The 72,089-nt window shown below is 43.2% G+C and overlaps 1 protein-coding gene and 1 pseudogene across 1 annotated transcript; both read left to right on the plus strand.

The window, feature by feature from the left end:
- The first annotated feature begins 29,981 nt into the window (after positions 1-29,981).
- Positions 29,982-50,519, plus strand: ARRDC4 (arrestin domain containing 4). Its single transcript, XM_061595206.1, has 8 exons — positions 29,982-30,450; positions 40,360-40,429; positions 42,797-42,944; positions 44,961-45,063; positions 45,755-46,011; positions 47,249-47,411; positions 48,225-48,379; positions 48,475-50,519. Exons 1-8 carry the CDS (start codon positions 30,123-30,125, stop codon positions 48,508-48,510), a joined length of 1,260 nt encoding a protein of 419 aa, XP_061451190.1. The 5' UTR covers positions 29,982-30,122; the 3' UTR covers positions 48,511-50,519.
- On the plus strand, positions 47,891-48,009 carry LOC133370139 (5S ribosomal RNA; annotated as a pseudogene).
- Positions 50,520-72,089: the final 21,570 nt, after the last annotated feature.

Below are 72,089 nucleotides of genomic sequence, written 5' to 3' on the forward strand. Positions count from 1 at the left end.
CCTTGACCACTTCTCCCGCTGCTGTGCCTTGGTTCCTGTTGGTCAGATCTCATATCTGACGTCTGTCCCTTGCTGTGACTCTGGCCCACAGCAAACTGTCACAAAGCTAGGCCTAGGGTGGACATCTATTGGGCAGCACAGTCCTATCTTCGAAGGGTTGCCAGAGGACAAGCACGGGGGATATAGGAACATAAGCTGCCTTGTACCAAGTCAAACCACTGGTCCATCTAACGCAGTAGTCTACACTGACTGGCAGTGGCTTTCCAAGGTTTCAGGCAGGAGACATCACCCAGCTCTACTTGGCGATGTCGGGGATTGAACCAGGGACCTTCTGCATGCCAAACAGGTGCTCTAGAACTAAGCAACGACCCTTCCCCTTTCTCGGAGCCCACTCTTTGAAAGGCTGTCTGGTCAGGGCTAGCCCAAAATACTTTGCTGCCCTTGTCACAGGCCAAAATGATGTCCCCGTCCCATGTACAGCATCTGACTGGACTGGCAAGTGGATTTTATTCCATAAACAAATGGGAATGGGACAGCTTCCCCCACCGTACCAGCAGAAGTGCAGATTTTGAAAGATGTCCATGTTTTGGTTCCCGTGTACTTCTGGAAAGAGCGTGACTTTTGTCGGCTCACCTTCCAAAGTGGACTTAATCAAATTGCTCTCCCCACCCCCACCCCAATCCCTAACTAAGGACATGCCTGTTCCTCAGCCTCAATGTGGAGAGTGCAACCATTGGGGACCACGCTTGCTTTTTGCTGTCTGTATAGACCAAAGCTGCATTCTGTTTTCCGAGGTGTGCAAGGCGTGGGGGAAAAGTGTGGTACTGGAATATACAGATAGATGGACAGCCTCATAATATTATACGACACATTAGAGACAATGCAACAGCCATGGCATTTTCACTGCTCTGCTACTCTTCCATCAAACAGTTAATTTTCTGATTGAAGCCAAGAAGAAACAGCTATTATCCAGGTGCCAATTATTGCTCTTAGCACTGGGTGCATTAGAAGCTGATCCTAACAGCCTCCCTATTAAATGATACTGCACTGATAGACACAGGCCATCTAAACACTAACCCTTTTGAAATGACAGTGCTTTTCTGCCTGCCCTTTGCTTTTCCTTCCCCCCCCCCCTTTTCTGCCTCCTTTCCGTGTCTTTGTTTCGTTTTGGTCTCCAGCCTGAAATTCAATGCTGATCCACCATGTTTTATTCAGCATATTTTTAAGAATGTCAGAAGAACCCTAGTGGATCAGGCCAAAAGGCTCATCTTAGGAACAGCAATACAGAATTGGGTTGGTATATCTGTGTCTGAAAGATATCAGTACCAAAGTTAATAAAATAAAGGAAAATGTCTAACTGTAATCTCAAACAATTAATGTACCAAACATATACCTAAAATAGCAATAAATAAAATGTCTAACAACTCTTATGGTATTGACATGTATATGTATATGGAATATATCAGAATAACAACAGGGTTCAAATCCCCACACAGCCATGAAGCTCACTGGATGACCTTGGGCCAGTCATAGCCTCAGAGGAAGGGTCGCCATAGGTCAGGATTGACTTGAAGGCAGTTCATTTCATTTTCCTCCAAGGAGCTCAAAGTGGTATACATGGTTTTACCCTCTCCATTTTATCCTCACCACAACCCTGTGAGGTAGGTTAGGCCGTCCATTTCCATTTCCATATACTAGCTTCTGATGCAGGATGTCACTATTTGGCAGAACTGCCAGTGTGGTATAGTGGTTAAGGTGTTGGACTATGACCTGGGAAACCAGGGTTCAAATCCCCACGCAGCCATGAAGCTCACTGGGTGACCTTGGGCCAGTCACTGCCTCTCAGTCTCAGACGAAGGCAATGGTAAACCCCCTCTGAATACCGCTTACCATGAAAACCCTATTCGTAGAGTCGCCATAAGTCGGAACGGACTTGAAGGCAGTCAATTTCATTTTCATAGCCAAAAATGCTGTGACAAACCAAATATTACATAACAAAAGCTTACATAATAGACCAAACACGTTTCTACCCTAAATGGGGTCTTCTTCAGTGATCAATACAGATACAATATATGATTCAATGTTTTACCTGCATAAACAGTTTGCTGTTGTATCACAGCATTATGTAATGACTTATCATCTCCTGAGAATATATTTATATCCTTTGATGGATCTTGAATTATCGTGTGGTTTACCCAGTAAGGCTTTTTCCAATAGTAATTCCTTCACAGGTCACCCAGCAAACTGTTTGTTTGCAGAGAGCCCTGCACTGTGCTTTGAAGCCCCGACAATCTGCTGAGAGTCAGTGCTTCAAAGCACCTTACAAAGGGCTCTGCAGGTGATGCCGATCAGTTGACTTTACCTGTGCCACCATATTTAACGTCTGGAGCAGGGCAAGACGGGCTTGGCCAAAATGGCGGGGGGCAGGGAATGCTGAGCTGGTGGACCAAATTACATCTGTGAACTGGAAGTTCCCCAACATGATAAATAATATGAGTAGGGCTGGCTCAAGACCACTGTATTAATTTCAATGCCTAACACTGCAATCATTTTTTGGGTGGGGGTCTGTTTTGTCCCCACCCCCTTGGCAACTCTTCAGGGGATATTCAAAGTCAGACCTTTCCGCAGGATATCGTTTCCACCATTGATTCATTCTGAGTGTGCCCTGGATTGCTTCATAACAATCACCCCATCTCATCCTCCTTTTCCTGCTTCATTAGGAATTCTGGGGAGGACAAACTGGTTGTTTCACAGGAGGGCTGGTATCAGAGAAAGCGAGTTGTTGATCTTTGGATGCCTGCAGGCCAACAGTCTGTGCTACAAGTTACCCGACTTGTGCATTAAAAAAATTAAACAAGAAGATAATAGTGATCTGAGCATCTGTAATTAGCTAATTAGGCCCTTGTGGGCAACACAGCAGATAGGAAAATGGAAACAAACAAATATCTCCTTGTACAATTGCACTTTAAAAGACCAGCCTCGCCAGAAAGCGCACACTGGTAAATTTGGGATGGTTTTGTTCTAAAGGACCTAACTGAGGCTGGGTTTGTGGTTTCACAAATGGGGAACTTTTTTTTCATCTAGAAAGAAAGTGGGGTTGTTGTTTGTCTTCGAAACCCAAGCACCCTGTTAGAAGTTGGTAATTAGTATGGGCTGTTAATCTAGTTTGGCTGTGATTAAGCTGCGATTGAACATGAGTGTGGTTCTTGTCAGTGAGCAATGCCTGTGAGCTGAAGGGATGTTTAACGAGACGCCAGTTGTCTGGGGCGCCCACTGGGCATTGTTGCTGCTGATCAGCATTCACAGCACAGGGCAAGCTGATGCGCAGATCTGAAATGTTACCACTTTGCATCTTGGATTGAGTTCAGCTCTTTGGCTGCTGACAGCACGGGTGGGAGCCTTATTGTGTCTGTGGCCACTAGATGCTAACAGGATGGGTAAGCAATGTTGCTGGACAATGATGGTGGTGGTAATTACCAAATTTATTACCCGCCCTTCACCAGTTGGTCCCAGAGTGAGTCAAAACAATATAAAATACATTATAAAAAACAGTTTGATGCAAACAGTTTGACGGGTTCCAAAAATACACAGTGTCAAAAATCAGGGTGGTGCGTCTTCAGCATTCAGCTAAAGCTGTACAGTGAAGATGCCAGGCGCACCTCTGTAGGGAGAGAATTCCATAACATAGAAGCTGCCACAGAGAATACCTTCTGCTGGGCCATCCCTCCCCTCTCCCCAAAAAACTTCTGAGGGTAGGGATGGGTAAGACATCTGATTCAGTTCGCATTTCAAGCCCAATATATCAAATTTTCACTTTCCAAAACAATATGAGAACTGAAACACGGCTATCCCTCAAAATTCGCACTTATTCACATTTTGTAATGCAATTCGCCAACCAATTACAAAAATTCATGTTAGAGGAAAGTGTACATAAAAATAAATGTATGAGTGAAAATACCATACAGTAATGCATTATAGGATGAGAAATTACTTGCAAATGACATCATGGCAGCAGGAGTAACAGCTACGGGCGAGGGAGCTCCACAACAAACAGCTTTTATGCGGTAATTTCTCCCTTGTTGGAGGTTACAATGCATTGGAAAATACGGGGTAGCCTCCCCCCCCTCTTATGTCACCACCCTCAGACCCGACCTGGATGCCAGCTATCAGAAATACGATGTAAGACTTTCACCTACGCTGGGCCGCCGCCGCCGCCGTTTCCTGGTTGCCGGATCGGAGCTGGGGATGAGCTGCGGCCCTTCGGCGAGCCTGGGGCTGCGGCCTCTGTTCGGGAGACGGCGTTGTTCGCCGTGGCAGTTTTCCGTTGGCTGCTGGGGTTGGGGCGCGCCCCTGCGGCCTCCGTTGTCCTGCCGTGCTGGCCTTGCTCGTTTCGCCTTGTGTTGGCCGTGTTTTGCCTCTCATCGCCTTTGCTTTTGGCTTCTCGGGGAGAACTTTCCTGTTGGTCGCGTCTTCGTGGGGCCTGTTTGTGCCGCCTCTCGCTGTTTGCTACGCTGGATGCTGGATGCTGGGGGTGGGAGGAGATGCCGCTTTCGGTTTCGCAAATGACGCACCTTGTGGACTATACGGGCCAGAAGCTTTATTGAACTTTACTGTAGTAACCTTTACTTGTTGTTTTAGTTTTTATTGCTGTTTTGATGTTGTGATACTTATATATTATGACTTTGTCCATCACTCAGAGTGGCTCGGTTTCCAGCCAGATGGGCGATAAATAAATCGCAGAAATAAATAAATAAATAAAATGTGTACATCAGTCAAAACTGTCTACAGAAATATGTTTATTTGGAGAAAAAATACACTAAAATGCTGGAGAAATTTATATGAGGATTTTTTTTTAAAAAAATCGCAAATTGCTACAGAAATATGCAAAACTGAATTTAAGATTGGACAAATGAGAAGCTGAGAGAAACAAAATTGACAGATCTCTCCATACCTATCTGAGGGCATTGGAACTGGCAAGAGGGCCTCTTCCGCCGATCTCAAAACCCAAGAAGGTCTGTAGGAAAGGAGGTGATCTTTCAGATATTTGGGGCCTACATCATTTAGGGCTTTAAATACAAGCATGAGAACCTTGAATTGGGACTGCAGCTTCCATAATTCCTGACTATTGGCCATGCTAAGTAAGGCTGATGGGATTTGGAGCCCACAGCATCCAGAGGGCCTCGGGTCCCCCCCTCCCAATTTAGGGCATGGGAAAGGGATCCCTTGCATCAGAGGACCAGTTCCCACATGCCAGGACATGGCTTGACAGTTCAGTATCTAATGATGCACTGCTGAAGGCATGGACCCACTCTACCGAAATGTTTGAGGCAAGTTACCAGGCCACCTTCAAGGTTTCGTGCTAACATATAAGGTCCTATACAGCTCAGGATTGAGGTGGAAGGATCTATCAGTTTCAGTTCAATCAGTTTCTCATTTTTAAATCCAGTTCTCCACAATTCTGCAGCAATTTGCAAATTTTTGTTTAAAAAATCCTCATGAAAATCCTCCAGCATTTTAGTGTCAATTTCTCCCAATAAACAAATTTTTGTTTGCAGTTTTGACTCATGTACACATTTTTACAAGCAAATTCTCCTAATATAATGCATTATATATTTTTCACTAATATGTTCATTGTTATGCACACTTTCCCCATACATATTCATTTTTGTAAAACATTTTGGTTGGAGAACTGCATCTCAAAATTCGGGTAAGTGCAGATTTAATTGGATGGCTGTGTGTTGGTTTGTATATCATTTCGGAAAGTGTGAATTTGATCAATTCGGCTTGAAATGCTGATACCTGTGTTCTGGTTTGCATATTATTTTGGAAAGTGTGAATTTGATCAATTGGGCTTGAAATGCAAACCAAATCAAAGTTCTCCCCCATCCCTACTCAGGACCAGGTGGGTCCAATATGGAAGCTGCAATATGTATTCTGGGAGGGGGTGTGTGCAACTTGATGAGATCCTAGAGGTGTTGGTGTTGGTTAATGATAATAATAAAACTTGTTAATCTCTTGTTGCACAAAAAAAGGTCTCTAAGCAGCTTAGAGTAATTTAAGAGAATAAGCATAGACAGTTCTTTCTTTCTTTCTTTCTTTCTTTCTTTCTTTCTTTCTTTCTTTCTTTCTTTCTTTCTTTCTTTCTTTCTTTCTTTCTTTCTTTCTTTCTTTCTTTCTTTCTGGTAAAAGATGGAGCTCCAGCACTCATATCTTGATAAAACTGTTGTGGGTGCCAGCACAAAATGGTTGCCATGGACAGGTACCAGTACTTTGTACCAGTGAGTACCATCACAAAAAAGCACAGAGCTTAGGTAAAAAATACGACATCAGAAAAACACATGGAATCCAAAAAAACACAAAAAGCAGCCCCCTATAACAGCAGCCAAAAAACTTTGTCCTTTAGCCCATTTCAGATATAAACTCAATTAATAATATGAGAAATGCATTGCTTCAGTTTTCCCTAGCAAATATTGCTTCAGGCAGATTTGCTTTCAATTACTGTTCATCTCCAATTCAGGTAAAATCAGGTGCCGAACTCTTTGCCCTAATGCAGCCTTGCAGGAAGGAGTTGCTTTTTGTGATGGATCTGAGTAGCCACTGGATGGCATCACGCTGCACTCTTGTACCTGTAAGAAGGTTTTCAATGAGCAGGAATGCCGTCTTCACTCAGCAGATTAATTCAGTCTCACTGAGATTTGGGTCAATGTGAACTCACCCTTCCTTTAAATGTACAGACCTTTCTTAACTCCCTTTTGCAGCTTACCATGCACACAATTTTGGCAGAATGAATTTTATTTTAAAAAATGGATTTACTGAAGCAGACCTATTACTAGTATGAATGGATTTCCACTCATTCCCTCCCCACACTCAGACCTTTTTTTTAAAAAAAAGACTAAATTGTCATCATCCTATTCTGATAAGATTCCCTCCCTCCCTCTCCCTCCCCCTCCCCTCCCCCTCCCCCCTCTCTCTCCTGGTGCTTCCTGTTTATTGACCATTCACCCTGAATTGTTTGCAAGAAGATTAGACAACATTGGCTATTTAATGAGCAATCATTCTGATTTGTTTGCAAGAGGTTAGATGATATTATGTCAAAGTAAGCATTATCCCAGGAAAGTGGCAAATCTGCATCATCCCACTGTTTCTCTGTCTGGTGAGGTCATCACCAAGTGCGAACTGACAGGTGCCATGCCTGCCCATAGATCTATTTATTACATTTACATTACTGTTTATTACATTCTTGGAGACGTTCTGACCAGCAAACCTGCCCTGTCGTTTTTGTCAACGTGATACAATTGCTACAGTGCACATGTTTGAAACAGAGGGCACAATCCCGCCACTGTTCATTGTGACTAAGTTACAAACCACACATGATGTTAAATGTGTCTTTGCATTTAAGAAAAAACATAATCTGAAGAAGAGGAAGAAGAGGAGGAAGAAGAAGACTTAATCTGATAGCTCACTGAGTGATTTCAACCTCTAACAATGAAGAAAAAGAGCCATGGTGGTTTTTCATAAATAGTCCTTTGTTTGCAGTTCTGACACCTGTAGGAAAGCACAACTGGTGGTGGTGGTGGTGGTTTATTTATTAAATTTATATCCCACCCTTCCTCCCAGAAGGAGCCCAGGGCAGCAAACAAAACACTAAAAACACTTTAAAACATCTTAAAAATAGAGTTTAAAATATATTAAAACACAACATCTTTAAAAATGTATTAAAACAAAACATCTTTAAAAGCATATTAAAACAAAACATCTTTAAAACCATCTTCATATAAAAAAACCTTTAAAGACATCTAAAAAAGTAATTCCAATACAGACGCAGACTGGGATGAGGTCTCTACTTAAAAGGCTTGTTGAAAAAGGAAGGTCTTCAGTAGGTGCTGAGAAGATAACACAGACGGTGCCTGTCTAATGTTTATGTTGTTGTTTCTCTTTGCCACTTGTTGCCTCGCTTGATGCCCACTTGGGGGCCCTTCACCAGAGTTATCGTTCAAAATGGGTTGCTAGGGGTCAGCCTAGGTTGGTAGGGCAGCCTCAAGGAATGCCATGGAAACCAAATATTGAGAGGCTCACAGGGACCAACAGAGATGCTATCTTTGAGTGCCTGAGAAAGGCTTCACAGACCAAACAGAACATTCCAAACACCATTGGTTGTTTGTTGGGTGAGGGGGATCGTATCGCTTAAAATGCATATCTATTTGCTTTCCCCCAGTCTTTCACTCTCCTCACCCAGGAATGGATGCAATCATCTAATGTGGGTTAGCCACTCTTCTCCTTTCTTCCTGATGTTGAGGAAGAGCAGGGGTAAGAAGAGGTAATCATTGCATCACTCTCATCTCAGCTTGCACCTAAAAGTATTCTTTGGGCAACAACTGAGCATCTTTACGTATATCCAGATTTGTAGACTCCCTTGTTCATAAAACTATCCAAGCAGTTAACAAAATGTGCAAATATATAGCAAGTGCACATTAAGACCATCATAAGAGCAATGCCAAACAACAGGCGAAATGTCTTCATACAACAACATCAGCCTCATTGCACTTCAGTTGACAACAGCCTGATTCAATGCAGAAGTCTTCCGTAGAGGTCTGAAACAGAAAATTGAAGACGCCTGTCTAATTGTCAGTGGCACAGAATTCCATGAAGCTGGTGAAATCACACTGAAGGCCCTGTTGCCACCTCATAATGTGTACGCTGGAGAATGGCGCTTACATTTCACCAAATCCACAACTGGGCCAGAGTTGATGCATTCCGCAAGGACTTTAATCTGCCTCCCCCCCAAGCCATTTCCTCCTCCTCCTCTTGCATGCAGTTAAGAATATGCCAATTTGCAATTGGCAGCTCTGATTAATCAAAGCTCTTCTAATAGGAGCAATCCAAACCACGCATGTGCCCAAACCAGAGCACAATCATGCCACATTATCAGGTGGGATCCTGGTTCTCTTGGAAGTGTGGCATGAGTTGTTGTTGTTGTTTTCATTCCCCCACCCACCCATCTAACCTAACATTTGCCGACCCATTTAGTGGCCTCAAATGAGAAGCAGGTTGTAGCAACATATCCAAGCAGGCAATGCTCACACTCTGGTACCACGCCGAGAGCTGCCCAACTGTTGCAGGGTAGAGTACATGGCAGTACACAGAGCCCGCATCAAGCTCTCCCAGCACACGTTGTACCAGTCAAGCATATGCTGCTTCCTGCTGAAGCTTGTCTTGGCAGACCAAAGAGAGCAAGAGCAACGGGGAGCGTGATATGCACAGATGAGGCCTGCCTTGTGGTGACAGCGGTGCAGCTAGGGATGGGGGAGGAATCTGATTCAGTTCGTATTTACAGGCGAACCTGCTTAAACCCATCACTTAGAAATTCAGAATATTATGCAGCATAAATAATAATTTGCACTTTCACAAACAATATGCAGAGCAAACCGTAGCCTTCCTTCAAAATTTGCACTTCTCCAATTTTTTGCAGTGCAGTTCTCCAGCTGAGTAATTACAAAAATGCATATATATTAAGATAAGTGTGTATAAAAATGCCCATGTTGCTGAGTACAGCCAGGGCTGGTTCTGAAGGGCGGCCAGGTGGGGCACTGGCCCGAGGGCCCTGGAGCTAAAGGAGCCCCTGAAGGGCCCTCTGCTCCCCTTCCGCAATCTGCGATCCGCGGCACCATCTGCCTGCCCGCTATTCCCTTGCCCCACCTACCTGTCTCCTGCCTTTTACCATTGCCCTTAATGAAGATGGTGGCTGCGGCTTCCCTAAGGTACTGAAGCCACTGCTGCCATCTTAGTTGATGGCAGAGATGCGCTCATGTAGCACGCACACATGCCATCAACAAAGATGGCGGCGGAGGCTTCATCCCCTTAGGGAAACCGCGGCCACCATCTTCATTATGAGCAATGGTAAAAGACAGGAGACAGGTAGGTGGGGGTGTGGGGGGCAGTGTGCGGGTCGCACGCGTTCACACACGCACACATGCCAGGGCCCAGGGCAAGCTGATGCCCAAGGGCCCCAGCATGCCTGGAGCCGGCCCTGAGTACAGCAAACAAAAAATGCCTTATGGGGGGGTTGCTTTGTAAAAACTATGTGTGTTAGGCAAACGTGCTTACAAATATGCATGTATGTTGCTGGGGCGGAGAATCTCTTGCCTGTGGGCCAAAGTTGCCTGGCACTGGTCCCAGTGAAGCCAATGGAGCTTACTTCTGAGTAGACATTTATGGGACTGCAGCCTTAGTCATGTGGATTACTTTCAATGGGTCTACACTGAGTAGGACTAGCATTGGATACAACCCAAATACCCAAAGGGGAAATGTGCTTTGCAAAACTGTGTATATTAGGCAAAACTGCATACAAAAATGTGTATATTAGGAGAAATCCACACTAAAATGCTGGTGGATTTTCATGAGGACTTTTTTTAAGAAGACATACTGATGTGGGAATGTGTGGAACTGAACTTGATTGGAAAAATGATTGAAAATGAATGAAAAAAGATTTGAAAAATGAGAAACTGAAACTGACACATTTGCTCATCCTGTAAGTGGTGGTGGGCCTTCTGTGAGCATGTTCAGCTAAATCCACTCAGCATCTTCTGTTCTTGGGACTCGTCACATGACAAAACCAGCAAGGTTTGTTCAAGAAATAGTTTAAAAGCTTAGTGGGGGGGAAGGGGGGAAGACACTGGCAGGAGCTGTCATTTCTTTGGGTGTTTTGATTTTATGATGCAAATTGGTTGAAGCTCCTCAGAGTACGGCTGTGACTTCAAGTGAGCACTAGATGGCACTTATTTGCAAGGAAGTTTGGCCAGCTTATTCAGTCATCCCCTTCCTGGGATTGTTCAGAAGGCATGTTTGGATCTTCTTGCTCTGAGCACATGCGATTTCCCTGTGTCTCTCATAAACACACACATACCACCTGTGGTTATGCTACAAACAGTCACAAAAGAACCATACTTTGTCATTCTATACAGAGTTCCAATACATTCCAAGAGAACATCTGAATTTTTACTTTACGACTGCCTATTCAAAAAGCTTAAAAAATAATAATACTAGAGAAAACTCTTCCCAAAGGTAGTCCTTTCCCCTTCCATTTTCTATATCCCTCTCCCCCTGCCTCTCAAAACAGAGCTGTGTAAATTGGATAATTTAAAATGCCATATGGTGCCCTCAATCCGCGCACAGATTTTCCTCGGCGATGCGTGTGGGAACTGTGTGTACTGATCAAAGCCAAGTGACTGTGCTGAGTACCTCGACAGTTTAAGAAAGGAAAGACATTAGAGACAGGGAATCTGGAGTCTTTTTTTATCCTGTTTTTTTTTCTTAAAAAAAGTACATGTGGGTGTTTTTTTAAAATAAAAAAAAACCCTCTCTTAAGAAATGTGTGAATCACTGTCACCTTCTTTTTCACAGAAAATGAATGTGACAAAGTAGAAAAGGAGATTGGGGTGTATGTCAAAGTCTGCCCATGGTCCTCTGCAATTCGAGGTGAATTAAAGTGTTTACACCCACACCCATTTATGGTATGATGTGCAGCATAAGGGCATCACATTAAAATATCACATATCCAGAGGTGTTTAGTACCCATCAGTAGGGTGAAAAGCAGGGAGACCAACCCTAGGGGGAGCCAGACCCAATGACAGGTGGAGCAACTAATTCTAGTTTTGTCTGCATCCTCATCCTTGCTGAGTTCTGTAAGGGCAACACTGAGACTAAGAATGAGGAAGCTGGCAAGTAGTGCCAACCCCTGGGCTGGTTGTAATTAAGAGCAAGGCCGATGGGAGCTAACTTAAGGACAAACTGAGGTTGGGTAGGCAGTGCCTCCTTCATTCTACTGGAGCAGTCTCTGCTACATATACCCTCCAACTGTCCCAATGTAGACAGGACTGCTACATTTTTCAGAGCCCTGAACTGTCAGTGTTCCTCAGCTATAAAATGGGACCAGTAACCTCTAAATATGTATATTACTTAGGGTTGCCAGGTCTCCGGATTTTGCCAGATTTAGGATTTTGGGGTGCTTTCCAGATGCCTGGGTGAGTCACATTAATCTCTGAACTCTCAGCTTTCATTTTTAAAAAATTAAGTTTCTAGGTGGTCTGGTTCCCGAGATATACACGAAAATGTCATCCGCCACCCCCTGCAACTTCAGTTAAATGAGCTTGTAACTGGCTGCTCTAATCCCGCCCTCTCAGGTTTGTCGCCAATAAGTGAAGTCAGGTCTGTGTTTGACAAGGCAGTACTACAGCCCTTTGCAAATCAGAAAATTGTTTTTTCCTGCTTTTCTGAAAATTTCATAAATTGAGTAAGTGTATAGCTTTCAGTCTTTTTTCTCTTGTGTGCAGGAGTTAAACTAGTTTAAATTTTTCTGGGCTATTGAAGAGGGCACTGTTTTGAAAACCTTCCCAATATGAAGCTTTAATCCAATACTTGGTTTTCTGCGACTAAAGCTGCAATGCTAATCCTACATACCCAGAGTAAACCCCACTGAATTCAATAGGACTTACTTTTGAATAGACATGGTTAGGATTGCGCTATAAATTGATGGGACTTTTGAGTGAACATAGCAAAGAATTGTGTTTGTGTTGTAAATCGTGTGCATTCATTAGTGAATTGAAAAGAAAATATATATTTTTTAAAACGGGAAGGGTTGTAGCTCAGTGGGAGGGAATAGGCTTTGCACGCAAAGGTCCAAAATTCAATTTCTAATTTAGTTGGATATAATCCTTAGAGGTTGGCCCAGGGGCCTAAACTCTAGGTCTTTTGTGCTGGGGACCCAAATCTCCTTCCCCTTTCTTTTCTGAAACTTTTTTTTCAGCTACTGTTGCACTTTTATGCGTTCACATCCAGAGCCCCCCTCAGGCTCTGTCCCCTCCTTAAACATAGAAGGTCTTAAAGGGGGGTGTCTGTAACCTGACGTCTAGCAGTGCCACCTCTCCAAGAGCTTCACAGGAGGATGATCTCCCCACTAACCCACACCCTTGCGGTTCCTCAGAATGCCAGGCTACTCTTGTTTCATGGTAGACCTTGCAAGCACTTTGTTCTCAGAACTCAGGAGGCCAGTTCATCACAGGACCCTCCTATGGGCTTCTCCTACCTTCTGGTGCTCAAGTGTCTCTCCCTTCCTTCTCCTAGGCTGGACCCTGTACACAATTAGCACAAGTAGTGCTGCTGCTTCCTTCCTCACCCCAGTAACCTTCCCTTTGGCTCACTAGAGATAGAAATATCCACCCTCCTACTTCATCTGCTCTTTCCCTCTCTTCTACTCCTCAAATCCACACCTCCCTTTCAGCATTTCTGTTTTATTTATTTATGCTGAGAGAGAAGGTGTTCCATCCAGCCTGACCTTGGTTGCCAGGGTAACTTCCTATATACGCACAACGCATGGGCAGATGACAGGTGTCTCCTCCCAGCTACTTTGCTTACAGTGCAACTAGACTTAGCAATGCTCGAGTTTGGAACCATCTGCTTGCATGCAATGGCAGTGGCCACTTTTGACTTGTGGCACATTTGAATAAACATTGTGTTGGCCCACCTGGCATGACCCCAGACCAGAACTACTTGGAGGCAGAGTCATCTAGCACCTGCAGCTCTGAGGACAAGATGGAACCACTCCCTGGTCTGTCCTGTGTGGGTCTATGGACCACCAAAGCCTGACACCTCCACCACCATACTCTGATGGCTGGTCCACAGACTCCTTGGGGGATCAAGAGAGCCCTGAGGAGAGATCTCCACAGCTGGAAACCCCATTATCCCAAATGGCCCAGTAAATGACAAGGATTCAGTACTCAGCTAGGTTGGGTCTTGCATAAATGACTACCTAGCCTAGCTATAAAAGTCAGCCAGTTGCTCTTGCTGAGACAACCTGGTTGTTTGGCCTCAGCCGCAGGAATACACTACCCATGGTCCTGAACCCACACCTTGATTTCCTTCTGACTTTTCCCTTGCCTCACTGCCCATCCTGCCTGCCCGCCCAGGTAGCCAGGAACTTCTGACCTCCCCTTCCTTGGGCCATCAGCCCACCTCAGTGGTAGACATTCCTACAGATCAATCCTCCACCATCATCCACCAGGCTGCCAGACTCCACCCCTAGTCCCAGTCTCATATGCACAGGAGTCTTAGTTTCCACCTTTCCAATGTTGGAGAGCAGCTAATTGAGAGTTGGCCAGGATTCTGTTTTCTCATTCTCTTTTATAATGTCCACCTCTCCCTTTATTCCCTTAGCTTTCCAACTGAATGCCTGACACTTTTATGCCCAGGGCAGCCTTTGGAGAACCAGAGGTCTGAGGACCAAAAGACACAAGATGCTAAAAAGACATCACTGGAAGTTCTCTCTCTCCTCCTCACCTTTATTCAAATAGTTGGCACAAAGGGGGGGGAGGGCAACCAGGATTGGAATCACAGCATGTGGGGAGGATTATTTTGGGGGAAGGGGAGGGTCCTATATCCCTGCCATGGTCTTGATGAAAATCACATCACCACCATCACTCCACGCTGCTATTTACTGTGGAAGGGAAACGACGTGATTAGATCCCTCCAGATGCTCTTTTGACAGAAGCGAAACAAACAAACAAACCCAGAGGGATCCATTCTAGCCAACAGGAGCGTTCCTTCCAAGCCAAAAAGCAGCTCAATGGGAGCCATTTTTGTCCGGATCCCAAGGCAGGTTAACCCCCTCCCCATGCAGCATGGTCCCAATCCTGATTGCACCCCCCCCCACAGCAGCTACTTAAAATTCAAAAGGCCCCCTCCTTCCATTGGTTTGTCTGGTGTCGCAACTAGTTTGGCCCTTATTTGTACCCTGTGGAGTGCAAGGGATATCACGCAACCTAAGCCTTGATGAGGCCCGAAGGATTGCTAAGCTGCTTCTGCGCATCTCCTCCAGAGGTGCAGCTGGCAGCTGTCTCCCTCCAAGGCATTCACACAGCTGAGGATGGAGCCCTGGGAACATCCCAGGAAGTTAAGAAGAAGATCCCTGCTGGATCAGGCCAAAGTGGGCCCATCTAGTCCAGCATCCTGTTCTCACAGTGGTCAACCAGATGTCCCAATGGGAAACCTGCAAGCAGGACCTCTCCCCACTGGTGGTTCCCAGCAACTGGTATTCAAAGGCAAACTTCCTCTGACAGTGTAGGTAGAACATTGCTATGGTGATGATGATGATATATTAGCAACCATTGACAGCCTTAACCTCCATCAATTTGCCTAATTTGCCTTTCCAATTGGGACATCCCAAAGTATTGGAGTGTGGAAGCTGCCGACTATCGCTGGCAAACCAAGCGTTGCTTGGTGTGGAGATAAAGGGATGAGGGAAAGGCCTGTGTTCCTTGTTGCTGTGCACCAGACTGCTGTTAACAGCACAGGAGCAAGGCCAGGAAGAAAAGGTGGCAAGCCTCCCTTCAACTCGTCCGGTATGCGGTCACGAGCCATGTTGAGCTTCAGAGAATCACCAGTCCTAGTTGTGGAAAGGGATGATTTGCTCCCCTTTTGAGTTCAATCGTTTTAGAGTATCCTACTGATCTAGTTCATTTAGGAGTGAAGAGGGACCCATCAGCACAGAGCACACGGAAAAGACGGATGGTGTGTAATGTGCCATCAGACGCTAAGAATGCCGCCGTGCCAAAATTGCTTTCAGTAAGATTGTGTGTCAGCGGGGCCGCACATGCATGGGAAATGTGGGGTCATACCCTATTAAAAATAAAAGCAGAGACGTTATTATTTTATTTAATGGAACAGTAACGCTCACCTCGTCTTCCTAACGGACTGGGGAGTTGATTAAAATGTGGGAGAGGAAAGAGAGTGGAGCAATTGGGCCATTTAAAGAGAAGAAGAGCAAAAAGCCTCCAATTTTCATTAATCCCTTTGGTGGCAAATCGTAGGATTTCATTCTTTTGCAAGGGCAAGGACAGGAACTCAGGAAGCTGCCTTATACTGAGTCAGACCATTGGTCCACCTAACTCAGTACTGTCTACACTGACTGGCAGCGGTTCTCCAGGGTTTCAGGCAGGAGTCTCTCCCAGCCCCACCTGGAGATGCTGGGGATTGAACCTGGGACCTTCCGCTTGCAATGCAGATGCTCTGCCGCTGAGCTACGGCCCTTCTCCTAATAAATGTAAGAAGCCGGTTTACACCAAATCAGACCACTGGTCCATTTAGATCAGTTTTGTCTGCACTGACTGGCAGCAGCTATCAAGAGTTTCAGGTGGGGGACATTCCCAGCCCTGCCTGGAGATTCAGGGTACTGAACAAGAGACTGTCTGCATTCAAGGCAGATGCTCTACCACTGAGCTACAGCCCTTGCGCAGTCTCCAGTGTCGCACGCACACGCACACACTCCCCAAGGAGTAGCTACTATCTGATTGTGACCACATTCACACCATACATTTATTCCACTATTGTTCCACTTTAAATCATGGCTTCCCTACAGAATCCTGGGAAGCGTAGTTTGTGAAGGGTACTAAGAACTGTTAGGGGACCCCTATTCCCCTCACAGTGGCACTATTCCCAGAGTGGCTTAACAGTCGGTCCCTCCTTCCAAGAGATAATCCCTTGGCTACAGGCCTCTTAAAAAGCATAGCTGGCTCTCAAGACTGTTGCTGAAGCAACATCCTTTGCTGCTGTTTTTGAGCACCTTACAGCCAGGCTCTGTGCCATGGGAAGTTGACCAAAGTCTTGAACTCCTAGAATGAACCTTTCTTACTGTGAAGTCTCAGGGTTCCAGCCTGGAATGAGGCATTAGCCAAAGGGACCACTTGAGATTTCCTATTTCTCCAGACTATTTATTATCCTACCAGTTTTAGGAGATGGAGAAATGGGCAAACAGACAGATTTATGGAACAACAGTAATTATTTATTATGTGTTGGAATGACAACATACAGGCCAATATAGATCCATATATGTAATAGGATCTAGGCTATGTTTAGCATGTCCTTGTGCATTACTTTATATTATTACATATTTTTGTCAAATGAAAAACTATCCCCCCCAAAAAAAATGGAGGGGGACATCAGGGAAGGAGGCCGCACCACGGGCATTTTGTCTGAGCCCCTACTCCAGAACCTGAAGTCACCCTAATATCCTGCCTAATATTTTATATAGAGGATGCAATTCAGTCATATAGCACTTGCTTTGCATACACAAGCTCCTGAATCTCCACTTCTCCATAATGGGCTAGGAAAGACTCTCTTCTGAAACCCCAGGCAGCTGTTGCCAGTTAAGTGCATACAATAATAACAAGAGGGACTTTATTTTTCTTTAATTAAGGCATATCTGTACCACTTAATCGTTAGCATTTCTACGAGGCATACATAAAAATAAACCATCCACAGAAATGAATGCTAAACTTCCACTTGATTGCACCAGAACTGGTTTTTACATATTTTGAAAGAGCACATGAAATGCAAAAATTAACAGGTAAGTGTCAAAGGAAAACTCTCCACCCAGAATTTAGGAGAAACTGTCGATTGGACAGATGTTCATTGAAATAAAAAGAACGTACCGATGGCCATCAGGAGAGAGAGCCCACTGCCAGTTACCTGAATGCAAAAAGGGGAAGACTCTCTGCCTGAGGCATAGTGACACACAGTTATATAGGCATAGCAGTCAAGCATAAAGATTGCTATATATGGAAGCAATGTTATACACTTAGGTGGAGCCTTCACACATCGAGTGGATACAAGTCACAAGGCATGAACATGTTTTCCGTATATCCTGATGACTCTGGTTCTGAGTACACGCTTCTCAGAAAATCTTTCCCTTAACCACTTCTGCTTTTCAAGAACACACTGGTCCTCGGTGCAGTTTACCCACTTCCCCTTTATACTAATCCCTCAAAGCAAGCTGCTTTAAGCATTACTATTTCCTTTATATGAGATAAGCATTGATTAAGTGGGATTCAGGCTTTACCGTTCACTCAGAGAGCCAGTGTGGTGTAGTGGTTAATGTGTTGGACTACGACCTGGGAGTCCAGGGTTCGAATCCCCACACAGCCGTGAAGCTCACTGGGTGACCTTGGGCCAGTCACTGCCTCTCAGCCTCAGAGGAAGGCAGTGGTAAAACCACTTCTGAATACCGTTTACCATGAAAACCCCATAGGGTGGCCATAAGTTGGAATCGACTTGAAGGCAGTACATTTTAGGCTTTTCCCATTTATTCCTGAGAAATGTCAGGGCCATTCTTCCTTATAAGGAAATGTCAGGAAAATGAAGTAAAGTGCTGTCTGAATTCCGTTTGAATGCCCACAACACTTTATACTGCTTGCCATCCATTTCTCGTTACAATGTTATATATTTTGTTGGAAGCTGCTGTGGGGAGGTAGCGATGAGGGAGAAATTTGATTCAGAGCTCATTTAAAGCCAAATTTATCAAATTTGCAATTTTCAGAACAAAATGCGAACTGAAACAGAGCCATCCTTTGACATTTGCACTCAGCAGCATTTTGTGATCCAGTCCTTCAATCACGCAGTACCTACTAAAGTGCATATGTGCATGAATGTGAATATATTAGTAAAAATAACATGCATTCTGTTAGGAGAAATTGCTTGCAAAAATGTGTACATTAGTAAGTAAAGTAAAAGTAAAGTAAAATTTAATTTTTGTGTCGCCTATCTGGCCGAAGCCACTCTAGGCGACGTACATATTGAAATTCGATAAAATACAATAAAATACAGAGTAAAATACAATGCAGTCAAAACTATGTACAAAAATGTGTTTATTAGGAGAAATTTGCACTAAAGTGCTGAAGAATTTTCATACAGATTTTTTTCCAAAAAAAAATCACAAACTGCTGCAGAAACATGGAGAAATTAATTTAAGACTGGAAAAATGAGACGCTGAGAGAACCAATGCTGACAGACCCTTCCATCCCTAGGGTGACAAGAAATAGCTCAGGTGGAAATGTAATAAAATGCATATGATAAATAAATAAAATTGTGTCAAATCTGGGCAACATCAGCTGTTGTCCTCTCCAAAGCCGCAAGTCAACATCTTTCTCCTACCACGGTCTGGGCAGCCATAACTTAGCACTTGATGAATGCAAGGCAGAGAGACTGAAGTGTGTGCTCAGATTCTAACAGCTGTGCGAGCCAGTTAGTAAGTTTAAAATTCACACAGCTATATCTTCGGGGAGAGGGGGGGGAAATGAAGCCATTTTATTCTTGTTTTTAAATCTGCCATAACGCAGCTGGTGGCATCAAATTGTCATTAGAACATGGTATTTAAGATGATTTAATGGTTTGATTGCCAAGCAAGAGCCACCACAGTTTTTGCAAACTACTGAGCATGAAAATGGAGATAAGCAGCATTCAAAAACAGAGAAAGAGAGAAGAGGATCATTCTATAGAATTAATGCACAGGGAAACTCATAATGTGTGGCGATTTCTAGGAATCTCTTTCCTTTCTCCATCCCACCCCTACTAACACTTTCTGTTAGAGGTGTTCAAATGGAGGGTAGCAATTGACCAAATACATTCCAAATTGCAATTATTTAACCAGAAGTTTCCGCTCCGCAGAGAAGACAACAGCCATTCTTTCTAATCTTTTCATTATTACACTTTGAAATAATATGGTGGTGATGGTGATTTAGTTGTCATGTTTGTGAAAGTATGTGGCGCTTTAAAGGCCCCACCTGCACTATACATTGAAAGCCCTGAAAAATCCACTCCTCTACTCCCAAATGCTTCTCCACGAAGGATTGCTCCTCCATATAGGCCCCATCTGCATTATATACATTTAACATAGTGTCATACCATGTTAAACCGTCATGGTTTCCCCCAAAGAATCCTGAGAACTGTAGTTTGTGAAGGGTGCTGAGAGTGGTTAGGAGTCGCCTCTTCCCGTCACAGAGCTGCAGTTTTCAGAGGTCCCTGCATGCAGGTCCTGGTTGCGGGCTTCCCACAGCCATCTGGTTGGCCAGTGTGACAACAGGATGTTGGATTTGATGGGCCTTTGGCCTGATCCAGCAGGGATTTTCTTATGTTCTTATGGCTCCATTTGCATCATACTAAAGCACTACATTTAAACAGTCATAGTTTCCCCAAAAGAATCCTGGGAACTGGAGCTTGTGAAGGGTGCTGAGTAGGGTTGCCAGGCTCAGGGCCTGAGACCGATCCTGTATCTTTAGGAAAAGAGAAAGTCAGCCAAGTGCAGGTGTTCTTGCAACACTATAATGGGAAAAACCACAGTGTTTTCCCATTACAGTGTTGCAAGAACACCTGCACTTGGCTGACTTTCTCTTCTCCTAAAGATATAGGATTGGTCTCATGAGCCTGGCAATCCTAGTGCTGAGAGTTGTTAGGAGACCCCAGTTCCCCTCACAGAGGTACAGCAATAGTAGCGATGGAACTGTGCACCAGAAGGCAGCAGGCTGGATTAGGGGTCTTTGCTCTGGGCATCTGGGACACACAGTTCTATTCTCCATCACTTCAGTGCCACTCCCAGCACCTGCTGCCTGGGGTGTCCACGTCACTCTGACTAACAGTAGGGCTGGCCTACACTCTCAAGATGGCATCTTGAGGAGTTTGTTTCAGCTAAGGAGAAAGACTAGGGGCCCAGTTCTGGCCACATTCACACCATTCACACCATTTATTCCGCTATTATTCCAATTTAAACTGTAATTGCTTCTCCCAAAGTGGCTGAACAGTCAGTGAGGAGAATAGGAGTCTCCTAGCAACTCTCCACACCCTTCACAGCCTGCACTCTCTAGGAGGCTTATTGCATTAGGATTAAAATTGTAGCACTTCTGTCCTGATTTCTAAAATTCCTTTCACACTGCAGTACCTGTTGCATTAGAGAACCATGGCTTTATTGGCCGATATACCAGCATTTCGCGCGACTGTCTTTCACCCTGCTGTAATGAACACTGCCTTGTTTTCACCCCTTACCCATTACACATATGTGCACTGTAGTTCACCCAGAATTCGCTGCTTGAGTTAGTGTCTGGACACAGGGCTGCGTGTGAGAAAAGGAGGAAGGGAATGCTGCTACTCACACCTACGCTGGAATATCGGTACAATTTTTGTCAGGCAAAAAAAATTGGATGAGACCCTAAAGATTGGGAACGCATTGCATGCCAGGATATCTGCCACATGACCAGCTGCAGCTAATGCAAAGCTCCTTTGATCTCCGGGGTTCCCAGGCTTGCAAACGGATTCTTTCTGGCCTTATTTATCACGAAAATTAGTGCTAAACTTCCACTAGATTCCACTACGTTTCCGGAACTAGCTTTTACATTGTGCAAAAAATCAAATATAATGCACAAGTCACCAGATAAGAAATAGTCAGAATAACAAAATAAAGTGCATTCTGAAAGCAGCCTTTGGGGGAAGCTATGACTGTTTAAAGTGGAATAATATAGTGGAATAAATTATGGTGTGACCATGGTCTATGTCTCCCATGTGAGGGCTGTTTTTTTAAGACAGAAAACCAATTATGTACATGAGGCGTTAACACACATAATCCACCTGGTGGCAGCTGAGATGCGGTTTGGAAGGAAAAGTTTGCCTGGCATGATTTGCATCTTGTTCTGTTCTTTTGTTTTTAAAAAAATGACCACTTTGAGCTATGTGGGGATTTTTAAATGTTATTTTTAAGAGAGGGGTGGGGGACCTTTTCCAGCCTGAGCACAACATTCCTTTCCGGGCATAATTCCAAGGACCATTTGCCAGTGGTGAGCAGGGCCAAAGGCAAAAGTGGACAGAGCGATTAATGTAAATTTTACCTTTCTACACTAGGCTAGTTTCTACATGCACTCCCACCCACCCCTCTCTTTCCCCCATCCAGCCAAACAAGAGACATTATCAGAGTTCAAGGACGCATTTCAGCCAGACGAAAACACTCGACATGCAAAGCAGGGCCAGCGGGGTGTGTGGCCTGGGAAGAGTGCCAAGGGCCAGCTAGAGAGGCCTGGAGGGCCGACTTTAGCCCCCTGGTCTAAGGCTCCCGACCCTCTTTTAAGGAAACCTCTCTTTCACACTGCATCCGTGGCAAAAGCAGAAAAAACATGTCAAAAACCCACACAACAGCCTTCTTGATCAGCCATCATAACGGAATTGGTTCTTGCTCTCAAAAGGGAAGAGTTCTTACTTGAAAGCAAAAGGTCATTTGAAAAAAAAAGGGTGGATGCAATGACCATATTTCTTTTCAAGCCTCAGAACAGAAAAATATGCCTTAAAACGGGTGGGGGGGGATTGAATATTGGCTCATACTCCTCCATTGCCATCCCCTGCAAGCTTTGATTAGTTTTCTTAAAAGACTACACACTCAATAATTTGAAGCAAGAGGTTAATGGTGTTATTACAACTATTATCCCTTTTAAAATCATTATCCTCTTGTTTTTTCCTGTCTCTATTACCTTCACCTTTCCGTGAACCCATTTTCCCAGCTGTTCCTTTCCACCATAAAGTTTGCCAAACACCATCCCGGGAAAGAACAAATGGAGTGTTTTATCAGCCAGGCCTAAGGGAATTTGCAGATTCCCGTAACCCAACCCATACAGAGAGATTAGAACAAAATGCATATATTTTTTTTTAAAAAATGGCCACAATTGAAATATAGACTCTCAAAGTGAAGAGGTGAAATGATTTTGGGGAAAAACTGTTCTCATTCAGGAAATTGGATATCACAATGAATAAATGGCATGTTTACATGATGAATGTTTACAGGGAAATCTAATTCATCCATCTAATCCACCCACTGTTATCAGAAATGTGCAAAATGTCCATCATTAATGATCAATGTAGAAGGGAAGGGAAGGGAAGGGAGAGTGTCATTGGAAAAGCATTTACTCCCAAAATAATCACAGACCCCACTGGGGTTGAACGTAACCCTGCTCCTAGTGATCCCAGTGTCCGGAGTAAGAAGCAAATTTTGCTTGTTCTGAACTTTTGCTGAGATAGAGATTATTTTTCTCCACAGAATTCAGTGACAGCAGTTGAAAACTCACCCAACTCTGTTTTAATGTGATTTTGTAGTTTGATAGGATCTTGCAGTGGTAGGAGGGTAACAAACAGAGGGAAAGTTGGGAACTGGCCGTTGTATTATCTTAAGCCTGGATGGTTAGACTGGATGACCTCCAATATCCCTTCCAACTCCACAATTTTATGATTCTGAGGCTGGGTTCTGGGGAAGCATCTGCTAAAGTGGTCAGACCTGTTGGACAGATTACTTTAAATGTCCTGGATCAAGGCTCTTTAAAACTTGACAGAAAACTTGCTCCTGATGCTCCAGAGCCTAAATGTGGCCCTCCAGGCCTCTCTATATGGCCCCATCCCCAGGCTATGACCCTCCTCAAATGCTTTTGCCTGATGAGAAAATGTCCTTGAATGATGATAATGCTTCTTGCTTGTCTGGATGGAGGAGAGAGGCATGCATGCAAGGTTGGTGTACGCAGAAACCTCTGACTTTTACTGTAAAAAGGTACACTAGAAGTTATATCTGTTGCTTCCCCCAGTTTTACCTCTGGCCCCACCCAACACTGTCACGTGGCCCCCAGAAGGTTACTTAGAAAGGAATGTGGCCCTCAGAAGCCACGGGGAAAGGGCGAGGAATCTGTGTGTGAAAAGGAGAACAGATTTTTAGTTTGGAGCCAGGCTGTGACAGGTTCAGGGGCCCTGCAGGTGTCCTCTGTATTGTACCTTCTTGATTACTGGTGCACATGATGCCTAAATCAGGGCTGTTGTACACAATCCTGCTTTCAATACTGCAAAAGTTTCTGGGCAGACATGCTGTTTCCTTTCCAATCAGTGCCTATCTCGTCACTTCCTGCCGAAAGCCTGTTACCTTTTTACGCCACAGACATTCCGGTTGTCTTTTGTGTCCCGCTTTTCTTGTGCGACAGGACAAGAGCATCCTTCCAGACAGCAGTAATACTGTAGCACTGGGGAAGCATCGCAGAACAACTAATAAAATGGAACAAAGTGTGGACAGTCCAGTATGAATCCACCACCAATGCACGATGATTGCCTCAACGACATGTTGCAGAATCCAACTGCAAAAAAACTCGTTGGTGGGGGGGCTCACAGAGGGCTGAGGTTTGAGGCTTTAGGGGGTGGGGACTACAGCATTCTGCCTGTGGTTCTGTCTGTCTCCCTGGAGTTCTGATGTGGGAGCATAGATTTTGGCTCTTTTGTTGAGTATTTAAGCCATTACGCCACCTAGCCTCACCCCCTCTATCCGTATATCAGGGATGGGAAACCTCAGGGCCAGGGGCCAGGGGCCAGATGCAGCCCTTTAAGCCTTCCTATCTGGCCGTCAGAACTCTCCCTAGGCCCCACCTCTCAATTATCAGCCCTGCTTTGCAGCCTCCTGGGGTGTTTTTGGCCTGGCTGGGATATGGCCTGGAACTGTCACCGTGCCTCTTGCTTGCTTACATGGAAGACAGACAGGGGTGTGTGACTAGGGCTGGACCCTGGCATGGCAGGGCCCTTGGGCACCAGCCTGCCCTGGGCCTGGCACCCGCATGCATGCACACCCCACCTACCTACCTACCTACCAGGTGGGCGGAGGAGTGGGACGTCGGGCAGGTGAGCGAGTGAGTGGGCAGGGGGCGGGATGGCAGGCAGGTGAGAGAGCAGGGGGAGAGGGTGAGTGAGCAGGGGGCCAGGGGAGGGCGAGCGAGGGAGCCGGCAGGGGTGGAGGGTGAGTGAGGGAGTGAGCAGGCAGGTAGGAGGGAGAGTGAGTGAACGGGTGCAGGCAGGCCAGCAAGCAGACAGGCAGCTCCCTCCCTGTGATCCATGGCAGGGAGCCTGCTGCGGAAGGGGAGCACTACTCCCCCACCATAACGACAGTCCCTTCAGGGGCCTCTGTGGGCCGCAGGTCCCTTGTTCAGGGCCCCACCTGGCCGCCCTTTGGAGCCGGCCGTTTGTGTGACTGAGTGTGCAGAAACTAGCCTACTGTACAAATGTAAAGTTGACATTGATGGCTCTGCCCTCTTTTGCCCCTGCCCCTTCCCACCACTGACATGTGGACCTCAAAAAGTCGCCCAGAAAGGAATGTGGCCATTGGCCTAGAAGCTTCCCCATCCCTGCTGTAAGTAAGCCAAAACACCAATAATCCAACCTCTGGCAACCTCGTTCCAAAGGAAACCAAACCCAGGCAAGCTCTGAGAAACCTGGCAACAGACTCGTGTCCCAATAGAGGTCCACTTCTCCTGCACACAACGCTGTGAGCTTTCTCTTGCTGTCCATTCCCATAACCTTGCAATAACATTGGTGTGAAAGTACTGGAGGCGCACGGGGTGTTGGCTTTTTTTCTCTGTGTTCTATAATTGGTTCAGCTTTTGTCACAAGAACCCTAAAAACAAACACGTGCCAAGATTAAAATGGGCACCATTAAATCCCCCAGCTACTCACTCAATATTTGTCTTTCAAAAAAAAAAAAAAGCAAGCACTCGGTACTGCATGACACTCAACAGCATAATCTTTTGATTTCGGCATGTTGTTCGTGGGCAGATACCTGAACCCGTGTGCACAGTGTGTTTGCCCCAGCTTTTGGAAATGGCACCTCTTGCCTTCCGCATTCAAGGGTCACCTTGCTTCTCTAAAAAAGGCTCGGCCAGCCTTTTCGTGACCACTGAATAGAAGCAAAATTGTAAGTTTAGACGAAATCATTAAAATGATCAGTCAAACAGTTAAAACAAGTAATTGAAAACATTGTTAAAACAATTAAAACAGCAACAGGCTAAAAAGCTTAAAACACATCAGCATCTATGTGTGTCTGCACAGGCTTACCTAAACAAAAAAGTTTTAAGCAGATGCCGAAAAGAATACAGTAAAGTTGCCTGCCTGATGTCAATAGGCAGGGAGTTCCCTCCCTGTACAATGCACTATTATTTTCACTAATATAATCATTTTTATGCACACCAGAGCTTGGAAAAGTTACTTTTTCGAACTACATCTCCCATCAGCCCAATCCAGTGGCCATGCTGGCTGGGGCTGATGGGAGTTGTAGTTCAAAAAAGTAACTCTTCCAAGCTCTGCTTTCCCCTAATATGTGCATTTTTGTAAACATTGATTGGTTGAAGGGCTACATCGCAAGATTCAGGTAAGTGCGAATTTTTGAAGGGTAGCTTTTCTTTCAGTTCTCATACTGTTTTGGAAAATGTGAATTTGATAGATGCAGTTTTAAATGTGACTGAATCCAGCTTGTTCCCCATCTCTAGTTCCTCCATGCCAGATATTACTTGTCTTTCTACTTCTTGTATCTATCCATAACCTTTTATTCCCCCCCCCTTTCCATCCCACTTCTGGTGTCTCTTTCCAATTGGGCTGCCCAGATCTTTGTCTGCTCCTTGGTGATAACCTCTCACCCAGTTTCTTGTCTTGTCATTCTAGCCTGATCAGCAAATTTGGTCCCCTAACATAGCATATCACGTCCTCTGTCCCTAGATTCCACATTTAGACATTTGTCACTCTGCCCTTACCAAACACCTTGTGTTCATCAACTTTATATTTAAAACTCTTGCTCAAGCATGATCTATGTGGCTTGCTTTGCTTCTCCTAATGTTGTAAGTTCTTATTGGCTTTTAGCTATATGCTTACAATTCCTTTCAGCATACACACCAAATATTTAAAGCACATTCCTCCCCCCCCCCGCAAAGAATTCTGGGAACTGTAGTTTACCCCTCACAGAGCTACAGTTCCAAGCATTCTTAACAAACTATAGTTCCCAAGATTCTTTGGGGGGGACATGCTTTCAATATGCTTTAGATGTATGGTGTGTATGCAAGCCCATGTCCCCATAATCTTGAATCCTCTTGATTTTCCCTTAATTGATCATAAAATGGTCTATCAACTGTTACACTTATATGAAGACGAATATGCACATATTGGCCCACACACACACACCCCAAAATATCTGGCTGTGGTGTTTTCAAAATAAACAGACTGCAATTCACTTACCTGGGAATAATTTCCATTGGACAGGAGTTGATTCTGAATAAACATGTGTTGAGTGGTACTGTTAGACTTAAGCCTGGGTTAAAATCGTACTATAACTCGGCCACAGAGACCTATTGGACAGTTTTGGCAACTTACCTTCACGTCTTTAATCATTGTATTAGAGAATGTTTGATTACACTTTAATGTACAGGTAGTGAAGCAGTACGTATTACTCCCGTGGAATTTGCTTGCACGCAGAACAAGTTTTAGCAAGTAAGAGTGAGAAGCAAATGTCATAAGGCATGCAAGTACTTTCAGGGATGGATGAGTAGCAGGTCAAATCCAACGAATGCATCGTGAGAAAAGGAGAGCAGAACAGAGCCAGTTTTGCCCTGTGTGGGCCAGTGGGCCAGGCCAGTCATCTTCTGCCAACTGTAGCCTCTGGTCATGGGTTCTTGGCAGCGAGAGTACATCTCCTAGATGAGGGGTCCTCCGACTGTTCTTTGTGGTGGTTGCTGGCAAGTCTGGTGTATTTAAATAGCATAGTGGTGTATGATTTGTAAGAAACACATACAGCGGTTCCCGGAGCGCAGGGTTACATACAATATTCAAAGGAGGGAAAAATCAACATTTTAGATTAGTAGGAGGTAAGATGCATGTAAATCCTTTTGGGGGCTTTGTGTTGGTGGGTCCAAAAAAGATGGTCTGATGCAGAGTCTATGGCTGAGGAGCGAGGCGGGACTCAGGCTCCTTTTGTGTGGGGTGACTGTGTGCTCTCTGGGAGTGTCTGAGTCGTCCAGATTCTCAGCTTTCTCAGGTCTCCAAGATCTTGTGGATGTCCACCTGTGGGGACTGTCACTGGGCTTGTTGACAGCTATGAGTCCTGTCTGCGGGAAAGCAAAGAGGCTAGGGCTCCCTCCTCACGGAGGAGGAGGGAGCGGTTTGTGGCACGTCCCCTCTGGGTGAACAGTGAAGAAGGCAGCTGCTAGACAGTACAACTTTAGACAGGGTGTTAAATTGCTTTCTTAAAAGAGAGCGATTTCAGAGTTCTTGATGTGCATCAAAGCAAGTAATTACAGATAAATATAAAGATAATAACAGGCAACAGTACATGGTAATATATTTTACCGGCCCAATAAAAGAGCTCATCTTTCTAACCCTGTGCAATTACATGGTTTTATTGCTCCCTTATCTATTTTGCCTTTTCCTTATCCCCTGGGACAAAGAGCAGTAAAGGCCTAGTTTTGAAATGAAATTTGAGCAGTTGCAAACTGCTCAGACAAGATTTGCACCATTTTCCATGAATGCCAAAGGCTCAGTTCTAGGGTCTACCCTACCATGATACAGGGTGAGAGGGCGCACCTCAGGCAGCAGATTCTGAGGTCTCCTTCAGAGTACCCTAGAATTGTCAGTTACAGGCATACCCCGCTTAAAGTCGCTTCACTTAAAGTCGCCTCGCTATAACGTACATGTTCCATATTTCCCCATACCCCACTTTAACGTACGCGCTTCACCATAATGGACACTTAATGGCATGACACCACTGCCATCTAGTGGCAATTGCTGTGAAGTACATGCATAGATAATTGCTTCACTTTAAGTACATTTTCACTTTACATACACGCTCCGGTCCCATTGCATATGTTAAAGCGGGGTATGCCTGTACTTAGCTCAGCCTTTCCCCAGCATGGTGTCCTGCAGACTACCACTCCCATCAGCTCCAGACAACACAGCTAGCACAGTTTTAACATTTTTAAAGTGCCTCCAGAGTGACACTATTTTGCAGGAGGAATCCAAGCTTGCACCATTTCATTTTGTGCAATTAAAGTGTATTGAAGCATTCTGTCACCCTAGCACAACAAATCCACTTTTTAAAAAATGGACTTTTTGTGATTAGGAAAGTGACAGAAAAATGAACTGAAAAGTGTGGGGTGAGCAAATTATTAATGGAAAGAAAAGTAACACCCCACAAGCAAACCAGGATGAATAATTATAATTGCACTAAAAACAAACTAGAACAAATGCTCAATAAATACCAGACATTGTCTAATCTCCACGTAAGCTTTGTACAAGCAAATCGGGATGAATGCTGAATAGGCAGGGCCCTTTCAGTGGTGGCTCCGTTTGTGGAATGCTCTCTCCAGTGAGGTATGTCTGTCTCTGTTACTACTGACTTCCAGGAGCAATTTGAAAATGTTCCTGTTTAACCAGGGATTGCTTGTTTCTGGCAATCTAGAGATCACTGGATGAAAATTGTTTTTTCACTGTGATAGTGCTTTTAGAGTGTTTTTAACTGTAATTGAACTTTATGTGGATGTTTTAAACTGTTTTCAGAATGCTTTTTTTGTTTATGCGTTAAACTGTTTTACTGATGTGTTCACCACCCTGGGCTCCTTTGACAGGAAGGGCGGGATATAAATTCAATAAATAAATAAATATAGATAGGTTGTCTAGAGGACCCCTTGGGGTATGGACCTCTTATGGAAGAACATCACGATCTAAGTGTTTTCCAAACTCCCCCCCCCAAGACCACATGAAAATTGCTCAGGGTCTTGTCGGACCACTTAATGATTTTTCTACCTATTGTAGCAACTGTAAACTGTAAAGGTTTTCCTTTTTATATTTTCTGCAGAGGGTGCATGTGTATGATTAATAATAATAATAATAATAATAATAATAATAATAATAATACAGGGTTTTTTTAATAAAACAAGGCAGGGGTTTTCCTTTTTGCATTTTTTGCAGAGGCAGAAACAAAAAGTTTCTTGCCTTTATATTTCCTTATATTTCATTCCTTTATTGTATTTCAGTGCCACTCTCCTGCTGAGCCCAAGCCAGAAAGAAAGAAACCTGGGAGCGGATAGAGAAAGGGAGAATCCTATTTAAATTGTAAGCATGGAGTTTCCCCCACTCAGTTCTACGTCACTCTCCGCCCAGCCCCTCCCCTCTCTCTGCGTGCCTTCCAGCCTGTGTTTACCCACGCAGCCCGTGCACATGGCTCCTTCCCTTCTCCGATTGGCCCCCGCCGCCAGAGCCTGCCGCGGCGCGCCCAATGACGGCGCTGTCCACGAGCTTCATGCCGCCCGGCGATTGGACGCGGCGCCTGGATCACGCCGGCTGACGCGAGGGGCTGTCAGCGGCGCGGCCAATGCTGTGGCCCCGCGCGTGGGCCGTGAGGGGAGGCTGAGGGAGGCGGCGCTCATCTCTGCTCCCGGCTGCTTTCCCGCAGCAGCGTCTGTCGTCGTCGTCTCCGGGCTGAAGGAGCCATGGTGGTCGAGGAGTCGTCTCCGTCGCAAGCGCTGCTGGCCCTGGCTCTGTCGGAGGCGGCGGCGGGCGGGTCTCCCGGCTACAGCTGCGGCGAGACGGTGTCCGGGCGGGTGCTGCTGGAGGTGGCGGCGCGGCTGCCCCTCCGTGCCCTCAGACTCGAGGCCAGCGGGCAAGCCCGGGCCGCTTGGAGCGAAGGAGCCGCCGCCCCGAATACTCCCTCGGCGGCGACGGCAGGATCGGGGGGCGGAGGAGGGGCCCGCCTGGAGGCGGAGGTGCCCTACCTGGACGTCCGGCAGCACCTGCTCGGGCAGGACCCTTGCCCGGCCGGTAAGCGCCGGGAAGGAGGGGCACACGGGGTGGGAGGGGCTAGGGGGCCATAGGGGGAGGGGCACACGGGGTGGGAGGGGCTAGGGGGCCATAGGGGGAGGGGCACGTTTTGGGGGGGACCAGTGGTATCGATTCTAATTGTAATCATTGTCAGTAATATTATCAATTGTATTTTCTATTTTTTACACATAAGTAACTCATCCACGTCATATATTTAAAGCAGTATCATACCACCTTTTTTTTTAAAGGAAAAACAAGAAATGGCTCTGCCTGAAATGAATCCTTGTCACATAAACAGTCATGGATCTCCCCCCCCCAAAAAAAAGCATCTTGGGAACTGTAGTTTGCAAAGGGTACTGAGAGCGTTTAGTACTCTGTTAGTACTGAGAGTTCTCCTCTCCTGAAACCCCCCTGCTCCCCCAAAGTGTGGTTTGACAGTTATTTCGTCTTCCCAGGAAATTCTGGGAACAGTAGGTCGTGTCCTCATTGTGGACTTAACTGCTGAGCATCTGTTTTGCCACTGTGAGAACAGGGTGCTGGACTACATGGGCCTTTGCGTCTGATCCAGCAAGGCTGCTCTTATGGTCTACAACAATTCCTATGAGGAAAGCTGATATAGTACATAGGAAGCTGCTGTATGCTGGGTCACTCCACCAGTCCATTTAGCTCAGGATTGCCTCTGAATACCAGTTTCTGGGGATCATGAGCATGGAGAGGCCTGTTGTGCTCATTCCCTCCTTGTGAGCTTCCCATAAACATGTTGCTGGCTATTGTGAGAACAGAATGCTGGACTAGATGGGTCTTTTGTCTTATCCAGCAGAGCTCATATGTCTTTAAGCCTACACTAGCCAGTTGTTTCAAGCAGGGGTCTTTGCAAACCCTCACTGGAGAAATCAGGGATTAAAACTGGGATGCACTGCATGCAAAACAGGTGCACTACCATTAAGGTAAGAGCCTCGGAAACTGCACTATACCATTAGTCTATCCCACAATGACTAGTTCTCCAGGGCTTGAGACAAAGTTCTTTCCCAGTCCTACCCTGACTTGCCAGTGATTGAACCTGGAACCTTCTGCATGCAAAACATCAGCTTTACCTCAGAGTTATGATGCTTCCCAGTTTGCCTAGCTTGGGCTGGTAGGTGAATGTAATGTATGACGGTGTGTTTAGGGGAATTTGGGACCAGGGAAAGGGTTATTGGTAACAAGGAACAGACAAAGTGGAGTAACTCAGAGCGTGCTTCCATGGGGAGTTTTTTGGTGGTCGTGGGGTAGTAGGGAAGAAGGGTTGTATGGTATTTATTATTTTATTTGATGAATTTATACACCACCCATGAACTAAGTGCCCTTGGTGATTTAAAAAAAGATTTTTTAAAAAATCCAGAAATTTTAGAACAATTTTAAAAAAATAACAAGAACTATAAGTAATACAAAACAGCACACACATACCCATTTAAAAGCCAGCATAAAATACAGCGTCATAGAATCAATTTAATAGCAGAAGTAGCGTGTAAAGTATAATTATGCCACCCAAGTTCTCAGGAAGGCTTACACCAAGAATTAAAACTTAAGTGAAAAAGGCATATGGCAAAGCAAATCCAAAGAGCAGAAAAACAAAAAGTGGTAAAGGTGAAAGCAAATTTAGAGCTGTAACAGTAAGGGCCTGTCGAAATAAACTGAAAGTGAGGAGAGGTGGGTGAGTGGGGTTTCTAGTATTGTGGTGTTGGCAGTGAATTGTGATTTTAGCGTTGAGAAGGCGAACCCCTTGCCTGGCATTAGGTGTGGGATTAAGTGGAAAGAGCCAGGTGTCTTGGGTGAGGATGGTGGGGTAGGCTGATGGAGTTGTGTGTTATTTATTTATTTATTTAAATACCCTGTGTGCCTCTTCTTTCTATCAAAAAGCCCCCTAACATACTAACAATGACCAAAAAGGCAAAAAAATGATATCAGCATTGTAAACATCATTGCACAAATCAAAAACAATAAAACCAATCAGCCAGCATTTAATTTGTGGGCCCTTTTGAAATAAAGGTTGCCGTTCCCTCCAAAAGATGACAGCGATTGAGACAAGCGGAGCACACCCTGCATGCCCTGCTTGGGAGGGGCACAGACCCCAGGATACAGGTTAGGGAGAAAGGTGCTCAAGTGTTATGAAGAGGGAAGAGTAGGTAGTTTGGGTAAATGGGGGAGAGTAGCTAGAACTGGGTTGTACCAAAAGAACAACATGAAGGTGCCAATTGAAATGCACTGGTTCCATCTGAATTGTTATAGGACTACATTAAGCTAAAGGTGATTGGTTTCTTCTACAGGACTCAAACTTCGTGTATTCCTAGATTCATTAGAAAGCATCCCAGTAGCTGCTCAGTGTCATTCTTCACACATCCATGCATGTGGTTCGGGACTGAAGGAGAAACTCCCTGGGTTTGGGAGAACAGTCTCGGGTCAAGAAGAACAGGCAGGTGGCTGCAGCTGGAAGTGTTGTGGCTTGAGGGTTGGAGGAGGAATTGCTTGGACAGGATTTAGGAGGCTAGCTCTGAGTTTTGCTCTGTTCTGGCCTGCAATCACACTAGCTTCTTCAAAAGCAGCCAGACCATTTTCTCTGGCTTCAGTTTAAAACATGTTTGCCCATGGCTGGACACATCTCCTTTCCCCGCTGGGGATCTTAAACCTTTCAGAACTGCCCGCAGCAAAGCGTTGGGCCAATCACTGTCTCTGCCCAATCTACATCAAAGTGTTTTCACTGGATTCACCATGGAGTGGCAACGAACTGATCTACTAACCAGTTTTGATTTCAACTTCAAACTGATTTAATGGAGAAACACACTGGAACTGCATTCCCCCAGGTTTTGGAGTAAAAAGGGGCAAAGTTTGGCTAGTGTTGTGTGTTTCCAGCTTCAGAAAACAGAGCTGAAGACGCATTGAAGAAAGCACTACTGCAGGTGTGTTTGTACCCCTGTATAGAGTCACTGGAGGCCTGTTTGTCTCCATTCCATGTAAGGTTCTTAATGCTTTAACTGGGTACATGAGAGGAAGAAATGTATCAGATTAAGTTTTCTCCATGGTCCATATAACACCTGTGTGTGCAGGGCAGGAATCCATGGGCAACTGTCAGGATCCTAATTCCCTGGCAAGGTCTACCACTGATATATGCCCTGCACTCTCCTTTTCCAGTGCTCCCTTGAGTTCCAAGCAACTTAGAAGCCCTGTTTCAGTTTCCTACAATGTTCCAAGAGCCCATAACATAGTTCTGTTCCAGGTCATTTTGGGAAATTTAAATTTGAAGTGCGCACTGGTCCATAGAAGCTTCTCCCAAATGAACATTGTCCATCTTTAAGGTGCCATAGACTATTTTGTTGGTTTTGCTGCAACAGGTTAATGTGTCATCTTAGGAAACTTTTCCCAGGGTTTCATCTTTGTGCTGGGAAACACCGCCTCTCCTAAGATTCTACCTGGCACCCAGGCAGCAGCTGATAAAAGAATAGGATTCCAGCAAATGAAACTCATGAGCATGAAGATGAAATGATGTGTGGGAAGGTTCACCTGCTGAATCTCAGCCTGTTACTCTGCTCTTAAAATCCCATGAACCCCGCCAGAATGAAGTTGGCAATTCTAGTTCTGGGCCATCATGTAATGTAACACTTAGGAAATTGAGAATTCCTTTCCTCCTTGACACTGAAAAATTGCATAGCTGTTGGGAATGGGGAGAGTCAGACGAAGGGCAAAGAGCATGGCTTGCTGACAGGTGTGAGGGGAGTCAGCGGGGAGCTACTCACAAATATTTGGCTATGGATGGCTTCTCCTTTTAGGCTGTGGCAATTCTTTCTCCTAGAACTTGGGTTGGACACGTCTCCCTACAGCTGTGAAGTTGACAGTAGCTTGGTGTCAAATTACTGCAGAAGATTGAAGAAGATATTTCTCCCCTGCCGCCCTCCAGCCCAGACATTTAACAGTATGGCTCATAGATAAAACATCTCAGTACAGTGTCCCTTTCACAGAAAGCACACTTCTTTTCTCATTGCAAAGCAATATGGAGAAACTAGCCATCTTGCATGAGGGGGGGAAAGAAATGTTGTTTAATTCCCATTGGAGATACAGTGTTTGGTAGTGAAGTGGCCTTTACTGCTCAAGTTAAGCACCCTTCAGATGCTTGCTTCACACTTTCAAGAAATGTGCAGAAAGAAAGCAGGACTAGCCTACTGGCTCCATCCCCAGCGTTGTCATCCCTGCTGGCTCCAGTCTCCTCTTTCAGACCTTCTGGCCAGCACGGAAGGCCTCCCCTTCCACTTCATTTCTTGAGCACATGGCGTAAAACACCTAAAGCGGGCTTTAACATGGGAATAAACTAATACTGTTTGAAAAGAGAGGAGCAAGTGGACTTTTTATAGAGATGTCAGTGTTAAAATGCCCATTCCCAAGGGTCTTGGGGCAGCTAATAATTCAGAATAGGCCTGCACAACTTGTGACCCATCCAGATGCAACAGTGCTCATATGTGACCTTGCTCCCCCAGCCCCAGGTAGGTATGTAGATAGTAAGGTAGGTAGGTAGGTAGGTAGGTAATAAGGTAGGTAGGTAGCCAAACAAAAAAGGAGGAAGTTTACCAAGTCCTGGTAGGTTGTCATATCTGGCTGGCAGGCTACATTGATTTTGTGAATATATTGTGTAGATGCTTAAAAAGCAGATGCAATAAAATAAAAAAGACAAGGTACCCATACATTTAAAATCTAGCTCTATAAAATCACTTTGGCAGCAAAAGTCTCCATAGATGACTGTTTCTTTCCCATCATATTAATAGTACTTTTAATTTTGCAAAGTGCTTTAAAGCTTTTGATGTGCTGAACTCAGCTGTTTTTGGTGGTATTTGCTAATACGATCCGAGCAGGGAATTCCTCAGGTAAACTGCTTGAACTTTGATTACTTTCACTTTGTTCTGAAAACAGCCCAGTTTCGCATCTTCACGTAATTTTGAAGTTCATCTCCTGTGTACTCCCACTTGTCATTTATATAGTACTTAAATTTGCAAATTGTTCACATAATGAACCCTTGGGGATTAAGAGTGGGATAAAAATCTTCTTTTGGGAGAAAGGGCAGGATAAAAAAATTAAATAATAGCAACAATGGAGCAAATAGTAGCAGAACCTTCTCTAAAGGCTTTTTCAGTAGGGCTTTCTATACCGAACTGTTAATGCATGTTATTGGAACAGGAGTATAGAATGTTGTTCTTCATCTCTTCCCCACTGAAGATGATATCAAATGACTTAATGTGGAATATCCCAGAGTTCTTTGCTCTGCTTTCCGTAGTGCCAGTGTCTGTACCTTTGCAGCAACCTGAAAAGAGGAAGAGAAGGCCTTACTCCTTATCATTTTAATGAAGAAACATTGTAGTAGCACTTGGGGTATCACTCATTTAGAAAAGGTGGCTACTGTATTCTCATTTGTTCTTTGTATCACTCTTTCTTTGCTTGGTATGAACATTACAGGAATTAAATGACGTTAAGAGCTTCAAGCAGAACTGTTAATAATTCAGAATAACTGAAGTATTGGTTCCTCTAAACATGGTATGAGGCTGAGAGTGAGTGGCTTGGTTAGGTTCTTCTCACAGTTAATCCATGTTAGAGCTGAGATTTGAACCCTGATCTCACAAAATTCAGTTCTCTGTCTGCTGACGTGTTGAATCTTCAAGGGAATGAATATGCATGTCTGAAACTTGTTTGAGCTTTTAGAGAGCATGTTGCCATGAGGTTCCTTGAAACTCTCTAGTTCCCTACAAGGCAAATCCATATTTGTTCTGTGGACTTAAATAGAACAGTGTTGGTTCTATGAGCTTTAATCAAGGGGCAGAAATAATTGTGCCTCATTTTCTAGATCACTCACAAGAGTTGATCAGCTTGCTTTCCAGCACAAAACTATTTTGGGCAACACCTTGTCATAGTCAGAGGACAGATCCCTAAGGTACGTGGAAGGAGGAAGTGCTTGGCTGGGCACATGTGATACACATCCTGTAGTTTCATTGCTTACTATTGATTCACAGAAATATATCTTTTATGATAACTTCTTCAAGCAATTTCTAATCAGTTCCTCTGTGTGGGATAGTGAATTACATATAATGCTGGTGTTCAGTGCAATACTTAAGGTTTATGCAAACTAACAGCAGATACAAACTACCTGGGCCTACCCTGATTGCTTCTAGATCTTTTTTTTTTACAATAATTTTTATTCAAATTTTCATAAAACATACAAAACAAAATCATAAAACATTCAAAGACAAAAAACAAAACAAAACAAAAATGATTAAACAAAAAAATAAAATGTTGACTTCCCATTTGTCGCAGATCAAATCAGTTATAGGTCTACAATATATAACAATCCTGTCTCTTAAATTATATTATAAGATCACTTTCCTCCAGTAGTTATCTTAATTAATCATCAAATCTCATAAACGTTACTTTATTCTTTCCACAAAAAGTCAAAGAGAGGTTTCAATTCTTTAAGAAATATATCTATCAATTTTTCTCCAAATAAACATGTCGATTAATCCATCTCGTTAATAATAATAATAATCTTATTGTCATAACCATAGTCCAAATAAACATATCGATTAATCCATCTCATCAAAATCTGTTAGGTCCAATAATTTCAATAGCCATTATTCCATTATCCATATTAATTCCATCTTCCATCTTCAGTAGTCCTGTTAAGTCCAGTAATTTCAGTGTCCAATCTTCCATTATCACTATTCCATAATAATCTTGCTGTCATAGCCATAGTCATATAATAAGAGTCTGATGGGAATTTCCTCTATCCCAAATATTTTCTTGCCATCAATTCTGAATAAGTTGCTGAAATATTGTTGTAAAGTCATATCTCTGTTCTTCTTTTTTACAAAATGCACTGGGTCATCTCTTGAGAGTTTTTCCATTGTCACATGGCTGCAGTTAATTCCATAGATTTTCTCTATATCAAGCTCCATCACGTCATTCCAGTCCAGAAGATTATCCAAGCCATTGATAACTTTATCTCTAATATCTTCATTAATTTCTTCAGAGATAACGTTAAATTCCAAACAGTAGATTTTATTTCTAATATCCATAAACTCCAGATCTTTTTCCAATTCCACATTTGTTCCAATCTCCAGGGCTTGTATCTTCCCTTTATTTTTTCTTTTCTCATCTCTGATCTCATTCTCCTCTCTCACAGGATCCCCTATTTCTTTAAGCTCCTGCGTCATTTTGCTCAGTTCAGTTTTCAGCTCCTTACTGCCCTGTCGCAGGGTTTGTTTCGTTATCTCAATCTCATCCATTATTTTCTGAAACATAATTACTTCCAGATTCTCAGCCACTTTCTTGATTGCCATTTTTAAAACCACGAAAACAAAACAAAACAAAAATAAAGAAGAACCACTTCTTATTTCAGCAACAATTGAGTTAATATTCCAGGCTTGATGACATCACAGTATAAACAGAGCAGCCTGCCTTATCTCTCTATGTTCAAGAATACAAAACAAATTTAGTTCCCAGCATCAAAACAGTTAGTGGCGTCGTGAAGAAGCAGATTCGTCAAAATAAAATAGACCAAAAAGAGAATAGTCCCAGACAATATAATGTTCCTTGGAATAGAAATCCCTCTTCTGTTTATATCTTTAGAATGCACTTCCAGGACAGCTTTTTGCAATAGAAACAGAGATAAGCTGTTAATTTCGTGAATAACAGAGAAGAGTTATAGCTCACCCAGAAGTTCTTTAAAGCTGATTCATTTGACAAATCTCTTTTTGCTGCAACAATTTAAACCAAGTAAAAAAAATAATAGAAAGAAGGGTGCTTGCCTGTTAGTCCGTTTTCTCTTTGAAGAAAAGATAAACGTATCGCATTAATCAGATAGAGCTTGTTCGGAAGTCCATCCGGCATTGCTGGCTGGACCTTTTCTCATAAATTAATGAAATCCAGTCCTCCCAACAAAAACAGGCTTTTGAGGTTGATCTCTACGTTTCTCCCTGCCCGGGAGAAATTTCATCAGTCAAAAAAAAAAATGTTCTGACTGATTTATATCTGAATAAGCTTCTTTTGAGGCGGGAGCCCGTCTCAAAAGCAGGCACAAGCGAAGTCACCCTTCCCGGAAGTCCCTGATTGCTTCTAGATCAAAGAGACTAGAAAGATCGCTTCTTTAGGTACTTCTTGTGACGGTGTTGCTGTAGAGAAGCAAACTAAGAGGTTCCTCATGCTAAAGTTGTTTTTGTGAATTCCACTGAGTTTCTTTCAAAACAAGTTTTAAAAGATTGGCAATCCCCCACTTGTGAAGAAAAGGCTGTCCCATAGGCAGGCTGCACCATATGTACAAGTTTCTTCTGTGGCAACAGGCGTAGCCAAGTATTTTGGTTTCAGATCCGGTCTAATAACCCAATATTAAATCACAGTTTGTTGGTTCAGAAGTAATAGGACCCCAGGAGTTATGGGTTTAAACAGACAATAGAAATGCCAAAGCTGATGATTGGGGATGGAGTAAGCCTGACACGCATTCCCTACATAATAAATCATGGTTTATTATGCCAGGAATGTTACATCTGAAATGGTGCAGTATCTTCTGCACCATGTGACTTCTGTCCACATTGGTTCAATAGCTTGCTTGCCATTTTAGGCAATGAACTGCTTTTTAAATCTGGCTTTCCAGAGATGTAGATTGACTATCTGGCTTTCCTTCTCAATCAGTGACTGTTCACAAGATCACCAAACCATAACCTATTTTTTTAATCTTTTCTCAAAATGTACACTTTTTTTTAAGAAAGTGATAAAACCTTAGCTTTTTAATCGCTAGTATGTTGTTAGACTTCAGAATAGGCTTTTTTTACATCCAGAAGCAAGAATAGACCTTTTTTGGCTTGCTGTTGTGGTTTTTTAAATTGGGTGGGGGATGAATCCAAGAAATGTTATCAGCTTTCAGCAATTCTAAAATGGTTCATTGTAAATGGGTGTGAATTAGGCCTATCCCTCTGGTCCTCTGTGGGGAACAGCTGTAGGACAGTGGTAGAGCATTTGTCTTGCATGCAAAAGATCCTAGGTTCAATCCAGGCATCTCCAGGTAGGGCTTGGAGGGAGCCCTGCTTGAAACCCTAGAGAGCTGCTGCCTGTCAGTGTAGACAGTACTGAGCTAGATGTACCAATGGTCTGACTCAGTAGAAGGCAGCTTCCTCGGTTCCTAAAGCATGAAATGCATAGGATGGTAATGTAGGCTCATCTCACCCGTGCAACATCACACACCATAATTCTGTATTGGTGCAATACTTTAGCCTGAGCAGTATGCTGTGGTAGGAATTCAGTCACGCTGTTCAAGACTTTGTGCAAGCTAGAAATCGGAGAGATGGGTGTGACAACAATTGGAAGCTATGTTACACTGTCTTTCTTATTTACACTTTACATATTCATTAACCTTACCACTCAACTTTTATTTTTCATGACAGCAGTAAACATAATCTTTTTTGCTCTTTCTTCTTCTCTAGTTCCATAACAAAGATGTTTGGCTGTGACACAGTATAATTGTTCACTTACTAACTAAAGCATCATGCCCATATATTTATTATGCTGGGGACAGGCCATAGTTTTGAAAGTGGCTTGCAGGGTACACCCTCATGTCATATTCCCTTCTTGTAATCACTTTTTTATATTGCTTGAATAGGGGTGACAGTGGGAATCCTGCCCCAAACTGCTTTGAACACCCTTAAGCAAGTATATTCTGTATCCAGCCATAACTGCCCTTGGTTTTGCAGTAGTTCTTGGTCACAGATGAAACCCACTGGAAATCCTTTTCAAAATGGCATCCAATTAATAGATTCTATGGATTCTACACTTTGTGTGTTTATAATTGTTGTGATTTATGAATTCAAGAAGGAAAAAAACACCAACCACATTTTATTTCTCCTATAGGTGATGAGAGCTTAATCATGTTAGAAGCTGGAAAACACGAATTCCCTTTCAGTTTTCAACTTCCCCAGCAGTAAGTTATGTAACATAACTTGAAATGTTGGTTTTTATATTTTTCTTCAAGAATATCTAGGGACACTTTTAAAATAACAGAAAAAAATACAGATTGTGTTTTTTTAATAGAACATATTTCATGACCTGAAATCCAGATTCTGTCTGGATTTTGAGTCTCTGTTTTTTGTATCATATTAAGAGCTTAAATAAAGTGCTTTATTCACTAGTAGTGGGGGACTGTTGAGCCCTTGGGAGTAGGAATTTAGGCTTTAGCACTCTTTCACTCTTGTTCCTATTAACTGAGTCAAACAGGACTGCCTGATGCAAGCAGCTGGGGTGGAGGAGAGGGAAAATACAAGACAACATGGGAATGTGCTTCCTGTAGCGCTGTCTTATCTTGTTCTCACCAGCTGTGATCTTAAACAAATGATGGTGGTGGAGGATGGGAAAAGGCAGGGGGTCAATGTAAGTAGCTTGATTTTTGCAGTTGGGGTAAAGATGAGGCAGCTGAGTCCTGGCATGTTTGAATAACATTAATTTTGTGAAAACCTAAATGCAGTTTGTATGGTCTAGGGCAGGAATAGGGAACTTTTGGTCCTCCAGATATTGTCTGACTACACCTCCTATTACCCCGATCATTGGCTAATAGCTGGCTGAGGCAGGCGGGAGCTGGAAGGGCTCAGAGTTGCCATTGCTGGGCTTCATGCATACAGAGAAATGTGCTGTTATTATAAGGATAGATGGACAGAAGAAAAATGTGGGTGGTAAGATGGTGGCAAGATGACAGGTGGAGTCCTGTAGAGATTTTTCTCCCTGATAGCAGAAGCTTCCAGATCACATGCCTTCAGCAGGCCACACCTGTGCATTTCTTCACAATCATGAAGACTACAAAGTATGGTTGGGCATTTGACCAGTCAAAATTGATTTGGTCAATTGACCATAATGGACAAGTGTTTTTAAAGAGTTAACTTTATTAGAACAACAACACAGGAGTTAAGAGAGATCCTAACCCCCAGATCTGCTGGCTGAGACGATTTGGGTGGACAGAGGTGCCTCTCTGCCAACAGAGGAGGGGGGAAGGCTAGATCCAAAGCCTTTTTAATTCTCCAAAAGGCCCCAAGATTGCACTCATTAACTACATCAGCTTGGAGCTGGTATGGAAGGGGGATTTCATAAAAAGAATTGTGTGTGTGTGTGCGTACATATAAGTACGCACACATGCTTACTGCCCTGGCTGGCACAAGCAAGCAAGACTTTGGAGAGGGTGAATGATCCACCCCTTTACTTCCCACCACCATCTCGCTTATGAGTGCTCTGCCCATCATCAAAAGGTTTGATGCGTATGCTATTTATTTATTTATTTGTTTATTAAATTTATATCCCGCCCTTCCTCTCAGTAGGAGCACAGGGCAGCAAAAACACATTAACTATTGTAACGGAACAATGACATTAACATTTACAAAATTGTACAACTTTTAATACATTGTTAGAATTTGTGACAATGTTAGCTAAGTTCTCTAGCAGGTATTCATTCATTCATGTAATGAGGAAGAGAACAGGGACACTTGCTAGCCCTGAAGCATCTCTCATGTCCCTTCCCACACACCGAAGCTTTATGCCCTGCGCAACATCGAATCCTGCATGATCAGGGATTTAAATCACACTGAGAGGCTACACATGTAGCGCAGGTTTCCTGCTTCAGACTTTTTCCTCTAGAATATAGAAAGTGGTGGGCACAGGCTACAGGGATGGGATGGAACAGCAGGGCTGACCAGGACTTCCTTTGGTTAGCTTATTATCCTATACACCAAATACGGCCTACAAAGTTACACAAAATACAGTTAAAACAATGATGCTTGCCACTGATGGCTGCTTTTGTTCTGTTTTAGAGAAACCTTCAGTTGCTGCAGGTTGCCAGTAGGAGAAGTTGTGCTTCTAAATTTTGCCCCTGACTACTGCAGGGCTAGAAGGCAAGCAGACCTCTCCTGTGCTTGCTAACAAATGGGCCAGTAGTGGAATAAGACAGAGAAGCTGTCACCCAATCAGTAGCAATCTTGCCTTCCTTGAATTTTTGACCACCTATTGACCAAATAGGTGGCCAATAGATTGGCATGCCAACCCTACCACAAGCTATTTTAGTGTCTCCTAAGATGTACAAGAAGCCTAAAGGCTGCTCAGCATAGTTCTGCTCATTCACAGGCCCATGTAATACATGCAGTCTGTCATAAAACGGTCATGATCTAGCTCCTCTTAAAACATACCTGGTTGGTTAATGTCCCTCATGATGTTGGCATCTAGCAAGAAGGTACTGGGCAGCTGCGTATGTTAAAACCTCCTTCTGAGAAATATGCTAAACATATAAATGGGAATTTCTTTGTCTTGGCAGGCCCTTGGCAACCTCTTTCACGGGAAAGTATGGCAGCATTCAGTACTGCGTGAAAGCAACCCTGGAAAGGCCAACAGCCCGCAGTCAAACTGTGAAGAGAGAGTTCCAGGTGATCAGCCACATTGATGTCAACTCGCCACTTCTTCTGGTAAGAGCAGATCTAGCTGTGCCGTACGTGTGTTCATTCACCCCCATCTGTAACCAGCTCTGTGATATTTTGGTCGGTAACTTTGCTGACTTCTCAAATGCATGTAAGCTCCCTTCTAAGCTTTCTCTATAAATAGATAGTCTTTAGGTTGCATCAATTGTCAACAGGTTTTTTTTTTAATACCATTGATTACATCCCTGCCGACACAGCTGTTTCTGCCAAAAGTTGGAGCAGGATTGACATGCCTTAATGAGGCTTAATAACAATAACACAGAAGCTGAAAATATCAGAGTAGCCACAGAGTCCTAAACTCCCTCAGTAATAATAGCTCATAAGTGGGACCAGAACAAAATGTTGCTGTATAGAGTGGTACTGTTCAGGATTCCAGCCACTCTGTTCCATCCTCTGCCCCTGGTTTTCTGTTTCTCCAAAGCCGTTCAACGTTCCACTGAGCACGCTCAGTCCTCCTTGAGCCTTTCTGGGTTTCCCTCTTTACGGCTTTTCCCCTAACGATGTTTTGTACTTTCCAGCAAACTTTCTAGCTCCTTCAGTCCAGCTGTACTTCCCTTGTGTGGGCGGTGCTGTTCTTGCTACACAAGCAATAGAATTCACAGCAAGGTCTTGAGAAATAGATGGAATGTTAGGACAGCAACTGTAGTGAACTGTTTCTCATTCCTAGCTTTTGATTTATAGTAAGTTCTGGTCTTTCTGCTATATATCCTTCCATTTTTGCATTTTTTTCAGCATTAAGTGCATAGATGCAGCTGCCTCATACCTCAGTTACTGTTATGATGGATTTGATTATATTTAAAGCATTGCACTACTATTGATCAGTGGAAATGCAATAGAAAGTAAGATTAGGTACTTCAGGGTAGTATAAAGTACTATTGCATAAAATTGTATCAGCTGAACTGGTTGTATTCCATATTATTCTGAGAAGGCTTGAGTTCCAAATCCGTTCCTGAGGGATTCAGTAACCTTTTCTTTCAAAAGTAGCTGCTGCCTACAGCCACTCCCTTATGCGTTTTCTCTTTGGGGCCCTTTCAGATGGAGGAAAACATGCCATGCCACTGAAATTAATATAATAATATGTTGTTGGGGATTGACAGGAGCTCTGTCCCTTCCCACCATAAAGAATGGAATGAGAAGCCTTTGCTGCCAATGCAACGGCTGCTTCTTCACACCTGCCCGTGCCTACTGAGTGAAGAAATTCTAGAAAATTAATATTTAGGATGAGGTATAACAACTAGAGTGAAGAATTGCACAGTGATTTCGTACTTTGCACAAGCACTTTACGCATGCGGCCACTAATTTCATTTAAATAATAGTAATTGATATGAACATCTGGAAACTAAATTTGAATGGCTCACCTGGGATGTCTACTTTGTGCAGCAGAGAGTCTGCAGCGATTGCCAGAAATGTATATATGCTGTCATATAGAAAGCTATGAAGTGGAATAAACATGGGAAGGTGACATGCCTTCTCCAAAAAGAAATACACTCACCTTGGAGCCGTCTGAGGGAATGCAAATGCTGTGTGCCTAAAATGGAGCAGTCACGTGTTACAATGGAATGGAGTGTGCCATGTGAGCAGATCTGCCTGCTTTGCCTCCCTTGCCATGCGATGGATGCTGTCAAAGCTAGTGTAATTGTATGTGGAGAGCTTGTTGGCCCTCCAGAACTACAGCTCCAGCCAGTATGGCCAATGGCCAGGGATGATGGGAGTTGATGTTGATGCCAGAAAAATCTGGAGGGTGAAAGACTCCTCACACTTGTGGGATGTCATTATGAGTCCCATCTTAACTCACCCATCGCAAGATGCACCTTTTTGCACAGGCCTTTAAGGGCGGAAGATGTTTAGTTATATTGATCTTTATGTAGCTCACCCTGGCAAAGGGCTGGCTACAAATGCCTATAAATAAACTGTGAATGAGTGAAGTCATTCACAGGTGAATTGCTGCCACTTGCAAGTTTCAAACCACTATTCTTTTAATGGAGTGTTACTCTTTTTTTGCAGACTCCTGTAAGGCGAAGCCAGGAGAAGATGATTGGCTGCTGGTTTTTCACTTCTGGCCCAGTTTCTCTGAGTGCCAAAATTGAGAGGAAGGGATATTGTAATGGCAAGTGTGTCTTCAACATATTGAGATTCAAAGTCAAGCTGGATGTTAGGTTGATAAATGCCTGGTCCCCCCCTTTTGTTTGCCAAGATAATGGGGAATTGGGGGGTTGGGATTTGCTGGGGAGGGTTGGCAAGTGAGACTGAACAGCTCAGGTACTTCCACATCAACTGGTTTCCCTCCCAGGGTGGCCTCTCCCCCCTGCAGGCCCCCCTCCCCCCTACTGTTTTCAGAATCTGGATAGGAAAAAGTGATTTAGAGAGGCCTAGAATGAGGGCACTCACAGGGAAGAACTGGTGACCCAGGCAAGAAGCAGCTAAGAACTTCTCTCCCGTCTTCTTCTCATCTGCAAGTGGCCTACTGCTTCTGTATTAGCATTGGAATCCCATGTATTTATTCCCCATAACATCAAGTCCAGCCCTTAGGAAGTCCTTTCTTTACAAGTCTTGTGGCATCAAGGTGGGGAAGGTTAAGTAGAAAGCTAAATAAATTATTACTAAGAATCATTGAAGATTTGTAAACAAACTTAGAACTTTACATGGTGTCTGTTGCTATAATAAACTATAGAAGTACCCCCCCCCAAAAAAACCCACCCAATTGTTCATTTGTTTGAACATTATAAACTCTTTGATACTGTCAAGTCCAATATAATGTTCCAGTAACTAATTCATTCTTTGTGGATTTCTTTTTTTAGGTGAAGCTATACCAATTTATGCAGAAATTGAAAATTGTTCCTCCCGTTTAATTGTTCCAAAAGCTGCCATTTTCCAAACACAGACTTACCTGGCTAGTGGGAAAACAAAAACTTTTCGACAGATGGTTGCCAATGTGCGTGGAAATCACGTTGCTTCTGGGAGCACAGATACCTGGAATGGGAAAACTTTGAAAATTCCACCTGTAACCCCTTCTATTCTTGACTGCTGTATTATCAGAGTTGAATATTCCTTAGCGGTAAGTATGGCTTTTCACTATTTAGTTTACATTTTGAAGACTATGTTGATAAAACTAAATGAATTTACACTCAGGCACATTTGTCTTTCACTAAATCTTTCTAACCCTTGCTTATTCCTGGTAACCTTCAGAGCATTCGACAAGGCAACTGCGTTTGAGAGGAAAATTTGCCAACATGTTCATGGTGGACCTAATTCTTCCCATTCAGTGTTGCTATTTTGAGTTTTCCATAGGTCCAAAAGTAGTAGGTTCAGTTTTAACTGCTGGAATCTAAAGTAGGAGTAAGAGTCCAGAACTGCAACAGTAGAGATAATGTCAAAATGACTGAAAGGTAATGCTGAAAGCATGAAACAAAGGCACATTTCTGAAACAGGCAAGAGGGACCCAGAATATGAGTTTGGAGAAGAACATAGTCATACTATATCCTTCCACTTTATCCAGAATAGGAATATAGGAAAAATCCGATGAGCTTGGTTTCCAAAGTGAACTTGTCCAATACGATCCATCTAAACCAATGTGTGGATCAGATCGGGTCCATTTCAGAATCCTCACATTGCTGGATCTTTAGATACCTTGCAGTCTCTATTATGAGGTGATTTGAGGGCTGCCTCTCTCTTGATTTTTAAAAAGGTACTTCCGGCCAACTAGACAAGCAGCTATCTAGCACACAGGGCTCCTCTAACAAGTCCCCCTGAGAGTGGTGGGACTTGATGGCCTGTATTTGTACAGCAAAAAAACAACAACAATGGGGCAGCCATGCTTTTTTATGTACAGTTCCCCCGGAGTGCAATGTCAAGTCATAAGTCCCAGCGCTCCCAGGAGGACTTGCTAAAATGTTTTCAATATGTGTAGTGGCAAGAGCCCTCTGCATTGGCTAGCTGCTTGTCTAGAAACCTGGAGCTGCCTTTTTAAAATAGAGAAGAGAGAGAGAGCCCTCAGACGATCTCCATATCTTACATATGGAGATAAGTAAGAAGCAGCAGTTCAGACCTCAGAACACCTTTGTGGTGTTTTTTTAAAAAAAAAACTTGTAAAATCCCTGATTTTATTTCAGGATTTCTACAGATTTCTCTGAAACCCACACAGGACTGGGATGGGACGAACTTTGGGGCAAGTGCATCCTGAATCCAGAATTACTGGTTTATGGGAATTTCCTGATATTGCACCCTGATAAATTTGTAGTGGTGGGCCTGGCTTCCTTCTGACAAATTCTGTGAAATTGTATCTCTCGTTACAGGTGTACATTCATATTCCTGGTGCTAAAAAGTTGATGCTTGAGCTGCCTCTGGTGATTGGCACAATTCCGTGTACTACATTTTCCAGCAGAAACGCCAGTCTTGCCAGCCAGTTCAGTATGGATATGAGCTGGCTGGCACTGACAATGCCAGAGCATCCAGAAGGTACAACTTTGGATTATGGGATGGGTGTCTGTAGTGAATCAGATGTTGGATGTGAACTGGGGAGATTTTGGTCACCTTGAACCCAGAGACTAAGAACCTGTGGCTCTCCAGATTGTCGCTAGACTCCCAGCTCCCATCAGCCCCAGCCATCATGGCTAATGGTCATGGATGATGGGAGCTGCACTCCAGTAAGAACTGAGAGGACAGAGGTTCCTCATCCCTGCCTTCGGCCAGTTGCTGTCTTTGAGTCAATTCTGTCTTGTAGGATGGTTATGAGAAGAAAATACCGTGCTAAACGTCTTGGGGAGAGGAAGAGATATAGATGCAATAATTTAAAAATAAATCATGAAATCCCTGTAGTATGGCTCAAGTATGTCAGTATAATGGAAACTACACCCATCTTTGGATTCAAGTGCTTAAGTGGTCCATCATTTACACTAAAATCTCATGTGTGTTTTGGGTCATCATAGAGTAAGGCTGCCTACAGCCATACTACCCTGAACATGCCTGATCTCATCTGATCTCAGAAGCTAAGCAGGGTCAGGCCTGGTTAGTGCTTGGATGGGAGATCGCCTGGGAATTCCGGGTGCCGTACGCTTAGAGAAAGGCAATGGTAAACCACCTCTGAATACCTCTTACCATGAAAACCCTGTTAATATATCCAAAAAGTTTCATAGGGTCCCCATAAGTCATAATTGACTTGAAGGCATATAACAACAACAGTAAGGCTTAGGAGCAAATTCATCTGCAGAAGAGAACCAAGGGAGCAGTAGCTGACGTGTGTGTCTGTTGTTGTTTTTTAATCTTTCCTAGCACCACCCAATTATGCCGATATAGTATCAGAGGAAGAGTTCTCGAGACATGTCACCATTTATCCACAATCAGTTGACTGCGATGAACAACTATGCTGTCCTATGTTTGCCTACATACAGGAGTTCCGGTTTCAGCCCCCACCTCTCTATTCAGAGGTAAATCAAGGTCCTTGAGTGCAAAATCTACCAAAAAAAAAGTTCACATTAACTTCAGAATCCCAAACAGTAAAGTGTATTTATTTTCTCTACAGATTGATCCACATCCTACTGAGGTAGAAAATAATTAACCAGTTCCAATAATGGCTTAAGGATTCCTTTGAAAAAGCTGCATCTCATCAGATGGAATGTCTTGATTTCATTTTCTACAGCCTCTGTTTGTTGTAAAGCTTTTTTAAAAAGCGATTTCTTGCTTAAAGGTGAAAACAGGCAGGTTTCAAGGCACCTGAAGTATTAAGACAGCATATGTAGTGCAGGGGGAGATGGAAGAAAGCCTTGTAGATTCTTTGGCACAAAAGAAGCCATGAAGTCAGATTAGCAGAAAGTGGCCCCTTTCTTACCTCGAGCAAGTGAAACACATCTGAGAAGAATGAAGATTGAGAAATTGGTGCATATAGTACAACAGTCATGCTGAGGATATTTTAGTGAGCAGCAAAGCCACACAAGTGTAGAAGGACTGCATTGAGGAGACTTATGTGTACAACTAAACTACCTTGAGCAGGAAGATAAAAATGAAGGAAGGTTCTAAAAAGTACCCCATCTATTTATAAGGGCTTAAGGTTCGCTTTTGGCACCCAAGCAAGACAATCTGAGATCCTGACTCAAGTCAGCATCAAAAATAAGATTGTGTTAATTTTTTTTAAAAAAACTTGTCAAGTGGTGATACTAAAATGCACACTGCTTTAGAGAGATATTAAAGATATATAGTGATGAAGGTGCAGGCTTTTTACAATTACAAATGGCAGAAATTTATTTCATTAGTAAAGCTGATTTTTGTAGCTGGTCTGCACTTCAAGTTTTTTGTTTTTAAAGGGAAGTATAATTTTTGTATAACTGCAGGGCTTTTTTCTGCATCTGCAGCAATGGGACAAAATCCGGCAAGGTGCCAGTGGCAGCCAAAATACTCAGCCAATACTTAACTTCAGCAACTTGAGCTACTGCTACTAGAGCAATTATAGTTGAGGTGTTTTAACATTGTGTAGGAATTTCTATAAAGAAGAATGAAAGGAGTAACTATGATTTCCAGCAATGAATTTCTGTGTTTAAAAGCCTTAAAAAAAAATCTACCTCTCTTTTGGATATGGGAACAGAGACCAAAAAGTGTAATTCTTCAGAATTTGATTTGCTCCCTTTATTTTCCAGCGTGGATATAATTTGTGTATGATCTGGGGAGGTGGGGGTGGGAGGGCAGTCCTTTGAGAATCATAATTTTGCAGGAGAGTCCTCCATACAAGCAACATGAGAACCTCTCAACATGCATGTATTGATGTACAATAGACTGGCTCACTTATCAGAGCATTGTTATTTGCTATCTTCAGGATTGAGCTATGTTTTATTGTGGTGCAATATATAATAAGAGTTGTTCCTCAGGTCATTCAGAATAATGAGTTTTATTGCTAAGGGTAAAGTCTCATCTTAGGGCTGCCTCATAGATTGAAGGAAATCCTGTATAGTATGCACATTATCATTTTAAGCACATACTTGAAGGCACATAGCAACATAACAACAACAACTGTATATATTATACCTGACAACAAACTGAAATTGTCCAGCTATTACCTTTGCATGCAAGTTTAACAAAACAATAGTTCGGACAAGAAAAACTACTGCTTGTTTTTACATGATTATGCAGGCACCTGCATGATGCTCCCTTTTCCTTCAGATCACCCCTTTTAAAAAAACTTTTCTATCAAGCCTTCGGCACAATCACTTTGTACCTTGTCCAGGCCTACTATGACTTAGCCTAATCATGCATATATTTCCCTGTTTACCCCGCCTCCTCTTCCCTTACTCTCTTCTGTACCAAATTATGGATTGTAAGCCTTCTGGGCAGGGACCTAACCTCTTGTACACTGTAAAGTGACATGCACTTTGATGGTCCTATGTGAGCAATAAATAATTTTGCAGCAGGCACCATCTTAAAGAAAAAGGAATGCCTCTGAGCTTCCTGCCACTTTAAAAATGATGTTTAAAATAGTTTCCAAACACAAAGCTGCTGCCTGATTTAATTGGGCACACCACTTTTAATCAATTTTACTGTAATAGAGTAATCAACTCAACACTGGAGTTTTAATGTGTACACACACACACACACGTGTGTGAAGGGGTCCTTACTCTGTGCTACTGCCTTCCTGTACTTAATTTTTCCTTTTCCTCAGTGAGAAGGCATTTCTGATAGGGATGGGGTCTATTAGCAGTGTCTGTCAGCCGCTTGCCAGGGGGAGGGCAGAAACGCAAAATTGTGGTACGTTATTTGATAGAATTCCATATTCATGGGGGCTGATCAGTAATTGCTATTTGGGAAAGAGGGGCCAAAAATGATTTCATACGGAGACAAACTGTTATGAAGCCCTGTGTTTTAAAGTGGGTTTGACCACGTGGAGAAAAAGAGGGAGGGAGTCCCTCCCATTATTGTGGAATTCACCAGCCATTAGTGAGCAGTGAAATTCCTATGCCTATGTGGAGGCTAGATCGCAGCCAAAACCTTAAGTAGCAGGGATTTCTTCTGACTTCCGTACAATGCCTATTCACAGTGTGTTTGTTACTGCCTATCAGACTGTTACATAGGTGTGTTGCCAATCAAGGTGAAATTTGAAGAATGTAAGGGAGGGGAGGGTTTCATGGTGCAGTAGAGAGGCTATCTGCTGCCAAATGTAAGGTGAGACTCTTAAAACCAAACTCTGTATTTGACATGGAGCAGCCAGTCAGTTGCTTAGAAGCCATTTCTCCCTCCCCTCACTCAAGTGACTTGTGCCCTCTTTTCAAAAAGGGACAGTAGAGGCTGATTTTTCAAGGGGTTAGTATTGCAACTATTTCTGCTTTATCCAAAACTAGCAAAAATGCCAGTCTCTGTAATGGATGGAGTGTCTCTGGAAAGGGGACTTCGTGAAATAAAAAATCATTTGAAGGGGTCCAACATGTCCCCAGGCACTGCCATCCCTTGTATGAGAGCTGGGTTGTCCTGTGTTGGGGACGAAGACCACATTTAGTCATCACAGCAGTGTATCCCAGCACAGTAGTGCAGCCACCTCACCCCCTATACAAACAAATGGTTTCCATTATGGGAGGAAGCAAAGAGTATGCGCTTTAGGATGGTTTAGCCTGTGCCCTGGTGGTCCCAGTCACTTAGAGTCAAGCCTGCTTGGGTTCTGTTGCTCAGGCACGCTAGAGTAACATAATGTTGGTAGCTGGCTTCTGAATATGCTTATTCGTTATCTGATGTGAGGCACTAGAAACACCTGAATTTTTCTGCCACTTCAAATGGGGTGAGAACGTGCTACTAAACTGCTTGGACCATTTGCTATGTTTATGTATCTGAAAAAGAAAAGAAACAAATCTTGAACCAAAATCACGTTGCAGCTTATTCTGGAGAATACGTATGTCTTAAAATCCAATCCTGAGTGGTGTCCCCAATGACCTTTTTTTAAAAAAGTAATGGGATGCCCGTTAAAAAAAAAAAAGATCAGTGCAGGATTTTCATCTGAAGAAAACAAAAAATTAGAATTACATTGAATGTTAGGCCTACTCAGAGGAGCCCCATGAAAGTTGATGACATTACTAAGTTATGTCCAATAATTTCAATGGAACTACTCTGAGTAGGACTTAGTTGGAGTCAACCCTAAGGCTGCAATCCATGTCTACTCAGGAGTAAGCTCCATTGGGTTCAGTGGGACTTACTTCCAGGTAAGTGTGTATTGGATTGCAGCCTAAGTCTCTTAACTCCTTTTTATTACTTGAATAGCAATAACATGGCTGTACGGCATGCATGTCTTGGAGCACTAAAATGAGGGTGATGATTAGGTGCTTTCAGTGGCTTGACTAATATCAATAAGAGCTGGCTATTGGTATCATTCTGATCAGACAACAGAAGAGCATGCATCAGTGAAAAGAATCAAGATGCTGTTCTTTCATTTTTTTAATCTTGGAAATCGCTACTGGATTACTTGCAAATAAACTGTAACTATGGCCTTAGATTGCCAAAAGAAAAAGTCTTCAGAAGCATGCTGTATCTTTCTAAGGGAAAGTGGCTTGAAAGTGACAAAGCAAAGCTCTGCCCCGTGTGCTTAGGGCAGATTTTGCTCCTTAATAATATATGTTGCACAATGATAACTTTAATAATGCAGGGAGTTGTGTGTTTGTGTTTTTCTAAACTATTGTTAAAACAGGTTAAAAACCAAGCCCAAAACTACTGGAAAATGATTGTACTTTATAATAAAGTATGAACCCTATGGGTTCTGTTTCTTAATAAAAACACAGAATGCACCTACTTGTCTTGATTTTTTGTATTGCATGTGTCAGAACATAACATGGTGGTAAGCCCTTCATAGCGAGAGTACCTGAGACCTTTCTCCATATTTGTCTGCCTGTACTTTGAAGTCATCATCAGAAGCATTTCTCTGCCCCCCCATATCTGAGACAAAATGGGTGATTTCTGGGGAAAGGGTCTTACCAGTGGTAGTTTTGAAACATTCTTCCAAAGAAAGACACACACACAAAAAAAGACTTGTGCCATCCTAAACACTAACACATTTATTGTGGCATAAATTTTTGTGGACTTCAGCAAATGCATGAAATGTTAAAATGGTTTTAATGGCATTTTGCTGGTTAGTAACTTTTTATTGCTATCATTATTATACTTACCATATTGTTATTGTTGTAATGATGGTTGATATACAAGTTTTAAAAAATGAATATATTGGATTTTATTTTTGCAGAACCTGCCTTATAAGGACATTTTCCTGAAAAGGCAACTCAAATATCTTAAATAGGTAATGTTATCCCACATTGGCACATATATACTGTATGCACACATGGGTGTAGAGGGGGAAATGCAAACAGTGAAATCAGAGGGAAATGAAATGCAAAAATAAATACAGGGTTAGATCCAGGTGAATCTAGTGGTTTATTCCTACTGAAATAATTGGGACAAGTTAGCAATGGCTCATTTAACTTGCTCTATTGACTTCAATACAACTGAAGTATGACTTGCTTAGCCTGGATCCAACCTACAGACCGTGACCATTATGTTAATGTATGTAGTAAAAGTGGACTCTAGTCCACAAAAACATATGGTGTGTGAAATTTGTTAATCTTTAAAGTGCCACCTTGTTTTTGTGGCATCAGTCTCAACACAGCTACCTCAAAAAAAAAACTTCATTTCCCAGACTTTTACACTTTTTGTTGTTGTTTTCCCCTTGCTTGTATATTTTATGCTGCTTTTATAAAGTTGGTGTGCTTAGCTTGTGTATTTTGCTGGTGTGTTTTTTAAAAGTAACCACCTTTTTACAGCTCAATTGAATAGCACAGCTATAAATCTTAATAACTAGATAAAGGATAAAGAAAGTGGGCATATGAACTAGTGGGTACTTCCTCACCCTCCATGCAAGTTTCATCAAGCGCTATAGAAACTGCACCTCAGATAAACTCCATACATTTCAATGTGACTTAGACAAGAGAGAGACCCAAACAGATTATGCTCAACAATCTGCATTGCACCACACTTTTGGGTACTTTTAAGGACTTGGGACTGTAATCAAATGCATTAAAATTGATGACTTGCAGGAAAAAGAGCTGCTCCCCCACAAAACCTTCATTTAAGTCTTCTGTCAACTTTACCTTGCCTGTCATTAATATTTATAGCATCCCTACAACCGGCTTGCCTCATTTGTTTCAACTCCTAGTCTACAAAAGGACACTTAATTGAACTTTTTCTTAGTTGCATGCCAGAGCTATTTTAAACCACCCAGTCTTGTCCTTTCTCATTGGTTAGGGGATCTTATGTGGGTAATCAAACATGTTTTGTTTTTCACCAGCTTTTCCATGCTGGAAGAGTACTAGACCTGAATAATACCTCAGAGGCTGTGCCAAGTTACATGACAGAGAGAGAAAACATTTCAGCAAAGCAGGTTCCCAAGTTTGGGGAGAAGGAACAGGCAAACTTCAGCATTCCCTCCTGAGGCTGTCAGCCTCTTTCTTACAACATAACTTGATGTTCACAGGCATACTAGATGTTCCTTTGATATAAAATCACAGGAAGGAGCAAGAAATGCAAGACAAAAACACATTTCAAGGTAGCATATCCACAAGTGTGCAACAGGGAGCCAGCTAGTATTCTGTTGCAGATTTACTTTAGCAGACGTAAGGTTGGAGGAGAAGTTTGATTCAGTTTGCATTTAGGGCCAAATCGATAAAATGTGCAGTTTCTGAAACAATATGAGAAACTAAACAGAGCCGTCCTTAAAAATTTGCATTTATGTAAATTTTGAAATAAGTTCTCCAACCAAATAATGTTTACAAAAATGTATATATTAGGGGGAAGGGTGCATAAAAATGAATATATTAGTGAAAATGACATACAAAAATGCATTAGAGTAGGAGAAATTGCTTGCCAAAATATGTACATTAGTCATAACTGCTTTGAAAAATATGTGTGTTAGGAGACATTTGCATTAAAATGTTGAGGAATTCCAATGAGAGTCTTAAAAAAGCAAATTGCTGCTGAGAAGTAGAGGCTGAATTTAAGATTGGAAGAATGAGAAACTGAGAGAACCAAAATTAACGGATCTTTCCATCCCTACAGACGTAACCATATTGGGACTCATGTAGCAGAATCCTTTGGGGTCAATGTGATAACGTAAAATACCTACACAATAGCAGTTGTGTCCTGTTGGCCAAATTAAAAGTACCAAGGGATTTTGCACCCCATATCTGTATGGTCACATTTTTATACTATGGCTCTGGTGGAGAATATGTTTTACATGAAAACATCTCAAGTTCAGTACCTGACATCTCCAGTTGGTCTGAGAGAGACTCCTGTCTGAAACCCTGGACAGCCACTGTCAGCCAGTAGGCAATACTGATGGTATAAGAACTTACTATTTTAAGTCCATCATTTGGAAAAGCATAACCATTAATCTTGATACCTAACTTGCAAAGCTGTGCATGGGTAATCAAGACGTCTTTAGCATGCTACCCTTTATCATGTTGACTTGAGGTTTTTCTGATTGGAGGGAGCCTTGAAGCATATTGTGTAAACTTTGGCCTTTTAAAAACAAACAGAAGTGGTATAAAACAGCTGTTTATTTACCTTGACTTCTTAAATTCTCCTTAATTGTACATTTGGCAGAGCACAGTAATATCACTATGTTCTAGAATGGCCTCACAGAAGAATGAAAGGTGACGTTAAGAGCACAGCAATCAATCCAAAGGCTAGGTTGGGAAACCCCTATCATATCATTTTTTAAACAAGAGGGGTGGACATAGAGCTCTATGTTCATGGTAAATAGAATTTCAGCAACAAAATTTGCAACTCTTGCAACAATTGTGTAAAAGTGTTAACTACACAATTTGTGATTTTGTAAGTCACAATTGGTGGCATATGGTGGGCGTTTTGTGGGCAGCAACAGCTGTGCCCCTTGTTTTGTGCTACAGTGGATAGCTGGCAGTGTGCGACAGAGAGGACTGATCTGCTTGGGAAGAGGGGTGTACTTAGAGTTCTTTCTCAAGGATTCTCAAAAAATAGCAGTTTCCAGAGTACATGCAGATGATATACTATTATCATTATCATTATTATCGTTATCGTTATTAATTATTGTTGTTGTTGTTGTTGTTATTGTTATTATTATTATTAAACGTCTACCCCACCTTTCCTCCCCAAAGGAGCCTGGGGTGGCAAACAAAGAGCAAAACACTAAAATAATCGTGAAACATCTTAAAAAGCAATTCCAATACAGACCCAAACTGGGATAAGGTCTCTACTTAAAAGGCTTGCTGAACGAGGAAGTTCTTCAGTAGGTGTCAAAAAGATAACAGTCTAATATTTAAGGGGAGGGAATTCCAAAGGGTAGGTGCCACAACACTAAAGGTCCACTTGCTATGTTATGCAGAACAGACCTCTTGATAAGACAATGTCTGCAGGAGGCTCTCACCAGCAGAATACAGTGCTCGGCTGGATATATAAGGGGTAAGACAATCTTTCAGGTATCATGATCCCAAGCGGTATGTTCATTGGACTTTTTCTCTCTTCCACAAAGTTTCATGTTTCATGTAAGGTCTGACTTGTTATCTAATGGGGGGAATAAATAATGGGCACCTCAGTGTGAATTGTACATGGGCATAAGTTTCACAGTTGCTGCTAGGGTGAGAGCCCATAGCTCAGTGATAGAGCATCTGGTTTACACACAAAAGGTTGCAGGTTCAACCCTGGTATCACCAAGTAGGGCAAGGAAAGACCTCTGCCTGAAACTCTGGACAGCCCCTGCCAGTCAGTGTCAGTAGCATTCAGCTAGATGGACTGATGGTCTTACTTAATATATGGCCACTTCTTATGTTCTGGTGATTGAGTGTGGTTCCCCAGGAATTCTCCCTATTAATTTGAAGAAGGCTGTGCCTGCTCTCTCCCACCACCCCCAATTGTGCTAGGTTTTTGCAAGCAGGAAAATAAGCTGCATCCATTTACAGGAGGCTGCTGGCATCCATCCATCGCACATGTTGAGACCATTAGAGGAAAGGTGTTAAAAATGTATGAAGAGGGGGTTGCTGTTCATTAGACTGTCATTGAACTCATCTGTTAGGGTTGTGGCAGCATCAAGCAAAAGCGAGTGTGACATCTGGGCTTATGCTCTCAAACCGAGTCTAGCCCAGGCCTGCAGACTGAGAGCAGCCCTCTTAAATCCTGAGAATCTGCATCTTTGAGGGGCTGTGTAGGGGGGCACAAGAAGAAAAATCTTTCACTCATTTTCATGCTTAAACTTTGGTTAGTTTTCAGCGTGCATTAGATTGCATTGCATTTAATAGTTGCAAATCAGGAAGCCTGAAGTTCCAGTGTTGCCTCTGTTATGAATTCACTAGGTAGCCTTAGGTAAGCCACATCCTCTCAGCCTCAAATCCCCCCCCCAATCTGTGACTATTTTACCTTACAGGGTTGTTGTAAGTGTTACAATCAGGTAATGCATGTGAAGCCCTTTGAACACTTGAAAGCACCATCCAATTGTTTAACAGCAATCATGGTTAATTTGTATTATGTCAGCATGAGATTGTGCCAGTTTTCTGCTATTTTTTGAGAATCCTTGAGAAAGAACTCTAGAGTGCACCCCTCTTCCCAAGCAGATCAATCCTGTCTGTCGCTCACTGCCAGCTATCCACTGCAGTGCAAAACGAGGGGCACAGCTGTTGCTGCCCACAAACGCCCACCGTATGCCACCAATTGTATTGGCTTACAAAATGACAAATTGTGTGGTTAACACTTTTACACAATTGTTGCAAGAGTTGCAAATTTTGTTGCTGAAATTCTGTTTACCATGAACATAGAGCTCTATCCCCACCCCTCATAAGTGTTTAAAAAAATTATATGGTTGGAGAACCTTGTGGCAAAATTCTGGCACGTGTGAATTTCGAAGGATGGGTGTGTTTTATTTCTCATGTTTTGGAAAGAGTGAATCTGATAGATCCAAATGTGAAGTAAATCAAATTGCACCCCCCCTCCCTGCTGACAACAATCCAAAGCTTCAGCTGCCCACCCACAACCTGAGAAGCTGCTGAGGGCAATTTAGTCTGACACCCGAATACAGTTTTCACTTCTTTCACCAGCTGGCAAATGACATCTGTAGTGCACTGGATTTTTGATTTCGAGCCACTTTGACCTATCAGCCATCATTTGAAATGGGGGAAGAGATAACCTTGTTTAAATTGACTTGCATCCTTCCTTTCAGTCCTGCAAGAGGACTGAATTAATTTTACAATCATCTCATTCATCAGCAACTCTGACTTGCCTTATCAAACTCAAAGAGGAGGGAGGAAGGTGGTGCTGCATATTCCTATTCGGGAACAGATTGATGGGGAAAACATAAACCCCCTAATTGCAACCTCTGTGTTTTTTTAGGCATCTGAATTATCAATTGTCATTTTTTAATTATTTCTTTTAAGATAGCACAGCTGAATTAATTGCAAGGTGGTGGTATTCTGGGGCAGATTCCTCAGGGAGTCAATTATGTTTTTGTTACAGATGGTAAGAAGTGTGTGCCGTTAATTCTAAACTCTGGTCTCTGCAAGAAAAACTCTGGCTACTCCAAATCAATCAGGACAAATATCCCAGTCATTTTTACTTTTTACAGCCTGCCCTGTGAAAAGCTGTCACCTCCTCCCTCCCATACAAACACAGGGATTTTCCCAATGGGAATATTAAGATCCTGCATTATAGCATGAGCCAGCCTTTGCCAACCATATAGGGAGACTAAACAGTTGCTCAGGGCAGTGCTATTAAGTATGATCATTATGCCACCTCCACCTGTGAACTAAAGCAGGGCTGGGCAACCTAAAGACTCTCCAGATGTGGCTGGATTCCATCTCCCATCATCCTTGACCGTTGGTCATATTGGCTGCAGCTGATGGGATTGAGGAGTCCAACAATATCGGAATGGCCACAGGTTCCCTATCCCTATTTCAATCAAGTTTAATAAAAGCCAGGCCAGCCACTCATGCAGAGACGCAGGAGGGATCCTCCTTTTGGGATGGTGTTTCCAGTACCTAGGAGGCTTTAGTTCAGAGATGGGGAAGCTGTGGCCCTCCAGATGTTGCTAGATTCCAGTTTCCATTGGCTGTGATGGCTGAGGCTGAGCCCAGCAACATCTGGAGGGGCAGCGGTTCACTGCCCCTGAACTAAAGAAGCCCTGGAATCCTCACTGACATCCCAGAGTTGTTGCTGTTTTCCCCTGTGCATCCTCTTTCAGGTTACATAGGAACCAGTGTTCAGATTACAAGAGACAGGACCCACTCCCCTTAACAGTGATGGCACCAGGAAAGAAAAGTATTGGGGAGGGCATTTGAAGGCCAACAACAGAGCAAAAAAGCCCCAGATTGAATCACTGATCTCTCTAGATAGTCCACTCTGACTGTTTTGGTTTCTCATTTTTTTTCAAACTTCAGTTCTCTACATTTTCACATCAGTTTGACAAAATAAAATAAAAATGCTGGGACTTTTGGGAGTTGTAGTTCAAAACATCTGGAGGGCACCAAGCTGATGAAGGCTGGCCTACCCAGCATGGCCTGAGTGTGTGTGGAGGACCACAACCATGTTCCACTATCTGTCGCAAGGTCAATGGGTAAGCCATCTTTCAGGAATGCTTATTTGTCATTAGTGATCTTCTCATGGAAGAGAAAACACATGCCAGTTCCTCATCACATTCCAGTTCCATTCAGTTTGCCCTGGCAAAAGATTTGAAAACCTCTCTAGTGAAGGCCCAATCCACTATTGAAAGGAATGGGAGCTTTTGCAGTATGACAGAGTAGCACTCTTAACTGGCAGTGGTTCTGCATCTACCTTATGGGGAGGGCCGTAACTGAGAGGTAAAGCAGATGTGTTGCATTCAAGGAGTCCCAGGTTTAATCCCTGGCATCTCCAAGTAGAGCTGGACCTTTGTCCCAAACCCTGGCAAACTGCTGCCGGTCATTATAGACCAGGGGTTCCCAAACTGTGGTCTGTGAGCTTCACACAGGTGGTCCGTGGCGTGTCTGTGGAATTGTGGTTGAAGACAGGAGATGGCACACCCTTCTCCTTAAATATTCATATTGATTTTTAATTGTATTTTGTTGCGTCCATTGTTTCCTATATTGCATTTTATGGTATTATGATTTGAATTCAAATCGTGATACATTAAAATGCAACAGAAAAAGTGCAAGAAGCAACAGATATGCAATTAAAACCTAGCGCTGTGCATTACAATTGCTCCAACAGGCAGGGGAGAAATTAAGTGGTCCACCAAGACCCTCATCAGTTTTAAAATGGTCCATCGGGGAAAAGGTTTGGGAATCACCTTTATAGACAATACTGAGCTAGAGGGGGGCAATAGTCTGACATAAGGAAGCTGCATTTTATGGGTGGGCAAGAAATCTGATTCACTACATATTTTAAGCCAAATCTATCGAATTTGCACTATCCGAAACACTGTAAGAACGGAAACACAGTCATCCTTCAAAACTTGCACTGATTTGAGTTTTGCAATGCAGCTTGACAGCCAAACAACATTTACAAACATGCATGTGTCAAGGGAAAGTGTGCAGAAAAAGAAATATATGCGTGAAAATAACATACAAAAATGTATGACATGATGACAAATTGGTTGCAAAAAAAAAGTATACATTTGAAGACCCGTTGCCAGACAGACTTAGTGTAGATCAGGGGTGGGAAACCTCAGGCCTCAGGCCAAATGTGGTCCTCCAGGACTCTCCATCTGGTCCTTAGGACTCTCCACACAGCACATATTGATGTATTGCTTTATTGATGTATTGCCTTGTTGATGTATTTTTATATTTGTGTTTACTTTTTCTGTAAGCCGCCTTGAGGGCCTTTTGGCCGAAAGGCGGGGTATAAATAAACATTAACATAACATAACATACCCCTCTTCCTAGGCCACGCCCCTCACTAGCCCTGCTTTGCAGCCTTCTTGAGTGTTTTTGCATGTCTGGAATGTGCCTTCAAACGCTAATCATGCCTCTTGCATAGAGAATGGAGATGGGAGTGCAACTGTATGTATAAACTACCCTACTGTGTGAACATAAAATGTACATTTGTTGCTTCACTTTTGCCTCTGGCCCTGCCCGTCACTGGCACGTGGCCCCTGGAAGGTTGCCTAGAAGGAAATGTGGCCCTCAGGCTGAGAAAGTTCCTCAGCCCTGACTAGGGATAGGGGAGAAATTTGATCCAGTTTGCATTTAAAGATGAATCTGTCAAATTTGCACTTTCCAAAACAATATGAGGACTGAAACACAGCCATCCATCAAAAATTCACACTTATCGGAAGTTGGCAATGCAGTTCTCCAACCAAACACTGTTTTTAAAAAATGCATTTGTTAGGGGAAAATATGCATAAAAATGAATATATTGGTGAAAATAACATACCAAAATGCATTATATTAGCAGCAGCTGCTTGCAAAAATGTGCACATTAATCAAAACTGGATACAAAAAAATGTTTGTTAGAAGAAATTCACAATAAAATGCTGAAGAATTTTCACGATTTGTTTTTTTTAAAAAAAATGCAAATTGCTGCAGAAATACAGAGAACTGAATTTAAGACTGAAAAAATGACAAATTAAGAGAACCAAAATTCACCGTTCTGCCCATTCCCTACATCTGACACAGGTAGACCAAAAGGTAAGTTGCCTAGAGACCACTAGGTATGGGCTGACTAACAAATTAATTAATTAATGCCCAGGGTTGGTTGAATGCTGCTGCCTTTGCTCCTAATTAATCTATGGGGAATGGGCTGTAGCTCAGAGGTACAGCACAGACATTAAGTAGTATCCCACTCTCTCACCTGGTCACAAACAACAGAACTCCCTAAGCAAATTGCAGAGCTTGGAAAAGTTACTTTTTTGAACTACAACTCCCATCAGCCCAATCCAGTGGCCATGATGGCTGGGGCTGATGGGAGATGTAGTTCAAAAAAGTAACTTTTCCAAGCTCTGGCAAATTGCTGCCTCTGCTTTTGTGTTGGCATCGCACAAATCTATTGTCTGCTGTCTTCCAGCTCCCCTTGTCAAGGCCTCCCCCCTTCTACACAGGAGTTTGAGAGCTAAGGTGTTGCTCCTTCAAATAACATATGTAGCAGGTTAGCTAATACAGACTCGGCAACTATATTTACATGTGAAAATTACCCATTTTCATCCCTGGAAATTATGCTTGTAGATGCAAAGAGAATGGCCCTCCTAAGCTTGTGTGTAACTGCAAGTGAAGGCTCTCTGTCTCACCAACGTATCAAATTTTTGTATGCAGAACAGAGGAGCGCTGAATAAGGCCAGGGAAGGAACTGGCAATCCCACCCCATGTATACGGTCTGCCTAGTAAACGTCGCAAGACGTCACCCTAAGAGTCAGAAACGACTCGCACTACAAGTGCGGGGATGCCTTTACCTTTTTTACCCCAAGGGCATTAAAAGAAACAGGTATAGAGAAATATGTAAAGCCTACTTCTCTACTGAAGAGTGTCATGACGTTGGGGTTAGACTCCCCTTCTTCAGGTGATAAGGTCCACGACTCGAGTCAGAATTCCATGTCAGATCAGTCCATGTCAGAAGCACTTTCACAAGACAAATGCATAGTGCCAGTGACCCTCCGGCCCAAGGATGCTGAATTGCCATCCTCTGACTCAGAGGATTCCATCACGGAAGCCTCCGTGCAACTCCCCTGCTCCATTGTAGTAAAAGGCTGCTGAAGTGGGCTTAGCCTCTTGAACTGCAGAGGCACCTTTCAGTGAAGGCAGAGCCTGCAATTGGAACAGACCTGCTGCTCCTATATAGGGTTCGCTGAATGTTGCTGAAGCATTATCAGAACTCTGCTGAACAAAGGGCAGCTTCCAAGGGCTTGTTTATGCAGTTGAAGCATTGTGCGCACTGGCAAATCCAGTTTATTGCATTGAGCCCAAGGGCAAAATCCAGCCCTTCTGTGCAAGAGCTGGGTAGTGTGGGTGCAAACCTGCAGGGCACACTAAATTGGCTCATAGGGAAGGAGGCTCTCTAAAGGTAGGAAGAGTCACCACAGCCTCTTCTCAGGCCAGACAGGATTGCTCACCACTTAGCGTTTTACTGGTCTGGCAAGGGGGAAAAAAGCATGTTCTGTCTGGTGGCCAGTGTCTGGGTCTGAAAAGCCAGCCAGTTAAGAATGAACTATTCCACACTCCACTCTTCAGAAACAGGGCCGTGGAGGAGATACCACTTTGGCTGCCCTTGCTAAACCTCAGAGCAAGCTGATACTTTGTTTTTCATTTCCCATCTTCACCAAAAAGAAAACGTTCCATAATGTAGCCATGATGTAACTTCCTGGTAACCTAATTATTAAGCACTCATCCTGATTTGTTTGCAGGGAGATTAGACAATGTTGGCAATTTAATTATTTGTTTGTGGGGACATTAAATGATATTGCATCAAAACAAGTGTTAGAGTTTCCAGAGTGTTTTCCCATCTCTTTCCTTATCACAGAAAACCCAGTCTTTGTGGGGAAGTGGGCTTCTTACGTAAGAGCTCCCAATCAGCTTTAATTGTGCAGCCTGAATTTGCCAGTATGTGATTGAATCCCACCCCAAAATAGTGACAGTCTGGGAGCCCCCTTTATTTTCAGTAACTGCCCAACTGGTATGTTGTGAGTAGTTTGCACCCCGTCCAGGTTTCCCATTGCATGGATGCCCCATTGTTCCACTGATCCACATCAGCCATAATCGATCCGGCTTTATATATATACTGTAATAAAGTTGCTCAATTTGGCAACTGGAAGAGCTACTGACTGTACTAAACGCTGAGAATTCTTCACGCTTTTCAAATGAGCACAAAAATAAAATACAAAGCTACAAAGCCTCTGCTCCCATCATCACTCTGTGTCTAGGGACTAGGAAAACCATAAGGAAGATAACTAGATATTGAAGAGGCAGGTTGCTTCAGACTGAGAGAAGGGAGGGGAATACACAGATACCCGTTGGTGGAATTAAAGTTCTGCACTCTGCATCTTAAAGGCTGAAGGCCGTATTCAAAGGCGCAATTACGTTTGACAAATAATGGCTGGCAAGTCCCATTATACCCATAATGTGGCTTCCAGAACATAAGAAAATGATAAGCATTACACTCAAGGAGACAGCGAAACGCTAGCCAATGTGGTGTTAAGCTTGTCTAGGACGTGTGATGAAACGTCGTTGTCTAATGTACCATTCGGGTTGCTGCTGAGAGAGAATGGGGAGTTGTTGCATCAGGATGGGCCCACTGCACTCAAGGCCCATAAATACTGCAAGCCAGCTAGGCCTCACTTAAGCAATGAGTGAGCTTTCTTCAGCCGGCTTCTTGTATGCTGCATATATAGAGGCCTGGGGCTAGCATCAGCATGCAGACACATTGGGCAAATGCTAGGCTCCCAAGTTGCCACTGATGTCAAGTCTGGTCTCTGACTCCTCTGTATTATTATTATTATTATTATTATTATTATTATTATTATTATTATTATTATTATTATTATTATTATTATTATTATTATTATTATTATTATTACGCAGTACTGATGGAAGTACGGGGCCTACATAGCTGGATCAGGGCCAGCCCTACCATTGGGCAAAGTGAGACAACTGCTTCAGACAGCAGGTGCTGGGGATCAGCAGCAGACACTACACAGCCCCAGGCCGTTCCTCCTGAGAATTTCACCTGCTTCCATCCCTTCGAGTCAGTGTCCTTCGAGCAGCAAAGCTTGGTTCTTACCAGCCTTGATACTTGCCCTCCATCCCTGAGCTTTCTTGAGATGTGGTGGAGGATGCTATTCTGTCTCCAGTAGAGATGGAAGGATCTGTGAATTTCAGTTCTCTCAGTTTCTCATTTTTCCAATCTTACATTCGGTTCTCCACATTTCTGCTGCAATTTGTGGTTGGTTGGTTGGTAAAAAACTCCTCATGAAAATTCTCCAGCATTTCAGTGTGAATTTCTCCTAATGAACATATTTTTGTATGCAGTTTTGACAAAGGGGCACATTGTTGCAAACGGTTCCTCCTAATATTTTTTCATTTTATTTTCACTAATATAGTCATTTTTACGCACACTTTTACCCGATATAGGCATTTCTGTAAACACTGTTTTGGTTGCAAAATTTGGGTAAGTGCAAATTTCAAAGAATGGCTGGGTTTTGGTTCTCATACTGGTTCAGAAGGTACAAGTTTGATAGATTCAGCTTTAAATGCAAACTGAGTCCAACTTCTCCCTCTTCCTAGTTCCAGTGGTTAAAGTAAAATTCAACAGCCAGCCTGTTGGCTTCTGTACATGAAATGAGAGGGTGTCACCTTCTCCTGTGTCTTAGGCAGCAAAATGTCATGAGCTGGATTTGCCAGCACTGCTATTTAAATGTCCCACAATGCATTGTTGTTGTTATATATCAGCTTTCACTGTGCTGGCTGGGGCTGATGGGAGTTGTAATCCAAAACTTCTGGAGAGCACCAGGTTGGCAAAGGTTGGTTGGAATCAGATTGGTGGTGTCACTGGCTTAGCATTGACCCATGACAGGACCTCCTAGGTGGTTGTTCCCTGTTTGTGGAATGTTCTTCCCTTACTATCAGTCCTCAGGAGGAATTTAAACCCATTTCTGTTCACCCAGGCATTTGATGCCTGAAAGACACTGTTCCCAGCAACATTGAAATTATCAGATGTCAGGGGATGTGACATTTTTAAATGTTTTTAGATGTTTTAAAAGTTTTGATTTTTTTTACTTTTAATTGTATTGTCATGTTACTTTGGGCTCCTTTCAGAGAAAGGCTGGAATAGAAACTGCTGTAGTTAGGCTGTATCCATCTAAGTCCTACTCTGAGTAAATCCATTGAAATGAAGGTGCTGAGAGTTGCTAGGAGACTCCTATTCCCCTCACAGAGCTACAATTTTCAGAGTTCCCTATGAAGAGGGGTTGAGTGTTCAACCACTCTGAAAATTGTAGCTCTGTGAGTTGTAGGTCTGTGAGGAGAATAGTGGAGTCTCCTAACAACTCTCAGCACGCTTCACAAACTACAGTTCCCAGGATGCTTTGGGGGAAGCCATGACTGTTTAAAGTGGTATAATACTGCTTTAAATGTATAGTGCAGGTGGGTCCTTTACTGTGCCCATTAATTTCAGTGGACCTACTCTGAGTAAGACTTAATTGGATGCAATCCATGATGATCATTATACGTACCTATATATAAATATAAAGCTCTGTAACTGCCACCTTGGAAACAGCATTTGTATGTTAGCAGCTGGTGAAGGCAGAAGCCAAAACATTTTGCTAGTAAAATAAATGCCTCTGTTTTGTTAATCACAATTATGTGTATATATTTTTAGGTGACTAGTGGAATCCTTATTAGGGATCCAGACCAAGCTTGGGTCAAGTTCTGTTAGTTGCTTTCAAAACTTTCTACATATGGCTTCCGCCTTCATCAGCTGCTACCATACAAATGCTGTTACCAAGGTGGCAGTTACAGAGCTTTGAGGATGGGATGCTCAGAGGGGCATCATTTGCAGAAGCTAAGTGATGCTGGTACTGTCCTCCAGTGCCAGTGTGTCTTAGGAATATATCCAGAAGTTCTCCCTCTTAGTCAGTGCTGCTGGATCTGTTGGCATCTCGATAGATAGATAGATAGATAGATAGATAGATAGATAGATAGATAGATAGATAGATAGATAGATAGATAGATAGATAGATAGATAGATAGATAGATAGATAGATAATATACCCTCTTCTCTTTAAAGATCTCTCCATCACCCCCACCCCTTCCATCTACATACACACACACACACACCTCCTTTGCCAGCAACTGGTCCCCAATCACCTCTTTCTTTTCTCATTCCCTGGCAATTCCCTGGCAGGCCCCACATCTTTACCTTGCGATTGTTCCTGCAGCCGAAGGGTTGGAGGCGTTCTGCATTCTATTGCCTAAATTAATTCACACTTACCCCTTCCTGTCCAGCCTATTCAGGCCACACTCTTCAATCAGCACACTCGGTACCCTGGGAAAAAAGACACACACACAATTGAAAAAGTTATGCTTGACTGAGCACCACAGTGATGGGCTGCGGGGGGTGGAGGGAGCTGAACACATTGCTTCACCCCCCATTTTTCATGCAGGCAAGTTTAAAGGAACTGGCGCATGTAGACATTTTAGTTGTGCAAGGGGGGAAAAGTGAATCAGGCTGGAGATGAGCTGTCCTCTCCCCCCACCCACTGTAAAAAATATCAGGTTTTTTTTTCTGGGGGCTGGAGAAATTCTAGCAGTTTAGGGGAAAAGAGGGTTACTGGGGAAAGTGGTGACTTGATAACATTCTTTTAAAAGGGGTGAGGAGCCTGTGACCCTCCAGATGTTCCTGAACTACAACTCCCATCTCCTTGGCCATTGGCCGGGCTTGCTGGGACTGATGGGAATTGTAGTGCAGCAACATCAGGAGAGCCAAAGGTTTCTCCACCCCTGTCTTAGCACTCGCAAATTCTTAAGTTCACATAGAGTAGGGAGCGGGCAGATCTTTGGCACTCCAGGCATTGTTGGACTACAACTCCCATCAGTCTTGACTCTTGGCAATGCTGGTTGCAGTTGTTGGGAGATGTAGTTCTCTGACATCTGGAGGGCCATGCCTGTTTTAAAGCATTTTATCAGTGGCTGGGAACCCACCATTTTCTTCGTAAAACACCCCTTAGAACTGTTCTGTGGGCAAAGTGTCATGTGGTTCCAGAAGCACTGCAGGGAGAAAGCTTTGCTGTTGATTGTAGTGAAAGAAAAAAAGAAAGAAAGAAAGAAAGAAAGAAAGAAAGAAAGAAAGAAAGAAAGAAAGAAAGAAAGAAAGAAAGAAAGAAAGAAAGAAAGAAAGAAAGAAAGAAAGAAAGAAAATTTCCCCTAGTAAACCAGGAGTGAGCAACTGCAACCTCCAGGCTGAATGTGGCCTTCCAGATAGGATGGAAGATAAATTTGATTTAGTTCACATTTAAAGGTGAGCCTACTTAATTCACACTTTCTAAAACAATAGGGGAACCAAAACACAGTCCTTTGAAATTCACACTTTTATGAATTTTGCAACACAGTTCTTCAGCCAGATATTGTGTTAAAAATTCATATACTATGGTATGGTGTGCATAAAAATGTATATACTAGGGGCTCTGCCCCTACACACTTCACATGCCAACTCCCCTCCCCATCCCCTAGGTCACCAAGGCAGCTTTCCCCCTCCCCAGACCTCCACGGGCCCTTGGGCACCAGACCACTGTGGGCTCCTGCCTCTCCCCTCTGTGTGTGTGTGTGTGTATGTGTGTATGTCTATACTTAAATCCACCCAGTCACGCCACCTTATGAGGCTCCACAGCTCCACATCAGCACATCAATGTGCATGCCTGCCATTACTCAAGATGGTGAGGGGGGATATTGATGCCCCCACTACCATCTTGGGTGATGGCAGGCATGCACACCCAGCACAATGCAAGAGATCACGTGGCCAGGCATATTTAAGCATGCACCACGGTGATGCTGCCTGGGAGAGCGGAGCACCCCTTCCACAATCCATGCCATTGTCCAGTCATGGCCCATGACCCAATGCTGGCAGGGGTCATGGACCAGGAGCTCCACCCTCCCAGCCCCATCTGCAGGGACCCTCAGCCAGCCACAGGGCCCTTGGCCAGTGCCCAGTCTGGCCACCCACTGGAACTGGGCCTGTGCACACACTTCCACATATAGGCACATCTCATATGTTAAAAAGAACATCCATAGGTTAGAGGCAGAGTTGGCCACCACAATCCCTTCCCCATGCATGATCATTTTACCTGTAATTACCTCTGTATCTCAGTAGCCCAAAGTAGCCCAGACCACTTCCAGCTTTTGAGGCCCCTACAGGCCATGTTCATCATGGTCTAATTGTCTGCCATCAGAATTGATTAGAGATGTAGGAAAGCACCATTTTCCATTCCATCCTGTATTTGTCACATGCAGCATCCATTTTGATGAAGTTCATCTTCAGCCCAAAGCTATGTTATTGATCTTGCTGCCACCGAGGCGAAATTACATAATTTGTGTAATTTATGTAATTAATTATGTAAATTATGTTGCCATTACATTATTCCACTCCATTCATTTCAATGCAAAAGAAAGACAATACAAACACCTAAAGCAATTACGTAGCAATTGCAGACAGAAAGTAACAATATTAGGTGAGTATCAATCATATTCCCTAGATTGGTTTCCATTCCAGACATGGGGCAGATAAGCAAACACTAGCAATTTCCACTCCCATTTCCATCCGAATTCTCCAACATATCTTGAGCCAATGCATTTGTATTAACATTTATGAACTTTCTAAACTCTTGAATATAAGGAAATCTGAACAGCTAACAACAGAAATACAAAACATTTTATTTGCTTAAATTTCCAGCTCTAGGCTGAGAGTGGGTACCAGATTTGGGTCTGATGCATGTAAAAAACAAATTGTAAAACTGATCAAATGCCAAAAAAGTAACAAGTGTCTGGGCATCACAACCTACTGAGTGTTTCTTCCCAGCGCCCTCTAGTGGATAACGCAAACGCTTTCCCCAGAACATCTGGAAAAGCATCTGCAGAGGATGAGAGAATCATTATATAACCAACTTGTCAACTCCCCTAATCTCCCTTTCCCCTGATTTTAGCATGCTTTCAGCTAGCCATTTCATGTATGACTCTCTCACCTACATTTATTTCATCCTTTAAGTTCCTTGCAGTCAGGAAAGGGTAGGGTAGGGAATAACTTCCATTCTTCATTTAATAATTTATTTTGCCATGAGACTTACAGCAATGCCACGTACAGGAGAAATTCTGCCATAAAATAAGCATAAGATGATATAAAACGACAATAAAATCAGCAGTAATGCACAGCTGGTTATTTATGCCTACCACCTGTTCACAATGTGTGTGTGTGTTTAAAAACCTTCTACAATATATATTCCATACAAAATACAAAATTAGAAGCCTTCTTCCCTCCACTCACCACCACCTCTCAAGCACCCAGGCTTGTGTGTAAACAAACATGGATGTGTGAGAAAATTACTTGCTGTTGCATTAGCAAAACAAATTACTCGCACAGAATGGCTATTTGATTGAAGGGAGGTGTGGGGAATTCCTTCTGAGCAACCCTGCAGGACTGCTTGCCAGAGGTGGGTGTGGCCAAGACAAAAGGGGGCATGTCCCCAACACACACAAACCACAAACATAGATGCACATGCACATACTGCACATGGAGCTCTCCAGACTAGTGGGAGTATTCTGCCCTTCCTTCTAGTTGGAGCCCAGGGCGGCAAACAAAAACACTAAAAACACTCTAAAACATCTTAAAAACAGACTTTAAAATATATTAAAACAAAACATCTTTAAAATCATGTTTAAAAAAAGCTTTAAAAAGATCTTAAAAAGCAATTCCAGCATAGACGCAGACTGGGATAAGGTCTCTACTTAAAAGGCTTGTTGAAAAGAGGAAGGTTTACTGTTTATTGTGTTGTACTTAAGGACAGGGATTTATGTCCTGCTTTCTTGTCATACATATGGAAAAATCCAATAAAATACAGTTTTTTGGGGGGAAGAAACTCTGGACATGCTCAGAGGCACATAACCCAAAGTGTCTGGGAAAGGAAACAAATGGTAGCACTCATGCCCTTCAGGCAGCCACCCACAATGTCTCGGGCAGGTGGGAGAGAAAGGGGCATAGGGCTCTGAGGCAGAATTAGGTCCCTGCCCCATAGACCATGGTGCCCAGATTGGGTGCCCGTCCTCCCCACCCCTGATGCCCTCGTGGCAATGGAGGGTCTTTCAAAAGCATTGAAAACCAAACCATGGCCACAGCCTTGCTTAAGACTGAGGGCCGTTGTTGCCCATGGAAAGATGTCTCTCCGGCATTAAAAGGAAACCTGGCCACTGTGCCTGAACAGGAAAGGAGTTGAACAATGACGTGCGCAGGCGGACGGGGCTGGATTAACCCATTAATAAATAGGAGGTGAAGAGAGCAATCTTGTTGAATGTAATGTATGCTAATGACGTGACCTGGCTAATGGGGCCCTTTTCTATATTCTGTCATTGCGTGCATCAATTATGCAGCCTCAATTATCGCCCTGTTTTTGTATCACACGACTGAGAAATGAGAGACTTAATAGAGATGTTTCACCCAGTAAAATGCCTGATTAGGTTATGAAAGCTGAAAGTCGGGCAGAAAAGTGGAGTGGAGACAGAGGAGGGTGGGAAGAGGAGGAGCATATACGAGCGAAGAGACAAAGGGCGGGGGGGACTTTATAGATTGATTTAATTAGCCAAAAGATGCTGTTCTCAGGCTGGGTCTTTGTAGCTCTGTTCTTATCCGCTCCAAGTTCATCAGCAGAGAGAAGCCAAGATACTTTCATCTGTTTTGCATGCAGACGTTCCTGTTCAGTCCCTGGCATCTCACTGGTATGCCTGGGAGAGCCTGCCTGCCTGAAATCCGGAAGCTGCTGCCAGTCCGTGTAGACAATACTGAACTAGAGAGACCCATGGTCTGACTCTAGAAAGCACTTTTTATTTATTTTATTTATTATGAAATTTGTTAGTCGCCCATCTGGCTGGTTGTCCAGCCAGTGTGGGCGACGTACAAGATAAAACAATGCATAAACAGTTAAAAATCTCGCTTTCTGGTCTCATACTGACCCAGCAACATAAAATATTAAATCGTGAACTACAACATGTAAGCCGATAATGAGTTTTGGCCATTTAGATTTGTTAGTTAATTAATTAATTAATTAATTTTTATAGCCCGCCCTTCCTTCCAAAGGATCCCAGGACGAGCCTGGAACTCCAGTTCCCTTGACACCTTTGGACATTTTTTGTTGGAAGGGCCATAGCTCAGTGGCACAACATCTGCTTTGCATGCAGAAGGCCGCAGATCCAATCCCCAGCAGCTCCAGATAGGATGAGGAAAGACTCCTGTCTGAAACCCTGGAGAGCCTCTACCAGTCAGTGTAGGCAATCCTAAGCTAGCTGGACCAGTGGTCTGGCTCCGTGTAAGGCGCATCCCTAAGGAAATTTTGCCCTTAGTTCCTTAAAGCACCCACACGTGCACACATCCATTGCTGAGTTTTGCTTGGGGGCAAAGAAACTCTGGACATGCTCAGAGGCACATAACCCAACATGATTTATACCT

Source organism: Rhineura floridana, chromosome 14 (assembly GCF_030035675.1).
Source record: "Rhineura floridana isolate rRhiFlo1 chromosome 14, rRhiFlo1.hap2, whole genome shotgun sequence".
Lineage (NCBI taxonomy): Eukaryota > Metazoa > Chordata > Lepidosauria > Squamata > Rhineuridae > Rhineura > Rhineura floridana.

What these genes read in the sequence shown, in the direction of transcription:
- ARRDC4 (XM_061595206.1), top strand. Translation starts at nt 30,123, where the DNA reads ATGGTGGTCGAGGAGTCGTCTCCGTCGCAAGCGCTGCTGGCCCTGGCT. An exon ending in GAGGAAGGGATATTGTAATG is followed by an intron (nt 45,064 to 45,754) that starts GCAAGTGTGTCT and finishes TTCTTTTTTTAG; the next exon opens with GTGAAGCTATACCAATTTAT. An exon ending in GAGTTGAATATTCCTTAGCG is followed by an intron (nt 46,012 to 47,248) that starts GTAAGTATGGCT and finishes CTCTCGTTACAG; the next exon opens with GTGTACATTCATATTCCTGG.